The 72089-nt window shown below is 37.6% G+C and overlaps 1 long non-coding RNA gene and 1 other non-coding gene across 2 annotated transcripts; one reads left to right on the top strand and one right to left on the bottom strand.

The window, feature by feature from the left end:
• Positions 1-2450: 2450 nt before the first annotated feature.
• On the bottom strand, positions 2451-2555 carry LOC116274722. Its single transcript, XR_004183504.1, has one exon. It is a non-coding gene; the product is annotated as a U6 spliceosomal RNA (small nuclear RNA).
• A 31458-nt stretch (positions 2556-34013) lies between these two features.
• LOC103882699 lies at positions 34014-54414 on the top strand. Its single transcript, XR_002520875.2, has 4 exons — positions 34014-34436; positions 38670-38748; positions 39083-39247; positions 42144-54414. It is a non-coding gene; the product is annotated as an uncharacterized LOC103882699 (long non-coding RNA).
• The last annotated feature ends 17675 nt before the right edge of the window (positions 54415-72089 follow it).

Below are 72089 nucleotides of genomic sequence, written 5' to 3'. Positions count from 1 at the left end.
ACAACAAAGAGATATTAGATACTGAATTCAAATTGAAAAATCCTTTTTCATGAGCCTGGCAACACGTTCCTCTTTGGGAATGGTTTTGGAATTCCATGGGTTTTTGTGCAATTCTAAATTTTAAATCTTTGGTAATAATATACCACTCATCGGCCGGGCGCGGTGGCTCAAGCCTGTAATCCCAGCACTTTGGGAGGCCGAGACGGGCGGATCACGAGGTCAGGAGATCAAGACCATCCTGGCTAACACGGTGAAACCCCGTCTCTATTAAGAAATACAAAAAACTAGCCGGGCGAGGTGGCGGGCGCCTGTAGTCCCAGCTACTCGGGAGGCTGAGGCCGGAGAATGGCGTGAACCCGGGAGGCGGAGCTTGCAGTGAGCTGAGATCCGGCCACTGCACTCCAGCCTGGGCGACACAGCGAGACTCCGTCTCAAAAAAAAAAAAAAAATAATAATAATAATAATATACCACTCATCTTAGTTTCTCTCCAATTATCCTCACTTTTACACTTAAGAATTAAAGAAGCAAACACAAATACAGCAGGATGGCATGGAATAAATAAGAATACCTGGGAACTAGATGACTTTTTAATTAGTTTTTTCCTTGTAGACCAGGCACAAACCTGCAGATCTGAAATTCTAACTTCTGAACTAAATATAGTTCTATATTTTGTCTTTGAATGGTTAATTTCATACCTATGTTACTATCTTAGTGTATTCACTTATTTTGATGCTACTGTATAATTGTGACTTCTTTGAATAAGAGAGACTGATTTTAAAACCCAAGTTAGGTAAATGGCTTAAGCTAAATGATTGAAGGAAAACATTTCAGAAATACTACTATTTTAAAGGGAAGCTCGAAGTCTCATCTAGGTTTGCCTACCCCCATTGCTTTTATTTGTTCTGCGTGATCCATACTTTGACATAGACAATCAAGCTGAGAGCTCTTCCCTCAAAAGACATCATTTAACAAGAAAGACAAACATGTAAACAAGCATTTATAATGTACTTGAAAGCAGAATACACTTTACTAGTTTCATTGAAATTCTGTAATGGAACCAACTCAATCTGTCTGGATACCACCGAGGAAGATTTCATTGAGGAGCAGGACTGAGGAGGAACAAACTTTCAAGACAGAGTAGGAATGAAGGCATGAGAACAAGAGGAAATAGCACATGTAAATGCTTTGAAACATACAGGAATGGCTCAAATTTAGGGAATCACAAAGAGGAGAGTGTGATAAGAACCTAGAAAAGAGGAGGATTCGTGAAGACTTGAAGTCTCAGACACAATGTTAAGGAATTGAAACTCTGCAGTATAAGAAAGTAGAAGCCATAGGAGGGATTTGATCATAGGAAGAAACTTCATTTACTCAGCAAATATTTGAGTGTCTATTATTACCAGGCACTAATCTCATTCATAACTTGGAAAGATCTGACAGCAATGTAAAAGACAGACCAGATATAGGAAAGACTGGAAGCTATTTCGAAACCTTCAGGCAAAAATGATGACACAGAATTGAGGTAGAGACTAAGTCTGTTTCACCTTTGGGTAAACTATTGTCAGGTGGTAAAATAATAGCAAGTATCATTTTAGTAGCCTTCCCCTCTCATCCCCCTACCTGCAGGTCCCCGGAAGACATCTAAGGATCAAACAAGTTTGTCTTGAACATAGATAGTACCACTTGGCTTGCTCCAGTCACCACTGTATTTCACTACCATGCCTAAGACACTGTCTCCAGTGGAAGTCAAGTTTAAGAAAGAAACTGTTGAGACAGTTTAGCAGTATAAACCCCCCTGGCTTCTGCCTATAGCCCAGGGCTTCAGAGCTCTCCTGCTTCACATAGCGAAATCTTTTCCTAGTTGCTTATGTTACTAAGGAACACCGTAGGCTTGGCTTGGTTCCTGGGCCTTTTATGTACAAACTCATTAAGAAACGAGGAGGACTCTTCCCTATTTTGCCAAGCATCTTACGCTACCAACATTTTAACATATCTTTTCCCCTCTTTCTTTTTGTCCTCTTCACATTCCAGCTGTTGAATGTAAGTTTAGAAACACCAATTTAAGAAGAAAGGTAGAAATAAGCACCTAGGCAGAGTACTTCAAGTAATTGAGCTTTACTATAATGCTAGTGTAATGTATGCAGAATTTGCTTAAAGAAATCTTTATCCATGCCCCCCAGGTCTGGAACCATGTTTCACTGTAGAAGGTAATTTTTAAAATTACTATTTCTACTGGACTTTTTGTTAGAACAGTTTTAGATTCACAGCAAAACTGAGTTGAGGTACCAAGATTTTCCAAATACTTCCTGCCCTGACACATGCACAGCCTTCCCCATTATCAACATCCCCCATGAGAGTGGTACATTTGTTAAAACTGATGGACTTACCTTGATGTATCAGCAGCTCACCAGCCAAAGTTTATAGTTTCCATGAGGGTTTCCTCTTTTTATAAAATGTAGAATGCTATGTGAATTTGCATGCCATCCTTGTGCAAAGGCCCTGCTAGTTTTCTCTGTGTCATTCCCGTTTTAGTGTACGTGCTTCTGAAGGAAGCATATCATCGGTCTTTTTACTATTTCCATAATTTTGCCTTTTCCAGAATTGAAACCATACAGTATGTAGTCTTTTCAGATTGGCTTTTTCACTTAGTGATATGCATTTAAATTTCTTCAATGTCTTTTTTATGGTGTCACAGCTTACGTCTTTTTAGCACTGAACAATATTCCATCATATGCATATACTATAGTTTGTCCATTCACCTGCTGAAGGACATCTTGGTTGCTTCCAAGATTTGGCAATTATGAATAAAACTGCTATAGACATTGTGTAGAGGTTTTTGTGTGGACATAAGTTTTCAATTCTTCATTAGTCAGAGTTCTTTTAAGAGATAGAATCAATAGGAGTAGATAGATATATATGTAGATTCATAACGATAGAGAGATAGTAGACAGATTGATAGATGAGAGGAATTTATTAGGGCAATTGGCTCATGGGATTATGGAGCCTGAGTTCTACAATAGGCCCTCTGGAAGCTGGGGAACCAGGAAAGCCAGTCCAAATTTAAAGGACTAGAGCCAACAATATAACTCTCAGTCTGAAGCTGAAGGCTTTAGAAACTGGTGGGCCACTGGTGCAAGTCTCAGATGGCAAAGGCTGGAGAAGCTGGAGTTCTGATGTCCCAGGGCAGGAGAAGAAGTGTGCCTCCATTTCAGGAAAGAGAGAGAAGTCACCTTTCCTTTGCTTTTTCTTCTATCTAGGCCCTTAGTTGATTGGATGGTGTCTGCCCACAATAGGTGAGGGCAGATCTTCCTTACTCAGGCCACTGATTCGAATGTCAGTTTCTTCCAGAGACACTCTTGCCAACAAACCCAGAAATAATGCCTTACCAGCTATTTGGACATCCTTTAATCCAGTCAACTTGACACCTAAAATTTACCATCATGAACTCTTTTGGATAAATACCAAGGGACACAGCTGCTAGATCACATGGTAAGCGTATATTTAGTTTTGTAAGAACTGCCAAACTGTCTTCCAAAGTGGCTATACAGTTTTGCATGCCCATCAGCAAGGAATGAGAGTTCCTGTTGCTCCTCATCCTTGGCAGCATTTAGTATTGTCAGTTGTCTGGATTTTGGCCATTCTAATTTGTGTGTAGTGGTATCTCATTGTTGCTTTAATTTGCATTTCTCTGATGACATATGACATGAAGTATCTTTTTGTATACTTATTTGCCATCTGTATATCTTCTTTGGTGAGGTGTCAGTTAAGGTTTCTGGACTATTTTAAAATCACGTTGTTCGTTTTCTTATTTGTGAGTTTTTTGTGTATTTTGGATAACAGTACTTTATCAGGTATGTCTTTTGCAAATATCTTCTCCCAGTCTGTGGCTTGCTTTTTCATTCTTTTGACACTGTTTTTTACAGGGTTGAAATTTTCAATTTTAGTGAAGTCCAACTTTTGATGTCATATTGAAAAAGTCACATATTGAAAAAATCTAGAATAATCCAAGGTTTTCTAGATTGGTATGTCTAATCTTTTGGCTTCCCTGGCCACACTGGAAGAAGAATAATTGTCTTGGACCACAAAAAATATATTAACACTAACAATAGCTGATGAGCTAAAAAGAATCCCAAATAGAAATCTCATAATGTTTTAAGAAAGTTTACAAATTTGGATTGGCCCGCATTCAAAGTAATCCTGGGCCACATGCGGTCTGTGGTTGGATAAGCTTATTCTAGATTTTCTGTTGTTATCTTCCAAGAGTTTTATAGTTTTGTGTTTTACATTTAGGTCTGTGATCCATTTTGGTCATTTTTTGTGAAGGGTGTAAGGTTTGTTGTAGATTAATTTTTTTACATGTGGCTGTGCAATTATTTCTGCACTATTTGTTAAAAACATTATCAATTCTCTATTGAACTGCTTTTGCTCTTTTGTCAAAGATTAATTGACTAATATATTTATGTGAGTTTCAGGGTATTCTATTCTGTTCCATTGATCTTTTTGTTTATTATTGCCATACTGTCTTGATTACCATAGCTTTGTAATGCATCTTAAATCAAGTAATGTCTGTCCTCTGACTTTGTTCTTCTCCGTCAATATTGAGTTAACTATTTTGATCTTTTGCCTCTCCATATACATTTTAGAATCAGTTTAGTGCTATCTACAAAATAACTGATGGAATTTGATAGAGATTGCATTGAATCTATACACCAAGTTGGGAACAACTGACATCTTCACAATATTGTCTTCCTATTCATTAACATGCAATTTGTATTTATTTAGTTCTTTGATTTCTTTCATCAGAGTTTTGTAGTTTTCCTAATACAGATCTTGCGTATATTTTGTTAGGTTTATTCTTAAGTATTTTGTTTTTTAGATGCTAATATAAATGGTATTGCATTTTTAATGTCAAATTCATTTGCTTACAGGAAATACAGGAAAGGAAAGCAGGAAATACAGGAAAGCAATTGACTTTTTGTATATTAACCTTTTATCTTGCAACCTAGCTATGATATTAATAGCTTATTAGTTTCAAGAGTTTTTGGTCAAACTCTCTTAGACTTTTTCTACATAGACAATCATGTCATCCATAAATAAAGATATCTTTATTTATTCTTTTACAATCAATATTCCTTTTATTTCCTTTTCTTGTCTTATTGCACTAAGACTTCTAGTACAATGTTGAAAAGGAGTGGTGAGGAGGGACACTCTTGCCTTGTTCCTCATCTCAGTAGGAAGGTTTTTCTCTTCTTACCATTCAGAATAATAATTTTCATAGATACTATTTATCAAGTGAGGAAGTTTCCCTCTATTTCTAGTTTACTGAGAGTTTTTAACATGAATAACTGTTGGATTTTGTTAAATGCTTTATCTGCATCTATTTATATGCTTATGTGATTTGTTATCTTTAGCCTGTTAGTATGATGATAACATTAATTAATTTTTGAATGTTGAGTCTACAGCCTCGCATACCTAGGCTAAATCTCACTGGTCATAGTGTATAATTGTTCTATATATTGTTGGCTTCAATTTGCTAATATTTTGTTGAGGATTTCTGCATTTACATTCATAAGAGATATCAGTCTGTAGTTTTCTTTTCTTGTATTGTCTTTGTCTCGTTTTACTATTAGGGAAATGCTGGCTTCACAGATGAGTTAGGAATTATTCCCTTTGTTTTTATCTTCAGAAAGAGATTGTAGAAAATTGGTATAATTTCTTCCTTTAAATGTTTGATAGAATTTACCAGTGAAACCATAGTCTGGTGCTTTCTGTTTGGTGATTTAATTTTTTTAAATAGATATAGGCTAATTTAGCATTTTTATTTCTTCTTTGTGAGTTCTGACAGATTGTGTCTTTCAAGGAATTTGTTTATTTCCTCTAGAATATCAAATGTATGGGCATAAAGTCATTAATAGTATTTCTTTATTATCATTTTAATGTCCATGAGATTCATAGTAATGCCCTCTCTTTCATTTCTGGTATTTATAACTTCTCATTTTTAGTAACTTGGCCTAGCTAGAGGCTTATCAATTTTATTGATCTTTACAAAGAACCAGCTTTTGGTTTTGTTGATTTTAAAAAATTGAATTTCTATTTTCAGTTTCATTGATTTCTGCTTTAACTTTTATTATTTCTTTTCTCATGCTAACCTTGAAATTAATTTGCTCTTTTCCCAGTTTCCTAGGTTAAAGTTTAGATAATTGGTTTTAAATCTTTCTTCTTTTGTAACATGTGCATTCAATGCTGTAAGTTTACCTCTAACACTGCTTTCACTGTATCACACAAATTTTAAGTTGTGTTTTCATTTTTGTTTAGTTCAAAATATTTAAATTTTTTGTGGATATTTCTTTTTTGACTTACGAGTAATTTAAAAGTATGCTGTTTAATCTCCACATATTTTCAGATTTTTCAGCTACCTTTTTGCTATTGATTTGTAGTTTAATTTCACTGTGGTGTGAGAACGGAAATAATATAATTTCTATTTTTTGTTAATTTGTTGAGGTGTGTTTTATGGCCCAAATTGTGGTCTCTTGTGGTTTCATGTGAGCTTAAGAATATGTAATCTACTGTTGTTAAATAAAGTAGTCTATAAATGTCAATTATATCCAGTTACTTGATGGCATTGTTGAATTTAACTATGTTCTTATTGATTTTCGACTGCTGGGTCTGTCCCTTTTCTGATCAAGGAGTTTTGAAATACATACCAAAATCTCCCACTGTGTCATATTTTGACACCGTGTTATAGGCAAACACATGTTCAGGATTATTATATCTTCCTGGATAAATGACCCCGCTATCATTGTGTAATGCCCTTCTTAATCTCTGATAACTTTCCTTGCTCTGAAGTCTGCTCTGTCTGAAATTAATAGTGACACCACCTTCTTTTCATCAGTGTTAGCATGGTTTATCTGTCTCCATCCATTTACTTTTAATCTGCATGTGTCTTTACAACTAAAGTGTGTTTCTTATAGACAACGTCTAGCTGGGTCCCGCTTTCTGATTTACTCTTGCCATCTTTGTTCTCTAATTGGTGCATTTAGACCGTTGATGTTTAAAGTGATTATTAATGTAATTGGATTAGTATCTATTGTATTTGTTATTGTTTTTAATTTATTGCTTTTATTGCTTGTTCCTATTTTTGTCTTCCAGTGTTTCTTGATCTGTTGGTACTGCTATAGCAGGATATCACAGCCTGGGTAATTAATAATGAATAGGAATCTATTGGCTTGCAATTGCAGAGGCTGATATTGCCTAATATCAAGGCATCAGCAACTTTAGTATCTGCTGAAGACCTGGCTTCTGCTGCCAAAATGATACCTTGAATGCTGAATTCCCCAGAGGGGAAGAACATTGTTCTTCACACAGCAGAAAAGCAGAAGAGTTGAGAGAGAGCCCACTTCTGAAAACCCTTTAAGACATTAAACCCACCCATTAGAGTGGCACCCACATGGCATAACCACCTCTAAAAGCTCTCACGTCCTGATACCATCACATTGGCAATTAAATCTCTAAATAAGTTTTGGAGGGGGACAAACATTCCATCTACAGCACACTGTTTTTCTGTCTTTTTTCATTTTAATTGTGCATTTTATATGATTTTAATTTTTCTCCTTTCCTAGATCATCAGTTACACTTTTTTAAAGGTAGTTTTCCTGAAGTTTGCCATATGCATTTATAACTAATTCAAATCTACTTTAAATAAGACTATATCATTTATTTTGGGTAGTATGTATATACCTTATAATAACAAAATAATCTTAATTCTTTCCTCCCATCATTTGCCTGATTGCTGTATTTCATTTAATTTATACATAAGCATAATAAGTACATATATACACACATACATATTGTTGTTACTATTATCTTAAAGACTGTTATTCTTTAGATCAATTAAGAATGAAAAAATTAAAAATTTTAATTTTACTTTCATTTATTCATTTTCCTATGCTTTTCCTTTATGTAGATCTGAGTTTCTGACCTATGTATTTTTTTCTTCTTGCTAAAAAACTCCTTAACATTTCTTGCAACATATGCCTATTGGAAACACACTCCTTCAATTTTTGTTTATCTGAGAAAGTTTTTATTTCTCCTTCACTTTTGAAGATAATTTCACAAAGTTCTAGTTCGGTTGATTTTTCTTCCCTTGAACATGTTAAATATTTCATTCCAGTCTCTTTTTTCCTGCATGGTTTCTGAGGAGAAGGTGGATGTAATTCTTATCTTTCCTTCTCTGTGGGTAAGGTTTTCTTTTCTTTTGGCTTCTTCTGGGATTTTTTCTTTATCTTTGATTTTTCTATAGTTTTAAAATGATATACCTAAGTGTATTTTTTTTGGGAGGGGGAGGTGTATTTATCTTCCTTAGTGTTCTCAGAGTTTGCTGGATTGGTGGTTTAGTGTCTGATATTAATTTGGGGAAATTTTCAGTCATTATTGTTTCAAATACTTATTCTGTCTCTTTCTCTCTCTCTTCTTCTTCTGGTATTTGCATTACGCACATGTTACACCTTTTGTAGTTTTCGTAGCCCTTGGATATTCTGTTCTGTTCCTGTCAGTTTTTCTTTTCTTTGATTTTCAGTTTTGGAGGTTTCTATTGAGATATCCACAAGCTCAAAGATTTCTCTATGGCCATTTTTAGTCTACTAATAAGCCCATGAAATGCATTCTTCAATCCTGTTATAGTATGATTGATCGTTAATATTTCTTTTTGGCCCTATTTTAGGATTTCCATCTCTCTGATTACATCATCTGTGTGTCCCTGCGTATTATTTACTTTATCCATTAGATCCCTTAGCATATTATTTATTGTTGTTTAAACTTACTGGTCTGATAATTCTAACATCTTGGCCATATCTGAGTCTGGTTCTAATACTGTCTCTGTCTCTTCAAATTCTACTTTTTGCCTTTTAGGACAGCTTGTAATTTTTTCTTGATAGCTAGACATGATGGATAGAGTTAAAGAAACTACTGTGAAGAGGACTTTAGTAATATGGTGGAAAGATGTGAAGGGAGGAGAAGTGTCCTGTAGTCTCATGAATAGGTGTCAGTGTTTATTGAGCTTTTACCTGGACTGTGAACTTCACAAGGGCTTTTCAGTCCCCTTCCCTTTCTCATGAGGCACAATGGCTGGACTGGGCTGGAGTTGGGTTTCTCTTTCCCCATGTGGAACCTAGAGGGACTGGGATTGGGTATTTGTCTTCTACCAGGTCACACAGGCTCTGAGAAAACCACATTAAGTTAGTCTCTGGTTAAACAGCTTCTCCCAAGGGCAACCTTGTTAAGTAGAACAGAATGCTCTAGAATGCTCTGGTGTATTTCAAGGTGGTACCTTTTCCCCTCCCCATGCTGGAAGAATGAGATTTTTCCTCGCTATTCACTGAGAGAACCTGTTAGGACTCCAGGAGGCAAAACTCACAAAATTGTGGGGACCCTACAATGATTCGGTTGCCCTAGAGATTTTATCTATCATATTTGTCCATACTGAGCCTTCAGCAATCCATAAATGTCAGTTCAGGTTTTCCTACTGGTTTCCAGGGAGATTTTTGCTCTGGTAAGCTGTGCTTCTCTATAGTCACTTGTCTAGCTCTCCAATTTTAGGAGCAGCGATTTGCTCTGTGACCTCACTTTGCTTACAGACCTGACAAGAGTTGTTGATATTTTCAGTCTGTTTAACTTTTTACTTGTTAGAACGGAGTGGCAACCTCTAAACTCCTTACCTAGTATTGAATCAAAACCTAGACACCTCAGCTGAGAGGTTTTTTTTTGTTTTTTTGTTTTTGTTTTTTTAAAGTGAATTTTATTAAGCAATATCTTAGGAGTAAGGAATTAGAAATACGTGTACAATTTAGTGTCATTTGATACCCCCAAGCACCTTCAAATTTCTAATTACTTGAGAAGGGCAAGATCATGTCACAAACCATACCCCCTTCGTTCTTTTTTCTAACTCCCCTTTTCATATTCTTCCAAAAGACCACACTACTTCCTCCCCTGGATGACCCACTCCATGGCAATCAGGGACAAAGAAAATGCAGTGTAGGTTTCTCCTCTTACTAATGCTATTGCTATCAAAGAACAGTGCCAAAAATTCTGGGAATTCTGTTTCCTTCACTTTGTTACTCCATGGCATTTTATGTTTAAAGGCAAGTCTTGCCAAGAGTCGTGGCTCACACTTGTAATCCCAGTACTTTGGGAGGCAGAGGCAGGCAGATCACTTGAGGTCAAAAGTTCAACACCAGCCTGACCAACATGGTGAAACCTCATCTCTACCAAAATATACAAAAAAAAAAAATTATCTGGACCTGATGGCATGCACCTGTAGTCCCAGCTACTCTTTTATTTTATTTATGAATAAACAAATTTTATTTATAAATTTAATTTTGTTTATGAATACCTTTTATTTATAAATTTTATTTTATTTATGAATAAATATATTTTATTTATAAAGTTTATTTTATTTATAAATTTTATTCATAAAGTTTATTTTATTTATAAATTTTATTTATAAATTTTATTTTATTTATGAATAAATAAATTGTATTTTATTTATAAATTTTATTTATACATTTTATTTATAAATAAATACATAGAAATAAAGGAGAATCTTTATTGTACTGTGGATTTGACAGAAAAAATTTAGAGATGATACTATATTGTAGGATTCCGGAAGTTTTTTTTATGAAGTTGTTATTTCAGGAAGGAGTTTCTAACCCCATGAGAGGAATTCAGGGTTTGTAAAATATTTTGGAAAAGTTCCTTCCTTTCCATACTCATATACCCAGAATATGTGTAGATAGTGTGTGACACTGGGGAATACTCCAATGTTAGTGTGTTTCAAACCTGTCAGGTGCTGTGGATTTGTGTGAACCAGTCCAACAGGACTTCACTGTCTGTTCTTTTAAACTTGTAAAACCAATTCAGGAGGGATATAGGAAGGGTAACTGGAGTTTAAACTGGGAAATCCTATAGCACCATTTTATTAAAAAGATTATTTCTTTCTCTGTTTAACGCTACAGTTCTGCCTAAGCCACAGGCAGTCCTCTACAATCATCCATTTTATAGGGATATTAAGTTCCAGATGGAAGTTGTTCTGAAAACACATGCAGGTCCTCTCAGGGCCTGGGCAAAAAGACGTGATGCCCCATGTCACATGCCTAGACATTTTCCCTTGGACATAGCAACTCAAAGATTTCCCCCCCAAGATCTAACCTTGGGTTCAGTGCAAAATTATACATGTTTAAGGCTGCCAACCCAGGGATCCCATGTACCAGATTCAGGCTTGGGGTCCAAGTCTTTACTTTGGGTTTGAACAGTTATTTGGGGTAGTAGTGGAATAAGTTTATGCATTAGTATCTTCTCCTAGGGGAGTGGAGGCAAAAATATTTACCTAGTAGTAGTACAAATTAAAATAATTTTTTTGGTTGATTTATATCTGAACATAGAACAAATTAAACCTGTTCTCTGTGATGCAGAACTTGGGGAAAAAGGATAGCTCACCATTCCCACTGCCATGACCATCACCAAAGTTCTTTCTTATTCCCTTTTCTGCCTATACTATTCATTTGGTTTTTATCATTTTTTTTTATTATCACTTAACTTCTCAATCATATGTTTCTTCATCTTTATCAGGGACGTGTGAAGAACAAGATTCACTTGGTATTCTATCTTGTGGTGAGAAAACTTCATTCTCAAAATGTCAAAACCAAGTAAACAAAGGTGCTTTAGTTACTTACACGTTTACTAAACATAACACATAAACTGAAGCCCAGAGTTCAAAATTTTCCCACCCTTCATGAGGGCGTGTATGAAAGAAGCTTAGCAAAATGTCATCACTCAGTTTCTGGAATTAAAACAACTGAGCTGTTTGCCACACCCCACAGCTTGGCATGCAGTCAGGAATTCAGGAATGTCAGGCTCCACTCAAATTAAGATGATGCAAAACAATTGCATTAGATGGTGAGGCGGTCTGCCCTCCTCCTACTCAAAATGCCTGGGAAGCAGGAAATACAAGTTCAGTTAAAATGGCCTTTCTGTAGTAGAAAAGTAATTGTCTCATGCCAGAGACAAATGAATAAATATTATTGATGATTCTACAATCAAAGGAGACTTGGCTTTTGTTATTGTGACAGTCATTTGGCTGCCGCCTTGCAAATCAACACAAGTTAATAGACTGACGATGACTGAACAATTACAATGAAAAAAATAAAGCTTGCTTTTGATCATTTCTAGGGGGAAAAAAGAAGCCAAGACATGTCCAGGGTAGAAGCAGTTCAGAGTTCTCTAAGAGGCAAATACAAGTTATCTACATTAGAGGGTATTTTAGTCAATGGTGAAGATTATGCTGAGTATAAGGATAATAACGTCTAAGGATAAGGAACTTCAGTACCCACTTGTATTTTGAGCTGGTATGGTGTCCTATTTGCAGGTAATTTCCCACCGTGGATAATTCCTTTTGGAAGGCAGTATCTTACTTCCCACTGCAAAGGGCAAAGAGAATAAGAAATAGCCTGACGGCCAAGCAGTTACGATGATTTAGTTCTCTCAACTGGATTTTCCATACATGCTTTGGCATCTTTACTTCGTGATGCATACAAGAATGATAGCAATTCATTCTCAACAGCAGTGCCCACATCTGGGCCAGATGAGATGCTAAGAGATGCCGCTTCAGACAAGCCTTCTATTAATATAGTGAGCTTTGATATCCTTAAAGTATATGTATTGAAGCTATCCACAGTATGTTTCTGTTACTTATTGCAAAACAACGCCTTAATTGATATAGAAAGCAAAGCAGATAGACACAAACAAAATATTCCTGGGAAAATACAGAGAAAATGGGATTGGTTATCTGGTCTGAATGCATCCAGTTGAAGTTCCCTAATATTTTGGTTTTGGAATTCAGCAATCCATGACAAAGAGTCAGTATTGTCACCACCAAAGTATGGTAGAAAAAATGGAAGACCTGTATGGTGGCATGGCTCTTTCTAGTAGAATTAGATGGTGTAAAGAAAGGGAATTATAAACTCAAATATCTAAATTCAAGAACCGGAAATCAGATCTATAGGTAGTTTTCGCCCACCTTCCACGAAGCATCTCCTATCCTCAAAAGCAGATTTCTTTCTCTTGTCTGAGAGTTCTTTCTCCATTGCTTGAAGATTATTTTGTTATCACCTCACCATAGTGATTTCCTTAAAGAAACAGTCCATTACCCACACATCTCTCCTTATCCCTACTTAGTCCACACCTGTCACTAGAGTTACGTGTCAGTATAGCAAAGGGGATAAACTACAAATTAAAAACTTGCAAGTTTGGTTGATGTCATATACATAAAAAGAATCAAAGACTTGCCAATTTATATTGGGAAAAATCTGGAGGGCGTGTGTAAGAACAGATTTTAGGGTGCTCATACAAGGGTGAAACATTTTTAGATCACTAATACCAGTTGCTAAGATAAAATTCTCCTGCCATACTGTGAACACTGGTACTTATATAACTTCGTTAAAATGTTCCCAAGTGTGTTTTGAAGAAACTAATACAGTTAATCATCATCTCCAAGTGACTATATAAAGAAAGACATTTGAAAAATTATAAGTTTAATGTACGATGCAATTTTGGATATTTTATCAACTGTTCTTTTTTTGTTTCTTTTATCTCCTTCCCTTAGCTGCCTACGCTTTTTTTTTCTTTTCCATGACAACTATTTGTGATATAATCAGTCTGATTAGATGATGAGAAAATATTAAGAAATTCTTAAATGTACCTTTTAGAATTCTTCCATTTGATTGTCTGAAACTGAAGTCTTTTCTCCTACTTGCAAGAAGAGAGAGCTGAGAATGAAAATGACTAACTCACTAGTCTTCATATACTCATTGAACACTTGTCTTCTAGACTTCTCCATGACTAACTCACTAGTCTTCATATACTCATTGAACACTTGTCTTCTAGACTTCTCCATTACTAACTCTTCTTCTCTAACAAATTAGTTTTGTTTCCTCCCAACTAGTTGTTGCCCTGAGCAATGGCCCTAACACTCATGCCTTTCGTAAATTGCACTTAATCGTAATTCTCTGGCAACTGTTTTATAAAAATCAGCAGTATTTTTTCCCGTAGATTTAAATCACAGTTGTTTAAATAGTTTCGTGCCAATAGTTGTTTTCATGAAAGGAAAGAAGAAATTGGCCTAAAATCCACAAAGGGCCACAAGATGACATAACTATATTGCTTTTATTTACTCAGGGAGGAAAAGAATAAGATTTTATGCTCTTTAAGGATTACAATGAAAGCAAAAGTAGGGTGAAACTATGGGCCTCGGAGGGTCAAAAGAACATAACCTCCTGGAAAGTATTAAAACAGCCATCCATAATAAATGGGTTATAAGTGGCTACTATCCATTTGGTTTTAAACAAAATGCAAAGGCAATATTAAAATGCCACTCTAAAATGTATGTTAGATGCATTGAGATATTTACATGGAATGTTACAAATAACCATTGGAAACTTATTCCTTCCTTGGAAGGTGTAAGAATTAGTCAGGGTTCTCCAGGGAAACACACACACACACACACACACACACACACACGAGAGAGAGAGAGAGAGAGAGAGAGAGAGAGAGAGAGAAAGAGAGAGAGAGACCTATTTTAAAGAATTGACTCAATTATTGGGACTGGCAAGCCTGAAATTCATGGGGCAGGTAGAAAAACTGGACTCAGATTTCAGATAAGAGTTGATATTGCATTCTTGAGTCTGAAGGGTGGAAATTCAGGCAGAATTTCCATGTGGCAGTCTGGAGACAGAATTCTTCTACTTAGGAAAACCTCGGTCTCTACTCTCAAGACCTTCAACTGGTTGGATGAGGCCCACTCACATTATGGAGTATAATCTGCTTTACTTGAAGTCAGCCAATTGTAGATGTTAATCACATCTAAAAAATACTTTTCAGCAACATGCAGACTAGGGATTTACCAAACAACTGGGCACCATAATCTAGCTAAGATGATACATAAAATTAATTACCATGGAAGGTTGGGAGGAAGAGAACATTTTGCTTATGATGTGGTTATAATTGCTTCCATTTTTTTTTATTTCATGGTTATTCTCTGCTGATTTTACTAAAAATTTAAAATAATTTTGAATATCTTAGACACAGATTCCTGTTTAATATTTTGTACTATAAGACTTGGCCGTGGCAAATTTTACCACTGGATTTACTGGAGTATATTAAGTTCATTTTTTTTTTCCTGCAAGTCTGCATCTGGTGGCTCAGGCTTTGCTTAGTCACTTAACAAAGTGGCCCACATGTAAAAATACTGTAAAGAACAGAGTAGACAAGTGATAATTAAAATTACAGAAATAAAAATTGTGTCCCCCAAAATGAAAGAAGGAGGACATCTTGTTCTGACATATTGGGACTCAGAGAAATGAATTAAACAGGAAGATGTACCAAAACACTTAAAGTTGAGTAGCAGATTATATTCCTCCAAAAATAGCACCAAAGCCTCCTTTTAATTATATCTTGAGACTATGTATCAAAAACTGAAAACATCCATATCCCACAAAAATCAAACTCCATCAGAGCCAGTGGTACAAGGCTAACTGTATTATTTCTTCAGAAACTGGATTTAGTTCTCTCAGCTATGACTTGATAATTCACATGTCACTCAGAATTATTTTTGCTCTAAATCTTGCAACCAATTTCCACACATAGCACATTAGAAAAGCCTTCTAAATGGATTTTCAAGTAAAGGAGGTGTCAAAAGACAGCCAAATATATGAATGGTCCTTATTTGGCCACCAATAAAAAAGTTTAATTTTAACTTTTATTATTTTTTAAAATAAACAAAGCTGCAATGTTTTCCTCTAAATTCCTTAGCATCATAAACAAAATTCCCTTTTGCAACATGCATGGTACATCATTTTGTATTTCCTTAATAGTCTCACGAATATCTTTTCTCATTGAGATTCCACCTGTGTCCAGTAGAAGGAAAACTTAGCTGAAAGGAACATGAAATAGGCTGAAATACAAAATTTCTAAATTGCTAGTAGCCTTAGAACATCTTAACTCAATTTCAGAGATTGAGCTGCTTTGAAGCTGAGCTGCAGTCTATGTGAGGGCAGTGCTGCTTGAGGTTGATTCAGAATGTAGTCTTCAGGGCCCCAAGCTTAAAACGTGGGCCGAGATTCCACCGTCTTTATCCCTGGGAAGCCGTCAAAAGCCCTGGCCAGGTCCTCAGCAGCTAACGTCCCCAAGGGAAAAATTACCCTCTCAGCTGGATTCACTTTTCTGGACTTTAATCTTCTTTTGGATCTTCACCTGATAATTTTTCACCATTTTTCTAAGCTTTTTGGTGTCGTTAGGCTAATGGCTTTGATGAAATGTCCGTTTTTCACCTTGTCTTTAGTAGGAATATTCATTCAAAGTATGCAGCCCTACCTTACCAGAAGTAGAATTCATCCCCATTTCTCAACTCTTTATATGTTTCCTGTCTCTCTTAATTTCGGATGTGCACAATGACCACCCTATTGATGACCCAAACTAAGTATTATATAATGTCATTTACATACCGTAATGTGAATAACGTTGGTTTTAACATTATGTATCTAATTTTACTGACTTCTAACTGTGGTTTTTTATTTATTGTCTTTGAGCCTCTAGCCGGGGCTTCTTTCCAATTTAAAAAGCCTCCCTACCTTAAGGTTATCTATTCTTCTCCTACCCACATTTGACGGTCTAGCTTGAAGCCAATTCAGTCCATGATTCCTTCTTCTATCCCTCCCTTCCATTTGATCACCTCCTTTTCCAAATACCACTTTACTTATTCTTTGTATGATAGAGATAGGGTTTACATTCCTTATGGATTGGCTAGTGTGATAGTGGGCAAGATGATTCTGTTGGCCACTCTGCATTGCAAACTCCCCTAGAACAGGTTTTAAGTTCTTAGTCTTTTCGCCTAAGACGATCAGGAAAATGCAAATCAAAACCACAATGCAATACCAGCTTACTCCAGCAAGAATGGTCATAAACAAAAAAATCAAAAAATAATAAATGTTGGCATGGATGTGGTGAACAGGGAACACTGCTACACAGCTGGTGGGAATGTAAACTAGTACAACCACTATGGAAAACAGTGTGGAGATTTCTTAAAGAACTAAAAGTAGAACTACCATTTGACCCAGCAATCTCACTACTGGGTATCTACCCAGAGGAAAAGAAGTCATTATAGCAGCACAATTTGCAATTGCAAAACGTGGAACCAACCCAAATGCCCATCAATCAATGAGTGGAATAAAGAAACTGTGGCATACACACATACACACTCACACACAATAGAATACTACTCAGTGATAAAAAGGAATGAATTAACAGCATTTGCAGTGGCCTGAATGAGATTGGAGACTATTATTCTAAGTGAAGTAACTCAGGAATGGAAAACCAAACATCACATGTTCTCACTCATAAGTGGGAGCTAAGCTATGAGGATGCAAAGGCATAAGAGTGACACAGGGGACACAGGGGGAAAGAATGAGAAGGGGGTAAGGGATAAAAGATTACAAATTGGGTGCTGCGTATACTGCTGGGGTGATGGGTGCACCAAAATCTCACAAATCACCACTAAAGAACTTAATCATATAATCAAACACCACCTGTTCTCCAATAACCTATGAAAACGAAGAACAAAAGACAGATTTCTGAAAGAAAAAAAAAGAGAGAAAAAAGACCCCTGAGGTCTGTCTGAAACACACTGCTCCACTGCCTCTCGTGGTTGCTTATGCCTAATCATGCCTTAGCCCAGTCTCCTACTCCAGACCGCAATCTCTCGAATTGTGGTTAGGTGTCTTATAACACTCACGTTTAACTCAATTATGGTACTTTATTCATTCATCCGGTAACATTTGGGTGTTTACCATGTGTGAGGTGCTTGCTGACTTCTAGAGACACACATATGAACAAGGAGACATTGTTCTTCACTCATTCCTTGCAATGCCGTGTAGGTGAAAAGAAATATCTTTCCTTCTCATCTTAGGTTCATGGCCAAGACCATGATAACAAAAGACATATTAACCAAAAAAAAAAAGCATACAATTTATTTTTTTTTAATTTTACTTAAAAATTTTTGTGGGTATATAGTAGGTGTACATATTTTTGGGGTACATGAGACGTTTTGATACAGGCATGCAACGTGAAATAAGTACATCATGGAGACTTCCCTCAGTTGTTTGAGTTACAAACAACCCAATTATATTCTTTAAAGTTATTTAAAAGTTATTTAAAAATATAGAATTATTATTGACTATAGTCACCGTATTATACTATCAAATAGTAGGCCTTATTATTCTTTCTATTTTTTTTTGTACTTATTAACCATCACCACCTCCCTCCAAATCCCCCACTACTGTTCCTAGCCTCTGGTAACCACGCTTCAAATCGCTATGTCCATGAGTTCAGCTGTTTTGATTTTTAGATCCCACACATAAGTGAGAACATGCTATGTTTTTCTTTCTGTGCCTGGCTTATTTCACTTAACATAATGGTCTTCTTCAGTTCCATCATGTGGTTGCAAATGACTGGATCTCATTCTTTCTTATGGCTGAATAGTACTCCATTGTGTATATGTTTCACATTTTCTTTATCCATTTATCTGTTGATCGGCATTTAAGTTGCTTCCTAATCTTAGCTATTGTAAACAGTGCCGCAACAAACATAGGTGCACAGATATCTCTTTAATATAGAGATTTCCTCTCTTTTGGGTATATAGCCAGTAGTGGGATTGCTGGATCATATGGTAGCTCAATTTTTAGTTTTTTGAGGAACCGCTAAATGCTTCTCTATAGTGGTTGCACCAATTTACACTTCCACCAACAGTGTACAAGGGTTCCCTTTTCTCCACATCCTTGGAAGCATTTGTTATTGCCTGTATTTTGGGTATAAGCCATTTGGACGAGGGTGAGATGATTTCTCATTGTAAGGTGATTTTTTTTTTTTTTTTTGGCATATGTCTGATGATCAGTGATGTTGAGCACCTTTTCATATGCCTGTTTTCTATTTGTATGTCTTATTTTGGGTAATGTCTATTCAGACCTTTTGCCCATCTTTTGATTGGAATATTAGATTTTTTTTTTCCTATAGAGTCGTTTGAGCTCCTTATGTATTTTGATTATTAATCGCTTGTCAAGTGAGTAGTTGTAGTTTGCAAATATTTTCTGCCCTTCTGTGGGTTGTCTCTTCACTTTGTTGATTGTATCTTTTGCTATGTAGGAGCTTTTTAACTGGATATTATCCTATTCATCCATTTTTGCTTTGGTTGTCTGTGTTTGTGGGGTATTGCTCAAGAAATCTTTGCTTAGATCAATGTCCTGGAGAATTTCCCCAATGTTTTCTTGTAGTAGTTTTATAGTTTGAGGTATTAGACTTAAATCTTTAATCCATTTTGATTTGACTTTTGTATATGGTTGGAGATAGGGACCTAGTTTCATTCTTCTGCATCTGTACATCAAGTTTTCCCAGCACCATGTATTGAAGAGACTGTCTTTTTCCCAGTGTATGTTCTTGGTACCTTTGTCAAAAATACTGTAGGCATGTCTTGCTTCTGGGTTCTCTATTCTCATTGGTCTATGTGTCTGTCTTTATGTCAGTATCATGCCATTTTGGTTACTACAGCTCTGTAGTATAATGTGAAGTCAGGTAATGTGATTCCTCCAGTTTTGTTCTTTTTACTCAGGATTTCTTTGGCTAGTCTGGATCTTTTCTGGTTCCATATAATTGTTAGGATTTTTTTTTTTTCTTTTTCTGTGATGAATGTCAATGGTACTTTGACAGAGATTGCATTGAATCTGTAGATTGCTTTGGGTAGTAGTGACATTTTAACAATACTGATTCTTCCAATCCATGAACATGAATATTTTTCCATTTTTTGGTGTCCTCTTCAATTTCCTTCATTAGTGTTTTATAGTTTTCATTATACAGATCATGAAATATTTAGTTAAGTTAATTCCTGGGTATCTAATTTTATGTATTGCTATCGTAAGTGGGATTACTTTTTTATTTCTTTCTCACTTGTTCACTGTTGGAATATAGAAATGCCACTGATTTTCGTATGTTGATTTTATATCCTGCAACTTTACTGAATTTATCAGTAAATTTAACAGTTCTTATGGTTTTCTTGTGAAATCTTTAAGTATTTCCAAATATAAGATCACATCATCTGCAAACAAGGATAATTTGATTTCTTCCTTTCTAATTTGGAGCCCTTTACATCTTTCTCTTGTCTGAATGCTCTGGCTAGGACTTCCAGTATTATGATGAATAACAATAGTGACAGTGGGCATCCATGCCATGTTCCAGATCTTAGAGGAAAAGCTTTCAGTGTTCCCCCATTCAATATGATACTAGCTGTGGGTCTGTCATATACGGCTTTTATTGTGTTGAGGTAAGTTTCTTCTATACCCAGTTTTTTGAGGACTTTTATCATGAAGAGATGTTGAATTTTATCAAATGCTTTTTCCACATCAATTGAAATGATCATATGGTTTTACCCTTCATTCTGTTGATATGATGTAGCATGCTGATTGATTTTGTGTGTGTTGAACAATCCTTGGATCCCAAGGATAAATCCCACTTGGTCATGATAAATGATCATTCTAATGTATTGTTGAATTCAGTTTGCTGGAATTATTTGAGGATTTTTGCATCAATATACATCAGAGATATTGACCTGTAGTTTTCTTTTTTTGTGTTTGTGTCTTTGTCTGGTTTTGCTATCAGGGTAATACTGGTCTTATAGAATGAGTTTGGAAATACTCCCTCTTCAACTATTTTTAGGAATAGTTTGAGTAGGATTTAAATTTATTTAATACAAATTTTATGTAACATAGGAGCCTTCAGAAATGAAGATCCCCCAAACAGGTAAGCTTGTGTATTTTAATACTTCAGTTTGATTAAGAGTGAACAGTTGTCAAGAATTATGATTGAACAAAGAGGGCATAATCTAGTAGTAATAAACTGGGGTGGGGGGAGGCGGGAATTTAGTAGGTTCGGCTTATTCAGATTCTTTTCTGTGTCCCTGTTTCTCTCCTCCTGGTATAGGGAGGATACCTCTGGGATGAGGGTCTAGAGAAGGTCAAAGAGTAAGCTTGCTGGGATTTGTAGCCTGCTTTAGGAGAAAAGTGTGATGGGAAAGTGAGAGTGACCTTTCTGCTTCTGCTGTTTTCTCAGAAGTCAAGGTGTCACATGTTGGGGTAACATGTCCTCAATCCCACTAACCACATTTTGTCTTGTGTTTGCCTATCTGTGTTTCTGCTTTCTATAGTTACTTGATACGTCTACAATTACTTTGAAGGCAAGAAGAGTGTGTCATGTTTACTCTGTATGCAACACCTAACCAAAACTCAATAAATATTTGCTAAATTTAGAGTAACTGCATGTTCTTCAAACTCATGGTTCTAAACATATCTGAATCCAAAATCTCTAGTTTCTGCACGCCAAAATGGACAGCCATCTCTGGCACAAGTGGTTTAAATAAGCTAACAAACAAAGAAGTGTTTGAACAAATTCGCAAACAAAACAAACGAAAAATGAAGTGTTACATTAATCTACATGCAATAAAAATTCAGAATGCTGTATCCAGTAGCACCATCCATGCTTCTATGGACCAAAACACCAGCTGGTTTTGCTTAATGTATGTATCAGTCACCAAGCACAGCACGGCATTCACACAGCTAATTCCAAAATGTTTTTGAAATATACAGATGCGACTTAAAATTGTGCTTATCCCAAAAGTTTACAGAATTTAAAGCAAAATTCCCACCTGCACATGGCGTGTTCACTTTTTACAGTTCATTGTTTACAGGCCTCTAACACTAGCATTTACTTCATGACACACGCAGGAAGAGCTAGAACTGTGTATTTACTCTTGGGATGGCTCAGATCCAGAGTAAGTAATGAAATCAAATTACACTACTCCAGCATTCCCCTTCAAACTCAACCTTGCAGCTCCATATTTTAATAATTGTACATTGGTCATTTTCGGTCATAAAACATGTGCAATTTGTTAGTCTTAGCGGCCATTAGATGGCAGTGGTAAACCATAATATCCGTGGCATTTTGTTTGGTTCTTGTTTTCTTAGGCATAGTGCAAATCGTTTTTCAAAAAGCAAAAGGCTGAAGAGAATTTTCAAAATAGAGATAAGCAGCTAAATCTCCTTGAAAAATACAAATTTAATTAAATCCCCCCTACTTGAAATAAAAGAAATTTTAATATATATTTTCTTCCTGAGGCTTAGATTTTTAAATAGTGGCTAACAGCACACTCTGTAGTTACATGGACAAGGGATTGAATTTTTTCCTTCAAAACTCACCAACAAGTTCATTGTAGGCAATTACTAAATCTTTTTAACCTTTGTTTTCAAATCCGTAAACGCTATTCTTATAGTGCCAAACCCTACAGTGCAGTTTAGGCCACATAATTCTCAATAAATGCAAACTCTAATAAAATAAAAATTATTTTATTACCAGAAGCTTGGTAGGTGGAAGAAAATTAAACTAAAAAGCCTTCACCTTGAGTTTAAAGATGGAGAGAGTGATCGGACACTGTGGCTCACACCTGTAATCTTAGTACTTTGGGGTGCCAAGGTGGGCAGATCACTTGAGGTCAGGAGTTCAAGACAAGCCTGGCCAACATGGTGAAACCCCATCTCTACTAAAAATATAAAAATCAGCAAGGCACAGTGATCCGTGCCTGTAGTCCCAGTTACTCTGGAGGCTGAGACAGGATTGCTCGAGCCAGAGAGGTGGAGGTCGTAGTGAGCTGAGATCGTGCCACTGCACTCTAGCTTGGGTGATGGAAGCGAAACTGTGTCTCTCTCTCTCTCAATCAATCAATCAATAGAGAGAAAGAAGTATGAAGAACAGAAATAAAGGAAACATCTAATAGGTTTTGCAAGAGAAGCAGTGACAGAGTGAAAACATCAATTTTAGAGCTTCATAGACTAGTGGTGGAATACTGATTTTGCTGTTGACTACCTGTCACAGAAAGAAAGAGTCAAAGGAAGAATCTTTACATTGCTAAGCCCCAGTTTCTTTATATGTGAACCAGGACTCATGACACTTTTAGGGCTAAGATAAGATAAAGCAAGCTAATATACATAAAGTACTTGTCAAATAGTAAGTGCTCAATGTTGCTATTTCTTTTCCTTGCAGATTTTAATAAAAAACTACTAAGAAATTTTGGACACTAAAGTTGAATTTCATTATTTTCCTCGGGCTTGAGCTCTCTCAGATGTCTGTGGAACATACAGATCTAGTAACCCCACTCTGTGTTTCTCTATGCAAAGGTTAATGTTACAGGTCTTTACAATTTAAAAACCTTTGGCCAAGCACGGTGGCTCACGCCTGTAATCCCAGCGCTTTGGGAGTTCGAGGTGGGTGGATCGCCTGAGGTCAGGCCAACACAGTGAAACCTCGTCTCTAAAAAAATACAAAAATTAGCCAGGTGTGGTGGACACACTTGTAATCCCAGCTACTCCAGAGGCTGAGGCACGAGAATTGCTTGAACTCGGAAAACAGAAGTTGCAGTGAGCCGAGATTGCATCACTGCACTCCCACCTGGGTGACAGAGCGAGACTCTTGTCTCCAATAAAGAAATAAATACAATACATTTAAAAAAAACTTCCATCCAAACCTACAGATTATCTTAAATCTTCAACAGCTTTCTTTAAGCTTCCGTTCTCTGAGTGAGATGTTAATGGGTGTTGAGATGACAAGACAAGTCAGCCTAAGGAATTAGAAAACATACAGAGAATTAATCCCCTAAATGGAAACACAGTCACTTCATGATCTATGTTTTAAAAGATTATGAGAAATAAATTCCTTCGAAATGATGTCTATGGTTTTTCTCCAGGGCAGGGGTGGGGTTAAGAGAATTAAATTATGGATTAAAGAAAGCAAAAATACAAGAAAATTGTGTTGACTGGTGGATCAATGTTGACCTAACAGGTGATGCTATCAGTCCCAGTAAAGAATACTAAGAGTAGCAATGTGAACAATGTTCTGTGTCCTTACTCTTCAATATGTAAATGGAATTTCCATGGATTAGAATTTGTGTGTTCAACAGTAGAAAAACAGATGGTATCAATTTGTAAACAGGCCGGGTGTGGTGGCTCAAGCCTGTAATCCCAGCACTCTGGGAGGCGGAGGTGGGTGGATCACATGAGGTCAGGAGTGTGAGACCAACCTGGCCAACATGGTGAAATTCCGTCTATACTAAAAATACAAGAAGTATCCAGGCAGGGTGGCACACACCTGTAATCCCAGGTACTCAAGAAGCTGAGGCACAAGAGTTGCTTGAACCCAGGAGGCGGAGGTTGCAGTGAGCCGAGATGGCATCACTACACTCCAGCCTGAGAGACAGAGTGAGACTCCGTCTCAAGAAAAATAAATAAATGAAATCTGTAAATAGATCCCCATTTATAGAAGAAGATATATGCCCAAGAAAGGATACATTTTCTTGGGCATATATCTTCTTGGGAATATCTGTGCTCTGTTACCTACTCATTCTCCATATCAGTCTTTGTTTTTAAAGAGAGCAGCATAGTTAAAAATGTTGAAAAACGTAGCCATCCTACTGTCTGACTGATTACCAATGAAGAGACTGAGGCTTTGAGAGACCGGATTTTTCCAGGCTGCACAGGTTGTTAGTGGCACTACTCGCCTAATTCCCAATCCGGTACTTTTTTTCGTTTGTTTGAGAGGGAGTCTCATTCTGTCGCCCAGGCTGCAGTGCAGTGGTGCGATCTCGGCTCCCTGCAAGCTCCGCCTCCCGGGTTCACGCCATTCTCCTGCCTCAGCCTCCCGAGTAGCTGCGACTACAGGTGCCGCCACCACGCCCGGCTAATTTTTTTTTTTTTTTTTTTTTTTTTGTATTTTTAGTAGAGGCAGAGTTTCACCGTGTTAGCCAGGATGGTCTCGATCTCTTGATCTCGTGATCCACCCACCTCGGCCTCCCAAAGTGCTGGGATTACAGGCGTGAACCACCGAACCCGGCCAATACTTTGATTTTTAACATCCTGCCTCACAGAATAGAAAAAATGCAGTTAGATTCTAGTCTTTTTCATTTTAAGTTTTAACTAATTGCTATGCCTCGTTTTAGATTGCAGACTGAAGAGTTGCTGATTATAAAAAGCAAGCAGACCATAAAATGAAAACCCTGCTTATAAATCCAAATTAAGAGCATACCTTTATTGGACAGTTTTAGGGACCTGGAGGGATTCCTGGTCTTTTAATTTCTTATTTATTCAGGAAACAAGGGTGTAAACAACATATATACTTCAAAAACACTATTTCAACTGCTGCTAATCTTGAAAGCCAAAATGAGAGAATAGTGGAATAATAGCCCGGTCTAGGGGTAACCTGGGTGAAAAGCCAAACACTTAGCTGAATTGGCTATCCTGTCAATCTTGCCTTTCATTCCCAGGGTGGTAGAAAGGTATTGAGATGTCTCCATTTTGTTGCTTAATCCTGCTGGCAAAAAAGGCTGAGATTTCTCATTAATTTAATGGGAGGCTGCTAAGTCCTTACCATTCTCACCATGGAATGCGCCATGGTCAGCATATCTGTCATTCCCAATTTATGATTGTCTGATAGCTCAAATGTTGCTGCGCTCGATCATCTCAGGGAATCCATTCTCTTTTGGTGCACCTTGGATAGAGATATTTCAATAAAAGAACGGCACATTTTAAATGTCAAATAATAAAGTAACATGTTCATGATTGTAAAAATAATTGTTTTCCTTGACAAAAAAAGAATTTCTTGGAACACAATCCAAATGACATTAGAATGTAGTTGAGACATTAAACTTTCTTTTTTAAAGTTGTGAGCAGCTGGGAACGGTGACTCATGCCTGTTATCCCAGCACCTTGGGAGGCTGAGGCAGGCAGATAGCCTGAGCCCAGGAGTTCGAGACCAGCCTAGGCCACATTGTGAAACCAAATCTCTACTAAAAATACAGAAATTAGCCAGGCATGGTGGCGTGCACCTGTAGTCCCAGCTATTGAGGAGCCTGAAAGGTGGGAGGATCGCTTGAGCCCAAGAGGTCACAGCGGCAGCGAGCCACGATTGTGCCATGGCAACTCAGCCTGGGTGACAGTGTGAGACCCTATCTCAAAAAAAAAAAAAAAAAAAAAAGATTAAATTAAAAAGTGTGGGCAATGTCCGTAATTTGCAGTTTATGGATTAAATGTTAATTTAAAGAATACTTACAAAATATACCTATTCTCTTAGAGATTCCATTATAACTCAAACTGAAAAGTTCTATGTTACTAGATGGTTAACCTCAGTTAAAGACAAGGAACATAAGGCTAAGAGCAGTTAAATCATCGGGCACAGGTAACACAGCCGGTCAAGTCAGTGGAGCCCAGAATATCTAATTCCTCAACTGGCACGTTGTTTTTCACTAGAACGTGTTGTTCTTGTTAGGAATTATTTTGATTCTGGTTCACCTGGGAGATTGAAGGGATAAGCTAGATTACTCTCATATCTTGGAGTTCTGGGTGGAGATGGGGAAGGAGGGGGAAGAATACTTAATCTGAGCAAGTTTTATAAAGGGGATAGCATTTGAAGCCACTGTGTGTTGAATAAACATGGAGACAGACTTGGTCCAGTGGAAAGATTATGAATCTCTCCTTGATGGTTACTTGATCACTTGACTCTTAGTTTTCCTAAGAATAAATAGGAAAAAAACCATAAGCCTTGGGAAGTTGTTTAAGGGAAAATTGGGTAGACTATGTAACGCATCTAGCAGAGTGATTTACTCACATTTGGTGCTTAGTTAACATAAAAACTAATTTCCCAGGCTTCTAGTGCAATTAACCACTGAAACTAAATTTGAAATTAAAGCTGGGCATAGGGTAAGAAAGCAAGAAGTAGGAGAGACTTGGAGTCTGTTGTACTCTAAGTGAAATGTGCAAAGGAGAAAAAGTGTTAATCTTTTCCTCACCTGTTTCAATGCTCCCAGCTAAGGCACCTGTAACAAAAGATAGATTAACAAGAGAAAAACAAATCTATTTAATATAAGTTTTGCCTGACATGGGAGCCTTCAGAAATGAAGACCCGCTGGGCTCAGGGGCTCACGTCTGTAATCCCAGCACTTTGGGAGGCCGAGGTGCGTTGGTCACTTGAAGTCAGAATTTCGAGACGGTCCTGGCCAACATGGTGCAACCCCTTCTCTAATAAAAATACAAAAATTAGCTGGGAGTGGTGTGCATGCCTGTAATCCTAGCTACTTGGGAGGTTGAGACAGGCAAATCTCTTGAATCCAGGAGGCAGAGGTTGCAGTGAGGCAAGATCGTGTCATTGCATTCCAGCCTGGGTGACAGAGCAAGAATCTGACTCCAAGAAAAAGGAAAAGAAAAAAAAAAAAAAAAGAAATGACCCAAAGAAACAGGGAAACCTATATGTTTTTATGCTTAGGTAAGAGGAAGATTGGAGAGTTGTGCAGAAGTGTGATTGGACAAACGAGGTATGATCTAATGGTAACAAACCCCATCTTAGCAAGGCCTGTTTGTTCAGATTCTTCTCTGTGTCTCTCTGACTTCAGAGATAAGAACATTCTTTCCCTCCAGGTGCAAGGAGGGCACCTCAGGGAACAGGATTTTATGACCTGCTTCACGGGAAACTCAGCTGATTTTATTCTCTGCTACAGGAGAGAAGGTCAGAGAATTATTTCTACGTTTATGGCCTGCTTCAGAGGAGAAGGGGCAAGGGGAAGGTGAGGGTGACCTTCATGTTTCTACAATTTTTCAGATGTCAAGATGCCACATTCTGGGTTAGTGTGTCCTGAACCCCATCAACTGCAAAACTTTAAAAAGTTCAGGAACATACCAGTGTACTGTTCTGTTTGTTCAGGAAATACAGTGCTGTTTAATAAAGTTAATGAATCATAGGCCATCTAGTCTGTGTTTCCTAAACATTCTGTCTCACTTTGGAGTATTTCAATCTTAGCAGTTGCTAGAATCTAATAGGATCATCTGCAGAGTCACCAAAACAGACTTCTGAGACCAATGCTTTTAACTGAGACTGCTTTCTTGAAAATTAGATTGTTACGTCTTTTTCCCCTTTGTGCTGTAGTTGGAGTCAAGACAATTTTCAATTTTCATTTGTCCTGTGGTGGGTGGTATTTTCTGCATACTATTGATTTGAGGCAAATAGTGTCTGAGAAGAGAGAGTTTTCTTAGGCTATTGCGCCTTTCATCAAACAAGATAAATCATCAAATGAGCAAATTTGAGGTCTGTCTGATTGTTATTCTTCACACAGTTTTGCCATGTGGATGGACGTTGAGAGAACACGTACTCCATTGGTCTTTAGAGAATTAACAACAATATATTCTCGAGTAAATGTAGGCAAACTTGCCTTCCTGGTATTAGTGAGGCTCCTGGGAAACATTACTGAATAAGACACAGTCATTATCCTTAGGGAGCTCAGAATTTACAACTTGTTTATTGAACTACTGAAACAATTTACAGAACTGAGTTTTTAGTCAAGAAAATGAAAAAGGAGCTACAAACCAGTGTTCACAGCGAAGCAGGTTTTCTGCTTTTAAAAAGCAATTCCATATACAAATGTTTGCTGCAATGTAATACACAAGATTATTGGAAGAGAAAGAAGTAATTTAACCTTTTTTTTTTTTTTTTTTCTAGTGGTCTAATCAAGCTTCCACCAAAAAGAAAAAAAAAAGTGTGAACTTTCACCTTTTGCAGGAATTGAATTTTAGCTTAAGCTATCCAAGTTCTTTCTTTTTATTCTTGGGTCATACATTACCTCAACTCAAAGTTTAGATAGACAGGCTATTAGAAATCTGAAGAGAATTCCCTTCCTTCCTTCCTTCCTTCCTTCCTTCCTTCCTTCCTTCCTTCCTTCCTTCCTTCCTTCCTTCCTTCCTTCCTTCTTCTTCCTTCCTTCCCTCCTTCCTTCCTTACTTCCTTCCTATCTTCTTTTATTGTCCTTTAATGACTATTAGGGCCTGAAAAAGTCATAAATGAATGAACACATACCACCTGATTTTATGTATGGTGCGAGACAAAGAGCGTGTTGAATGTTTCAAGAGAGCATTTACAAAGGGCAATGGGCATGCAAAAGAGAGAGTAGATTGAAATTTGAGTAATTTGTAAATTGGGAACAAAAGCAGATTATTTAACCCCAAAACTTTTAACTTCTAGACTTTTGATATAGATATATCTTCCTTTTTGAGGCTGTTGGTGGTAGTATGAGGAGATTAAGTATAATAAATTCAACTTTCTACTCACATGTGAGGTGATGATGTGTTAGGAATATCAAGAGGGAAACCTTTGAAGAGGGAGTATTGTCTGGGGTGAGCCTTGAATGTCTGTAGGATTTAACTCAGTGGAGACAAATATCAAGGAATTTTCAAGTAGAGATAACATCATGAACAAAAAAAAAAAAAAGAGAAAAGTATGAAATGATACAGGTCATTTGGAGGAATAATCCTTTACTTAAAGGATGGGGCATTTTAAACAAAAAAAAATAAGAGTGAAACCACTAAGTAAGTTTCTCCTGAAAGGAAAAAGGGTGGAGGATGGAGTGAGGGCCACACAAGTTAAAGAGATGATAATGTGTTTGCATGAGGGAGATTTGATATTACCTAATGCTTATAAAACAAATTACTGTAAAAAAATTTCTATTACTAAAACGATCAGAAATATATGGATGAAAAACAAATGATTGGAAAATATATTGTCATTACAAAATTTACAGTGGTACCACATATACAACCTGACAAAATGTGCACAATGTTTAGACTATTCCATCAGAAACACTTCTTCAAAATTCCTATACTTTCTGAGATGGGTGGAGTTTGGTATGGTAGGCAGGGAGTGATAAACTGAGGTGAGGTTGGAAAATCAGGTTGGGCTCAAAAGCTTTGAAATCCATTCTTAGGAGTTCTAATTTTCTCCAAAAAGCAGACAAATGGCATGATTAATCAGTATTCCAGAAAAATCTTTCAGGCTGAGGTATGGATTGGACAGGGGAGGAGATTGTTAGCAATGAGATCTATTGGTCGGTTATAGATGCACCTATGAAAAGTATTCAATGACTGAGTGGTGCTGTTTATAGAGCACCCTTGACATCTGTAACTCCATCTTAGAAAAAGACTCATCTTACATTTCAGAATGCATCATACCAACAGGGATCAGATGTTCGCCTAATCAACAGAGACTGCAATCAATCAGATAAAGACATAACCAGGCACACTCTTTACTATCAAGTCAGTCCTCACCAGAATATTCTGGGGCCATAAGAATAGCAAGACTTCACCAGCTCAAGATGGCCATCTTGATAGACCAAGTTATGCCGTCACTTGTAATTAGCACCTGGCACTTGAGGTTGAAGGCTCTGCCCAAATAAAAGACTCTTCCGTGCAAGTCATTGACGTCCATCAGATCAGGCCAGGACTCTCCTTGTCCATGTCACTCTCCTTGCACTGGTTCATTTGACCCCATTTTCCTAACCCTTTTTAGCTTGATGTTAATTGTTTGTCTGATATGGAATGTTTAATCTATAACATTTATATATTAATTATGCTACCATGTGTGATTTGCAATATTGACTGACTTGTGGCTTGAGCCCTTGTGCCCATGGCGCTAACTACTGAGTGAACAGGTTGTGCTAAGAAGAATTGCTTCCTTGGGAACTCCATGTAGCTCGTGACTTTTACGATTGAAATAACACCAATAAACATCTGACCTTGTGGAAAGATACAAACATACACAGACTTGGTTATGTCTCATCTTTCGCTGCTCACAATACAGTTACAGTGGTATTAAAGAAGAGCAGTGGGTTCTGAACACATTTCAGAATTATGACGTCAGGTTTGGACATGGCTTTTGAGGCAGAGGAGCAAGTTAAAGAAGCTTTCAGTTAAAGTATAATAATAATAATAATTAAAAAAAAAAAGAAGCATTCAGTCTCTTGGTATCCTCATTGATAAAGATGGAGGTGGAGGCAAGGTGATGTAGTAGTAATTTCTTTTAATAAGCAATAACTTCTAAAATGCTTTTCATAATTGCTCCCAATTAGATAAAAGGAAATGGAAAAAATAAATTTAAAAAGGCTAATAAAAACCTTGCTGAAAGAGAACAAGGGTACAAAAGAAAAGAAGGGAAAGAAGAGATAGGGAAACAAAAACATCAAAATTTGACTGAAATTTGGGTAAAAATAATTAAGGTTAAACCTAGTTTAGGTTAGGTAAAACTCAAGAATTTGATTTTTTGTATCTTAGGGATTTGATAATGCAGCAAAAAGTTACTAAGAGGAGTACAGAGAGATCTTTTTGGTGTGAACACCAAAGAGAACACAAAAATTGAGCTTCACATTACTTATTACTTGGTAAACTGTTTCATTGTCAATTAATGCTGCATAATAAACCTCTTTATATAGATTATTCTTCCACAACATAATTTTAAATGGGTGGATAATATTGCATTATATAAATATACCATCCCCCTGTAGGGGCCTGCCCAGACTTTAGTCTAGTTATAGATCTAGAAGCAAACAGGGGTTTGGGGGATGGTTCCTGAGGAGAATCAACATTATCCTGCCTGGCAACTGGCTCAGGCAGTCCATCACTGTTGCCTCAGGCAGTGCAAGCTTTATCCCCTCAGACAAAGGTGGAAAGGCTGATGTCAGCATGGGTTAGGGAGGGGATGTTGCCACTACTGGGGATGGGGAAGCTATTCCTTCTGGCAAAAAAGGTTCATCAGAGTTTACAAACTCAGTGTCCCCAGCTTCATCAGGCTCCTCTCACACGTCCCCATTCCAAGTTGCAGGGTCCCATTCTTTTTTTTTTTTTTTTTTTTCTGAGACGGAGTATCGCTCTGTTGCCCAGGCTGGAGTGCAGTGGCACGATCTCGGCTCCCTGCAAGTTCCGCCTCCCGGGTTCACGCCATTCTCCTGCCTCAGCCTCCTGAGTAGCTGGGACCACAGATGCCACCACCGCACCTGGCTAATTTTTTGTATTTTTGGTAGAGACGAGGATTCACCGTGTTAGCCAGGATGGTCTCGATCTCCCGACCTTGTGATCCGCCTGCCTCAGCCTCCCAAAGTGCTGGGATTACAGGCGTGAGCCATCACACCCAACTGCAGGGTCCCATTCTTTTCCAATCAATGCCCTCACTTTAACAGTAGACAGCTGGGGAGGCTGTGCATGCATCTTTCATTGTAGGTCAGCCCCTCCCATGATGAGTTTATGTCTGTTTTTCCACAATTTCAGCTCTTTCTCTACCGCTCCTTCTCACTCAGGGCAATCTTAGTAGATTTGAGGCTAAATATCTGCTTCTGTAGCCTAGAGTTAGAATCCTTGAGTTCATCATCTTCTTTCATCACTTTGTCCAGTGAACTTAGGAGCAACCAACCAACTTCATTATGTTCCTTCATTCTCTACATATGGTCAAAGGTAGTAGGTATAGAGTCACTAAACTCCTTGCGTCTCACGAGCCGGTGAATCAAGAGTGTCAGATGCACTTATCTTGCATAACTCTCTAAACAGTTCATGCCAAGAACTATCAGTTTTCTCCATACTATTAGAAGTAGAGACTGTAGCATTTTGGGCTCTAATCATATTAATCAGACAATTTCAGAAACCCCAAAACCAATGAAAGAACTCCATCCTTAATATTCTGTTCCTCTAGAACCACTCCTGGTTCCAGAATCTGTATTAGTCAGGGTTCTCTAGAAGAACAGAACTAATAGAATAGATATACATACATACAAAAAGGAGTTTATTAAGGCGTATTAACCCACAAAATCACAAGGTCCCACAATAGGCCGTCTGCAAGTTGAGGAGCAAGGAGAGCCGGTCAGAGTCCCAAAGCTGAAGAACTTGGAGTCCGACATTTGAGGGCAGGAAGCATCCAGCATGAGAGAAAGATGTAGGCTGGGAGGTTAGGCCAGTCTAGCCTTTTCACGCTTTTCTGCCTGCTTTATATTATGGCTGTGCTGGCAGCTGATTAGATGGTGCCCACCCAGATTAAGGGTGAGTCTGCCTTTCCCAGCCCACTGACTCAAATGTTAATCTCCTTTGGTAGCACCCTCACAGACACACTCAGGATCAATGTTGTGCATCCTTCAATCCAATCAAGTTGACACTCAGTATTAACCACCACAAAAATTTTAGTTGATTTCCTATTTTTCACCAATGAATAGTATTCCAACAAACATTCACTGTAGCCAAACTTTCAAACATGTATTGAAGAATCTATCTTTATTGGAATTGAAAAGTAACTGTCTCTGTATATTACATTTCTATAAATATCTGAGTTCTTTCTGGACTTTACATTGTGTCATTGAACTGCACTTTTTCCTCTCTATTTTAATTACTTTTTTCTTATTTATTTTAATACCTAGTAAGTCACAAAGCACACTTTATTTCCAAAAGTCTTTTGGCCATTTAAAAAATTTATTTCTTACAGGTAATGTTTTTGATAACTTTGACACTAATTGGACTTGTAAGATATTTATAAATTAATTTGGAGAGAGCTGATTTAAGCAGTGAATCTTTAAGAATTAGGGTATTCCTATTCTTAGATAATTCTCAATTTTATTAAAAATAAGACTTTACTTTTACCTTTGATATCAGCTTTTGAACTCTAATATATGGTCTACAACATATAAGAAGCTAAAAGGTTTTTTTTTTTTTTCCTTTTAAAATCGGGAATATAGACAGCAGGGCATGGTGGGATGACCTGGCATGGTGGCTCATGCGTGTAATCACACTTTGGGAGGCTGAGTCGGGTGGACTACTTGAAGTCAGGAGTTAGAGACCAGCCTGGCCTACACGATCTCTACTAAAAATATAAAAATTAGCCAGGTATGGTGGCATGCACCAGTAGTCCCAGTTACTCGGGAGACTGAGGCATGACAATCACTTAATCCAGGAGGTGGAGGTTGTTGTGAGCTGAGATCACACCACTGCACTCCAGCCTGGGTGACAGAGCAAGACTCTGTCTCAGAAAAAAAAAAAAAAAGATAAAATCAGGAATATAAATGAAATTTAATTAGCTAAATACATTTCTGGTGTTAAACTACTCATACATTTTCTCCCTTATATAGTAAAGGATAAATAATATTAATAGGTTCAATATAAATTATACCTTGCATTCTTAGAGTAACCATACTTGATCATGAATGACATATTATCATTTTAAGGCAATGATAATTGTTTTGCTAACATTTTGTTTGAAGATTTTGTTTCTGAGTTCTGAAATGCCAATTATCTTTGATTTTTTAAAAATTCTTTTTAAAGATCACGTTTCTACTGTCTTCAGGAAATGAGAAAATGAATCCAGGAAATTTCCATCTTTAAATATACTCTATAAGTGTGCTGTCCAATACTCACATAGCTATTGAGACCTGGAATATAACTAGTCTGAATGGAGATGTTCTGTAAGTATATCATACATACCAAATTTCAAATACTTAGCATGAAAAAGGTGTTCAAATATTGTACTTTTGTATTGAGTGTACATTGGAATAATATTTTGGATACATCAACTTTTATACAATTTTATTATTATAATTAATATATAATTATAATTATCAAATCAAATTTTTAAAATTTCTATTACTTATATGGAGTATTCATTTATATTTCTGTTGTATAGCTTCTCTCAATAACATTCTAAGTAGGAGATGAATGAGCTAGTTCTTAGAAGTTGGAAAGGTATTCTCTGTCACAGTGATTAAATGGGTGTGGTAGCAGGGCATGAATATATACACAAATCAATGTAACAACATAGGAAATTCAGAATTTGCCTTTTTGGGGTAATGAATCTTTAATAAAAATTTTAATTTTTTAGTTATTGTTTTATTGAGCTTCTCTACCACATTTCCACCATTTTTTATAATGTATATTTCCTCAAACATTGCTTTTTTATTCAGATGTAAGAAGTTAATAGTACAGAGTCATACTTCCTTTAACACTGCACTACTTCTCAACTGGAGGTGATTTTGCCTTCCCCGACATTTGTAAATGTATGGAGATACGTTCAGATTTTACAGATGGAAGTGGGAATGTGCTATTGCCATCTAGTTGGTAGAATCTAGGGCTACTGTTACAATGCACAGGACAGCCCCTTATAACAAAGAATTATCTGGCCCCAAATGTCAGTGTTGCTAAAGTTGAGAATTTTTGATCTCTGATAATATCCCATCCCCTTCATCATTTTTCAAGCTTAGGTTTTACCTCTTTTTTTTGTTTGTTTTTTTGCATTTAACATTTTCTGAGGTTTGCCTATGGTCTTTTCAAAGAACTGGTGCTTGAATTTATTTATCAGTTTTGCATTTTAATATTTTTAATATTAAATATTAATGATAAAATTTAATATTTTATCATTAATTTTAAAGTAGTTCTTAATCTCTACATTTAGAAGCAGAAAAGGGAAGTTTCATTTTGTATTACTTTTTACACCTTCTTGAGTGACATTCTTTTGTTAAGCACAAAGTGCTCCGTATTTTCCTATTAGTATACTTTTAAATCTGTTCCCATAGATTTTTTAAACATTTTATTGAAAGATAATTAATATAAAAAGAGAAAAGTGCAAACACCTTAGTCATAAAGCTCAATGAATTTTTACAAACTGAACACACTCATACAACCATCACCAACTGAATAAACCTGTGTAATCTGTACCTAGATCAAGAAATAGAATGTACTAGCTTCCCAGAGCCCTTCTTTCTAGTCACAATCCTCCCAAAGGTAACTAATACCTTAACTTTTAGTAGCATAGATTAATTTTGCCTTTTCTGTTCTTTGCGTAAGTGAAATCATAGTTTGCAGTTTTTGCATCTGGCTTCTTTGGCTCAGTATTATTTGTGAGCTTCCGCCATATTGTTATGTATAATTATAATGTATTCATTCTTATTGCTATATATTATTTTGTTCTGTGAATACATCACCATTTGTTTATCCATTCTACTCTTGATGGGTCATTTCTAATTATAGAGTATTATAAATATTGCTGCTATGAACTTTCTAGTAGATGTCTTTTGGTGAACATATGGATGCATGTCTGGTGGGGATATACTTGGAATATGTATTTTCAACATTAATAGTTTTGACCAGTTTTTCAAGTTGGTTGTACTAATTTCATTTCTACTAGCAAGATATGGGATACTTGGTTACTCCATATCCTTGACAAAATTTAGTATTGATTGTTCTTTTTAATTTTGGCCATTTTGGTGGGTATGCAATGGTCTCACTTTGTGGTTTTAATTTGCATTTTTCTGATGATATGCGAAGTTATTTTTTCATATTTTATTGGCCATTTAGATACTTCTTTTGTGAAGTAACTGTTCAAGTTTTTTTGTCTATTTTTATTTTGTATTTTCCTATTGATTTTTAAGTGTTCTTTTTTTCTGGATCTGAAGTCTTTGTTACACATGTACATTATGAGTATCTTCTTTCTCTATGGGAGCTGTTTTTTCACTCTCTCAATGGGGTCCTTAATTAACATAGTTTTATAATTTAAAAATTGTCCGGTGGATCACTGTTTTTCTTTGAAGAGGTGTGTTTTATTTCTTGTTTAAAAATTCTTGTTCTAAAGTTGCAAAGATGTTATCTCCTTTGTTGTATGGTAAACCTTCGATTGTATTAATATAATAATCACCTAGGTTTGACAGATAGACACTTAATTGGTTACATTCCAGAATCTAGAATACAATATAGAATTAGCTATATAATTTAAAGTACAGTTTTGATTTCTCTTGTTACCCAAAAGTTTCTTAGGAGGGTGTTTTAAAATTTCTTTGTTGTATGATTTTTTGTTTACTATTATTATTAGAGTTTTAGTGTATTTAGATATGTGGTCCATATAATTTCCACATAAAATAATTTATTGTGCTTTCTTGTGGCATATTACATTACTGATTTTGGTAAAATATCCCTAAGATATTTGGAAAGAAAGAACATTCTCTAGTGGTAAAACTCAGAATTCCATATATGTATATATATAAGCGCATCATTAGTTATTATAGCAGCTCATATTAACTATGTATTATGGGCTGGACACTAATTTTAGTACTATATGTATAAACTTATTTAATCATCATTTCAATGATGTCATCCATTTTATAAGGGAGGATAGAAGGAAACTGAGGCAGCAAGATGGTAGGTGTATTATCTAAGGACTGAACTAGTTAAGAGGAGGAAATAAGTTTGAAATTCAAGTTATACAGCTCTGTAGCCAACGTTCTTGATCACAACTCTGTTTTACATGTATCTCTGCATTGTTATATTATTATTTTCATATCCATAAAATTAACATACTAAATATGCAGTTAGACCTCTGTGTTCATGGATTTTGCATCCTTGGATTCAATCAACTGCAGATGAAAATTAAAAAAAAAATTCATATAGAAAATATAGCACAATAATAATTTACATAGCATTTACATTGTATTAGGTATTGTAAGTAATATAGAGATGATTTAAAGAATGTGGGAGCAATGAAATACCATCTCACACCAGTTAGAATGGCAATCATTAAAAAGTCAGGAAACAACAGGTGCTGGAGAGGATGTGGAGAAATAGGAACACTTTTATACTTTTGGTGGGACTGTAAACTAGTTCAACCATTGTGGAAAACAGTGTGGCGATTCCTCAAGGATCTAGAACTAGAAATATTGTTTGATGCAGCCATTCCATTACTGGGTATAAACCCAAAGGATTATAAATCATGATGCTATAAAGACACATGCACACGTACGTTTGTTGCGGCACTATTCACAATAGCAAAGACTTGGAACCAACCCAAATGTCCATCAATGACAGATTGGATTAAGAAAATGTGACACATATACACCATGGAATACTATGCAGTCATAAAAAAGGATGAGTTCATGTCCTTGTAGGGACATGGATGCAGTTGGAAACCATCATTCTCAGCAAACTATCGCAAGAACAGAAAACCAAACACCACATGTTCTCACTCATAGGTGGGAAGTGAACGATGAGAACACTTGGACACAGGAAGGGGAATATCACACAGCGGGGCCTGTTGTAGGGTGCAGGGAGAGGGGAGGGGGCAGGGATAGCATTAGGAGATATACCTAATGTAAATGACGAGTTAATGGGTGCAGCAACCAACATGGCACATGTATACATATGTAACAAACCTGCACATTGTGCACATGTACCCTAGAACTTAAAGTATAATTAAAAAAAAAAAGTAGGAGGATATGCATAAGTTACATTCAAATACTACACCATTTTATATAAGGAAGTTGAGCATACATGAATTTTAGCATCCAAGATGGTCCTGAAACTCATCCCATTTGGATACCACGGTACGATTTGTAATAGTCAATTATTTTATATACTGAACTTTTGTGTTGATTGGCCAAAGACTGAGAAAACATTAAATGCTTTTTGCCATGACTACAATGTAAGTTTTTATTGTTTCATTGGATTTTGCTGTTTTTTTGAAGTGCCATGGTACATAGCACATACAAAGTTTTTATGTTTTACAAATTCGTTCTGGATTTTCCTTTTTATGAACAGAAAATAGTTCTCTCTGTCCTGTTTATGTTTAATTTGAAGTTTACCTTTTCTGAGATTGACACGTGTGTTTTGAAATTTGCATTTCCCTGGCGTATATTTACTTGTCTCTTTATTTCCAGCCTTTCTGTGATTTAAGTTCTTTACACTGCTGAAGAGTCATATAATTCTTTTTTCAAAGAATTTTCCAGCTTTATTGAGGTATGATTTACAAATAAAAATTGCATATACTTAAGGTGTATAATGTGAAGATTTGATATACACATGCATTGTGAAAGGATTCTCAAAATCAAGTTAATTAACATATCAATTCACATAAGTACCTTTCTTGGGGGTGGGAACACTTAAAATCTACTCTCTTGGCAAATTTTAAGTTTATAATACATGATTATGAACTATAGTCACCACAATCTACATTAGATCTTCAGAAGTTATTAATGTTATAATTGAAAGATTATACTCTTTAACAAGTATCTTTCCTTTCTCCCCATCTCCCAGGCCCTGGTAACCACCCTTCCACTCTCTCTTTCTCTAGGTTTGACTTTCTTGGAGTCCACATATGTGAGATCATGCAGCATTTGTTTTTCTGTGCCTGGCTTATTTCACTTAGCGTGATGTCCTCCAGGCTCATCCAGGTTGTTGCAAATGGCAGGATTTTCTTCTTTTTTAAGGCTTGGAGAGTCATTTGTTTTCATAAAAGGTATGTATTTCAATACTTTTGCTATTGATTCATTTTTAATAATTATTTTGGAGCTTCCTCCTTCACATTTTCTGTTTTTGATCTCCTTTCATTTTCCTTTCGAGGAGCTGGGTAGCCTAGTGGTTAAGCACTCAGATGTGGTACTCAGACTCTCTGGGCTTAACTCCTGGCTACACCATTTTGCTAGCCCTATAACTGTGAACAAGTTCCTTGATTTCTCTAAAATCGTATTTTCCTCTGCAATGGGTATAGCAACAGAGTCTATTTCATAGGGTTATTGTGAGGTTTGAGCGGGTTACTAAATTAAAGTATTTGGAACAGTGCTTTGCCCGTAGTAACCACTGGGTAAACACTGCCTGTTATTATACTACTGTCTTCTCTCTTCTTAGATTTCTGATACTGCTTTTGTCTCTGTCAGCTGTTCCCTTCTTTTTGTAATTTTTTGGAAGGGGACATAGTTATTATAGTTTGTCTTTCCTTTCCTTTTGTATATATGTCAGCCCAATTAGATATGGAATTCTGGTTTTTAAATTGATTTTCTTAGACTCTGAAGGCAACTCTCCATGATTCTTTGGCATTCAGTATTGTGAAAAACTTGATGCCAACTTGAGGATTGCTTTTGTAAGTCACTTGCCCTCGCCCTTCCCTGCCGGCACCCCCGTGCTAAAGCTTGTAGGATTCTGTTTTTAGTGCTGAAATGAAATATTTCATCAAGATATATCAGGCTTAAGTCTGCTTTAATTAAGTTTACCTGACATTAAACATGTCCTCTACACTTGTAGTCAAATGACTTTCTTCAGCTCTGCTAAATTTTCTATTGCTTCTTCCTTTTTTTTTTTTCCCCCTGCTCTATCTGCCAAGTTCTTTGCTTCTAGACCTGTATCTTTTTCAACTTTTATTTTAAGTCCAGGGGTATATGTGCAGGATGTGCAGGTTTGTTACATAGGAAAACGTGTGCCCTGGTGGTTTACTGCACAGATCATCCCATCACCCAGGTATTAAGCCCAGCATCCATTAGCTATTCTTCCTGATGCTCTCTGCCCCACAACCCCACAGGTGCCCAGTGTGTGTTGTTCCCTGCCATGTGTCCATGTGTTCCCCTCAATCAGCTTCCACTTATATGTGAAAAGATGTGGTATTCGGTTTTCTGTTCCCGTGTCCTTCTAGACTTCCTGTAAAACTTATTTGAGATCTCCTGGATCTTTCTTCTAAATTTTCACTTCTCTGGCAGCATTTTTTACAGTTTTTTGGAGTTCTGGAAGAAGTTTTTAAGCTTATTTTTCTAATCCGTTGATTCAAATTCTACAGAATCTCCTCTTGTATTCACAAGTTCCATTACATTAGAAATTTCATGGTCATATTTTTCATCTCAAAGCAACTTTTTCTGCTCTCAGGTTCTACCTTTTTAATGACTTATTGGGTTTAGTTCGTACACACAATGTTCTCTTGAATCTTCTTGAAAGTACACATTGGATATTTTCTATGGTTTTTCCTAGCTTTTATTAATAAAACCATTCTTAGGAAATATTTTGTCTGCCTTCTCAGCTTGACTGCTTTCTAACTATCGACTCCCTTTAGAATTTTCTCTTTGCTTCTTGCAAATAACACATGGATGGGATAGGGAATGAAGGAGTGATTGGGTAAGTAGAATGATAGAGGACATTCTAGGTTTGCCCATATTTGGAGATTTACGTGACTTCTTTTAAACAGATGTAGTTTGGGACAAAATAAAAAATAAAGCAGGAATAAAGAGGAGGGAAGAGAAGGAATAAAGAAACAGGTAGAAAGTAAATACAAAAGGAAGGAAGGAAGGAAGGAAGAAAAAAGAATGAAGGAAATTAAAAAGGAAAAGGAAGGAAGAGTTAACGTTATTGTAGTTTTATATTGAAAAATTATAAGGTGGTGACCTCTGAAGAATAGGATATAAATTAAGGCTGGGTGAGGGTCTGGACAGCAACATCAAGAAGTCTTGTTCCTATGCCGAAGAGATTCAATTCACTCTCTTACTGCTGGAATAAGGTGCCTGTTCTCTGACTGTCTTTTGAGACCAGATGTAGCATTGCCGCTATTCTGTTTGGCTTGCTGTGTGATTCAATAGTAAACTGGGGAAAAATTATGCAGAGTAATCCCATCCCTGTCAGCTCCAGATTTGCAACTTCCCTCCAGTACCTGCTACTTCGTCCGAATGCCCTGCTGCTATCAACTTCGAGTCAGTGTGGGAATTGTGACTTGGTCAGCAATTTTCTCAGTTTTCTTGCTTACAACATATTCTGCAGGAATTGCTTTAGTTTTTCATAACAGTTTTTTGTTTCCTTCTATGATTTTCAGAGCTGATGCAATTTTCCCACAGTTTTTGAATTCCTTTGGTCATTTCATTAGGGATTTTGGAGAGTCAGAAGTTAAATGCAAGTATTCAGAACAAAGTCTGTGTTTTAAATGTGTGAGTAGATTATTATTATCAGGTATTACATGACAATTAACACATTAACAAACCATTGGAAATATTTAAACATCCCTCAGTTTTATGGTTCCCAAACTCTGGTGACAGATGAGTTGCATCTGAAATACCTGGAAACTGTTTTGCGAATGGTGAGGTGACTCTCAAGAGTTCCAATTTAGAAGGTATGTTGAGGGTCCTTAACATATGAGTTTTAAACCTCTTTCCAAGCAATTTTTACGATCAGCTAGGTTTGGGAGTGCTATGATGTAAATGTGTCCTTCAAAAGTTCATGTGTTCAAAACGTAACTGCCGTTGTAACAGTATTAAGAGGTGGGGTCTTTAAGAGGTGATTAGGTCAGAGGGTACTCTGCCCTCATGAATAGATTAATGTTGCTGCCTCGGGAGTGAGCTCATGATAATAGAATCAATTTTGCTCTATTTCCCTCTGTCTTGCAGATTCACACCGCAGGTGATGCCTTCTGCCATGGGACGCCCCTCACCAGATTCTGGTGCCGTGCTCTTGGACTTCCTAGCCTCCAGAACCACAAGCCAAATACACTTTGGTTCTTTATAAATTATCCAATCTGTGATATTCTGTTATAGCAGCAGGAAATGAACTAGAACATCGAGTCACTTCCCTAATCTAGAATAGCCAACTCTTTGCAATTATGATCTTATTATTCAATTTTTGATTTTAGGAACTCTTTCTCCTTCCTACTCCTGAGGATAATAGAATACATTTTAGTCTTTTGCTTATGAGAACAAGTATACATTAATTTTTTTTCTTTTAATGTTTTATGACGTTTGTTAACATAACTGGAGACCCCTTGAAGTGTGGCAAGAAAAACATTATCGCTCTAACTGTAGGGTGGTTGTAGCTACATCCGAATGAGGCACATTTTGAAAATGAGATAGTAATCCCCTACAAATTCTTTGCTGGAGTTCTTAGATCTGGAGAAGTAATTTCATCATGCATTGTGATTATTTGAGAAAGTCCTATTGTGCCTTTTTAAGATGATAGTGTGGAGCTGATGGGGGGAAAATAAGCAGGAACAGCTGGAGGCTTTGCAAGTGCTTTCATGAGCAGGATGTTCCATGCCAGGAGGGAATGCATTTTAAATTAAAATACTTCTTGAATACGTTTTTTAAAATCAGTATTATTTAGAAATTTCAGTGCTGGCTTTATTTTCTGTAATAACAAGGACAGACATACTTATTGCTAAAGATGTAGTTAACACAGTTTGGTTTTATTTGGGGAGTGGTTGGCTATTTAGATTAATCCATAATCAAATCCACTAATATCAGTGAGAAATATTCATACTTAGAATGACATATGCAAATACATAAAAATAAAAGGCATTTTTAAACTTTGTTTTTAACCTAGGAACTCTGCCTCCGGTATCTAAACATCTGGTTTCCATTCTCTTCGTCAAAGCTAATAGCCAGAGCCCTTAAGAAGAGAGATTAGATATAAAATCCTGATAAATCCCATTCAGTTTGAGCTCTGTACCAGTAACAGAACACCATTTGTTGTCCATCTGTCTTTGGGTAAAATGGGGGAGCTTTGCAGCTAATACCACAATGAAAAAAAGTGATTGGAGTTTATCTTGCACTGTATTTTATTCAGACTGCAATCTGATGACACAGATATATACCACACTATACTCTGAAATCACCAGAATAAAATTGTTTTAGGCCCTTATATAATACTGTGCTAACTAAACAATAACACCCACATTTAAATGGTCTGCAGGTTACACAGACAAACTGCAGGTTTTCTTTTAGGTTTACCACTCCCCTAGGAACTTTAAATCTCTTTGTATCTAATCTCTGTCTTCTTCTATCTCTCATTCTGTTTATAAGTGCAACTTGGGACTCAAAACAGAAAAGCACTTGCAAGGTTTAAGGGTTTAGAACTCTACCTCTCAGGACAAAACAAATTAACAAGCAAATCTCTTGTGTAGGTTATTGCATTATCATCAAGATGAGAATCTTAACAATTTATTTAATTATAGAAGATGTGTATGAAAGATGGGTAGTAAAAGAACTATTTAGATATAAAACATAAGTCAATGATAGGTATACAAAAGGCATATAGAACAACAGCAAGAATACGTGTTAGGTCCTGCCCGTGTTTCAAAGCCACTAAGTTCTGTTAGGGCACAAATTATGCATGCACACACGTGCACACACACACACACAATGGCATTTGCCACTGTATTAGTTGTGTTAGTTTTCTATGTTGGATAGAAAATAACCACTAACTTAGTGGCTTGCAACAATATTAATTTATTATCAGAAATCTGGCATGCTTTAGTTGGGTTCTCTGATCAGTGTCTCATGGTTGCAATCAAGGTGTCTGCTGGCTGCATCTTCATCTGGAGGCTCAGTTAGGGAAATCTGTTTCCCGGCTCTCTCAGGTTATTGGCAGGATTCATTTTCTTGAACTTGTATGACTAAGGTCCTCATTTTCTTGCTAGCTGTCGGCTGAGGATAAACAAAATGTGATATATCCATATAATGGAATGTTATTTGGCCATAGAAGGGAATGAAATTCTGATACATACTACAACAGAGAAGCTCCTTGAAGACTTTATGCTTTTCATATTTTCATAAGTGAAAGAAGCCAGACACCAAAGACCACATATTATGATTCCATTTATAAGAAATATCCAGAATAGGCAAATCTACAGGCACAGAAAGTGGATCTGTGGGTACTTTGGATTGGGGGGATAAAGTGGTAGGAAAATGATGGCTAAACAGGGTTTCTTTGACGGTGATGAAAATGTTCTAAAATTAGCTACAGTAATGGTGTACACCATTGTGAATATACTGTGAATCCTTGCATTGCACACTTTAAATGATTGAATTGTATGGTGTAAGCACTATATCTCAGTAAAACTCTTAATAAGGAAGTTATAACTGCTGAAAGGAAATCATGTTAAGTAAACAGAGGTAAAGCACAAACTTCAGGCCCCTTTCTCAAAGCCTAAGTAAGAAAGGGAACCTCTTTTACAACAGAGTAACTTTCCCCTGGCAAAATCTTTCCAATTCACTGAGAATATACATTTTTGTCTACCTTTTCATCCAAGAAGTTCCAGTGAGGACATGTTTCTTATTCATACTGAGAAAGCTCTCGGGAAGGTGTAAGAGTGGGCTCTGATACTGAATTTCAGGAAGAACAACATCTTGTCTTTGCTTTTGAGATTGCTTGCTAGTTTACTTATGCAAAGTACCTTCATCTGGAGGGTTGGGAAGTGGGTGAAACTTGGGAATCGCTAAACAGCTTCAAGGAAGCAGGACTGCTTCTGCGTTGTAGTTACAAAGTCAAAGATCCAGGTTTCCTAAGAGAGAGATAAGAGGAGAAATGTTGCTCTGGAGTTTGGTGGAGCTAAACTGGACTAAGAGCTTTGAGGGAGAAGAGAAGAGAGGCCCATAGTAATGGACACTTACAAAGGCAGGTACTTTGAATATGCTCTCACTTTAAGAAGTGTTTTCAGTATTAAATAATTGCCACACCCATTTCGTGAATTAGATTATGTCATGTCCATTTCTCAGATGAGACTACTGGGGTCTGGAGACATGGTCACAGTTAGCCATGGAATTGTAACTGAATGATGGGTCTGTATGATTCCTTGAGGCTTCATTCTCCGCCCTCTTCTCTTTTTACTCCATACCACTGGTTCTCAACTGGGGTCACTTTTGCCCCCACTGTCCCCCAGAGGACATTGGGTAATATCTGTAGACATTTTTGGTTGTGACAACTGCATGTGGGAATGCTACTGACATCTAGTTGTGTAGAAGCTATGGATATACCTAAACATTTTACAATACACAGCGCAGAATTGGCTGGCCCCAAACCTCAGTAGTGCAGAGGTTGATAACCCCAGCTTTAAACACAGCTTTGTAGCTCATCAGCTCGTGTGTGTTCAGCAAGAATTCATAGTTGATTCTGACTTCCACATATATTTCCCCAGTCCAGATGTCTGTTAAGAACTTTGGATTGATGTATGCAACTGCCTCCTCTCCTCATTTATTCCTAACTCGAACTATTCAGTCATCATATATTGAGTCAGTATTTAGGTGTGCAATTGTGACGTAAATATCACAATTTTGGTGTACAGTTGATTTCTTTAAATCAAGGTATAAATAAGGTCCACACATGGTGATTGATAGGCATGTCTCTGATTACTCTTCTAATCTGTAGTCTTTATTTCTTTTTTTCATTTTATTTTTGTAATTTGTTTGTTAAGAAAAGTAGGTGATTTGTCCTGTTGATTTTCTGATTGTAACCTGTATCATTCTAAATTTCCTGTAATTGATCTGAAGGTTTGATTAGATGTTTAATTAGATTCAGGTTTAACTTTTTCTTTTAGCAAAATTAATTCATAGGTAACATTATGTTCTCCTGTTCAGAGGCACATAATGTCTATTGGGTTTTCTTTCGTGGCTTTAGCAGCTGTTGCTGATCAATACCTACTCCATTACCTCATTTATAATTGCAAAATGGTTATGTACTAATTAAATTATTCCTTCCTCATTTATTAGCTGAAGTATTTCTATAAAGAGAAGCATCCCATCTAGTACTGTTTACCCTTTGGTGCAGTTCATATAGAAAAAGCAAGATAAATGCTTCAATCTTTCCCTTTATTTAACAGTTTTAAAACAATTTATTGGTATTCTTTGGTGGCAGCTAATCTGTGTTATCAGAGTATCATTATAGACTGAAGCTTATGTGATGCACTTCAATCTATTGTAGTTATCATTATTGACACTCAAATTGCCCATCTTTAATGACTGCCCTTGGAATTTGACTCTTTAGTCCCCTCAGATCTGGGAGTGAGGAGGTTAGGAGTAGAGGCCGACCTGCTCAGCTGCTCTAAAGAGAGTTCCTCAGTGTTCTGCACTGACGTTTGCCCTGTATCTCTTCTGCATGAGGTTGGGACACCCTTGGTTCTCTCTTATGTCTTTTTCTCTCTTGTTCATACATTGGCCTGTGGCTTCTTTGTCTATCTGATTCTGTTTAATTTCTATTTTTATGCAAATCTTCCATTTCTGAATTCCTTATTGGTTCCCAAGGCTGTTATTTATTTGGTCTTTCAGATGATGCTCTTCGTCCCTGGGGGAAAAGAGGTATTTGGTAAGAGTCAGGAATTGATGGAGTCTGCTGTCTTGATGGAATCTGAGAGATCTTTCAAAAATGTGAATCAAACAATGCTGCTTCCATGACTGAAAATCTGATGGTCCACACCTGCTACAGACCACGTCCAAATTCTTTAAGGAATTCTGTTACCCTCTAAATCCTGCTTAACTTTGCTTCTTGCCTGACACCTTCTGCTCCCAAAATTTCAGCCATGTGAAATCTCTTTCAGTTCTCCAAACATGGCACACTGTTTCTCCAGCTTATTGTTTTCTGCTGACTATGTTCTTTCTGCCTTGTCACCTGGAGTACATTCCCTTCTTTCTCACCTTTTTCTCAACTTCCCTTCCTCCTTTATGTCTCGGTTTAGATGGCATTTCTTCCATTAGGTCTTCTTTGAACAGGGTGCATATGTCTCCGACTTTTCCTGGGAAAGTTCTAGATCATGCCTGCTGAAAAATAATTAGTGCCTTTAAATTATTTTTAATATACCTTTTCATTCTTACAAGGGTCCCTATTTGAATAATACATTATATAATCACTCTATCTCTGAATTTACATTTCCAGAACTGTGTTATCTTTCTTTTGTATGGATTTCCATGACATTTCATAATTGCATCTAGCATGTTTCAGGTGCAATTATACTTTACTTGCCTTTGTCATGGAAATAATCGTGTCCAGCTCAAATTCATATGTTGATGCCTTAACCCTCAAATGTGACTATAATGGAGATAGGTTCCTTAAATAGGTAATAAAGATTAAATGAGGTCATAAAAGTGTCGTCCTGAACCCCTGTTTACTCCAATAGGGATAGTGCTGTGTCTGAGAGACTGAAGAAGAGACCTGGAGGCAATGAATAAAGACATAGGGCTCTTTGGGGGAACTTGCTTACAGGGACAGTCCAGTGGCAGTGAGCTGGACAGGAGAAGTGCTACCATTTGTAAAAGGCAGGCAGTTTACACAGTATTTTCACACAGAACCATCCATCTAGCAATCACTATTTAACCCAAAACAAAGGACCTCGATCCACTGGACAGCCTGTGTTCAAAGGGAAGGGCCAGGGATTCAGAAGTCTGAACACACTTCTTCTCAGACCACAGGGTCATTCTCAGGGTATGCTTAAGTTATTGCCAACAGGTGTATCTGCTGTAGAAAATGTGAGTCCCTAATCCAATAGGACTAGTGTCCTTATAAAAAGAGGAAAAGACACCAGGAATGCACATACACAGAGGAAAGGCCATGTGAGGACACAGCAAGAATATAAGCATCTGCAAGCCAAGGAAAGAGGTCTCAGGAGAAGTTAAATATGTTGATACCTCGAGCTTGGACTTCCAGCCTCCAGAGCTGTGAGGAAATAAATTTCTGTTGTTTAAGTCACCCAGTTTGTGGTATTTTATTATGGCAGTCCTAATAAACTACCACAGCCTTCTTCACTAGATTGGCTTAATTTTTGTATCTGTACCATCAGAATACAAAATTAATTTTTATTTTATATCCATATGATCAGTGCTAGGTACATGGTGGACATTGTATAAGTCAAGGTTCAGTCTGACAAAACAGAGCCCTTAAGAGTGAAATGTATTTGATCTGTGTACCCAGTTACTGTCACCTAGCTTCTAAAACCACTGGAATTTCCTAGGTAATTAGAGTGTCTTTTGTTATTCATGGACTTCCTTTGATCATACCTGTATTTATCCTAATACTGGGATTTAGGATAGGGCCCTTGGATAGCCTCAAGATGCTGCCAGTTATCAGAAAGACCAAGTGACTAGAGAATTAAAGGGTTGGAACTTTCAGCCCCATCCATTGACCTGATGGAAGGTGCTGGAGATGATAGTCTATAAAAACTCTTGAACAATGAGATTTAATGAGCTTCCTGGTTATTGAACATGTGGAGGTGCTGAGAAGGTGGCAAACCCAGAGAAAGATGAAAATTGTGACACCCCCCACCCCAGACTTGTACCCATCTCTTAAATCTAGCTGTTCATTTATATCCTGTATAATATCCTTTAAAGTAGACCAGTAAATGTAAGTAAAGTCTTTCACTCAGTTCTGTGAGTTGTCTTAGCAAATTATAGAACACAGGGAGGCAGACCGTGGGAATTCCAGTTGATACAACCATTGGTCAGGATTACAGGTCACAACCTGGGATTTGTAATTGGCATCTTAAGGTAGGGGGGCAGTTTTGTGGGATTGAGCTTTTAGCCTATGAGATCTGACTCTTAACCTGTGGGATTGATTTGAGTTATAGGACATCCAACTGGTGTCTGCTAAAGAATTGCTTGGTGTGTTGAGGGGGAAAAAACCCACGAATTCGATCACAGAGGCATTCTGTGTTCAGTGTGAGAGTAGAGAGAAAAATGTGGTTTTGGTTTTGGTTTGCCTTTTATAAGAAAAAATGTGTAATAGGGAGTTGGCCTTATGTAATTTTGGAAGTTGCTTAAATGGTCTAACAGAGTCTATTGTGTTCGCGCCTGATTCTGAAGTCTGAATCAGGAGACACCCACCTGGGAAGAAAAGATGAAGGCAAAGTGGTGAAGAGCAAGAAGAAATTAGAACGCACGAGAATGAGCTGGAACTCCAACGGGTGAATTAGAACTGTGTCAGTCTTTCCAAACCTCCAGTTTCAATGCTGAAGGGGCGACCTTCAATCGAAGTTTGAGCCCTTTGTCATAGAACTAAATATTCACCTGATCAGGGAGTTGAAGAAGCTTGTCAGAGAGTTGAGGGGGTGTCTGATTGGAGCAGAAAAACTGGGACTGAGATATGCCCTATGCTATTCTTGGGGCTTGGAAAATAAAACTGCAAAGATTGGCACTTTGACATGCTGACAGGCCTTAAAAGCTGCCTCAGAATCAAGGTCCCTCTAATATTGTCTTCTTCCCCCAACGCTGCTTCCTCCCAAGCACAAGAAGAGATTCTCTGGAATTTTCTTATTTCACCATGAAATCTTATTTCCAAAATGAAAAAGACTACCTTCTTCCTCTCCCTGAAGTCCCCCTGTCTCTCTCAGAAAAGAAGACTGAGGAATGCACTTAGGATGGATTTTTCACAAGAGAATGCCTGCCTTTCTGGCTCATTCAAATTCCAAGTAGAATCATTTACAAGTTAATTTCTGTCAATTTCTTCTCCTTAAGAATCATTTGCTGCCTCTGAAAAGCATTGTCCACATTCCCTATCTCCCCTCTCCCCTAAGAAAAATGATATAAGCTTCTGTACCTCATTGGGTTATTGGGTAATCATTCTCCTGAGAATCACCTGTGCTATGCATGTTAAAATAAAATTGTGCAAGTCTTTTCTGCTATTGATTTGCCTTTTGTCAGTTGATTTTCAGTGAAACTTCAAAGTGCAAAGAGGTCATTTTCCTTTGGCTCCTACATCTTCAAGGCAAGCCAGCAGACAGGTACAATGTACATGAGTTGCAATGGTGCCCAGTGGACCTGTGCAGATCTTCCAAGTATTTGTATTTGTATTTGTATTTTATTTTATTTTATTTTTTTTAAGGCTGCTGTTTCACTTCCACTTCTCGGTTTTTGCAAATGTCATTTGTGGCCCATACTTAACTTGGAGTTATGCAGTGAAGGGAAGTCTGAAAACCGTGGTTACACCTTAGCTAAGTTGATATGATATAAATCCACCACAGCTTCTCAATATTATTTGTTAAGTAAATAAATGATGCTGAAATTATTGACTTTATCATAGTATCATGATCCTTCTCCTAGAATGGGAAGAGCCCTTCCGACCCATTTAAACTCTAGTATCTTCTCAAGGAGCTTTATGTGTCAGTTTGGTCCTGCACATTTTGAGACTATTACAATTTTATTATGAGTGTGAAAGGAAAATATGGGACCCCCAAATCACTAAGCCAAAGGGAAAGGTCAAGCTGGGAACTGCATCAGGCAAACTTACCTCCCATTTTATTCCTAAATAAGATAGCTACAAAAATATAAAGTATATACCTCCCTCACAATTTGCCCACTAGGAAATTCCCTGTGGGCTTCAAGATCTTTACCCTACAACGGTTCTGTTGAGTTTTACTCTGACAGTGAAATAGACAGCTTATCTTTACAGGTGCAGGACAAAGGACAGAACTCTAAGTCATCCCTCTGATCACTTGAGACAAACACATATCCGATTGCTTCCTCTGATGTAAAAATGCTGATTCAGTGAGCTAGACGACAACATAAGGATCTATTCCTCCACACCACCCACATGTAAACTGTGTATTCAGTGAAAGGCTGATCAAAGATTCAAAAGAATGCAACCGTTTGTCTACTGACACCTTTTGAAAATTTCTTCCTCTTTCCCAAATACTCATCCTTTCACCTTTAAATATTGAAGCCCTCAAAACTATCTTTGGAGAAAGGCACAGACCTGCCTCTCAGGCGTGCATCCTTAACCTTGGCAAAATGAACTTTCTAAATTGATTGAGACCTGTCCGAGATACTTTTTGGTTTCCATGAGGTTGGCATGTTATTACTAAAACAATAGACATGAATCAGAAGTATTAGACATAATGCTATAAAAAGAAGCCTGAATCATGAGAACCGGCTATAACTTTGTTTTAAAATTAACCAAATGACAGAGGTAAAGGAGATTACCAAGTAGTGGTCTTTACTGCTTCATATTTACCCTCAAACTAATGTAATTACAGATGTAGGTGAGGAAAAAATAGTTTTTTCTACCCATCTTAGATTCTTCAGCTGGGGCTCTATAAATTAGACTGTCCAAAAACAGATTAACAAAAGAAAAACAGTAGTTTATTAGTGAAGTGGCATCCTTGTCTGGGGTAAATACCCAGGGTTCATCATCTTGCACCAAGAAGAGTAAGAACATGGACACACGTGGATAGGTTAAGGAGCAGAAAGTTTAACTGGCAGAAGAAAGAAAAGAGGACAGCAGTGCTCTCTCTCTTGCGACAGAGAGGTTTCTGAAAGGGAAAAGCCAGCCTGCAGCAGCCGCAGCAGATTTTACAGGCAGGCGTGAGGAGGCAGTGTCTGATTTACATAGGGCCCACGATTGGTTCCACCAGGTGTGACGTTTACTTAGCAAGGGGTGGGGGCAGGGAAGGCTGGTCGCACCACCTGAATCTTATTATGCAAATGGCTTTCCACTTGGCCAGTGCCATCTTGCCTGCTTCTTACTGTACATGTACGAGAGCCGCCTTTTTGATTATGCCTAGCCATTGGTAGCCTTTTCCTATTGGCACAACTGCTAGCATTCACCCATGTAAGCTTCCAGCTTGTTTGTGTATGTCTGCAGCTTGATTTTACAGGCTGCTCTTTCTTAGAAAAGAAAATGATTTGAGGGCTGCATTTTTTTTTTTAAAGGAAAACCTTCTTTAGCCTCACTATCTGTCTAAATAATTTTTTAACTGCTATATCATTAACACATGTGTTGTGCTTACACACGCGAGTACCCAGAGATGTACCTATGGGGGTGGTTAGAATTTAGGATTATATACCATCTTAGACTAAAGAAAAAGGGTTTCATGTTGGGAGTGGAAGGAGGCAAGTTATGGGAAGGTGACAAGATGAAAGAATGGCAAACAAGGGTTATTTATTAAGATTTGTTTGCAGATTTAAATTGGTGCTTTCTCCATTGGTAAGAGTTAAGAGTTGTTAAGAGTCCTCCTCTTCCTGGTATGAGAGAGGGAAACACCTCTATAAATGGAGATTTCCCTAATAAAAGGAAAATCCGTGCTTTATTTTTAGAGCTTTTCCTGTTGCTGGTTTTTAATGGCTTTTAGCTCAAAATAATCCATAATCCAAAGAGGCATATTTTGAGGTGGCATACTCTGGTATCCCTCACAGATTCCCTGGCTTGTGAATTAGCCAATTTCATTTCTTCATTGTCTATTTAACTCCTCCATTTACTGATTGCCGTTTTATTCATTCATGTAGAATGAATGTACATGAATGAATTCATGTAGAATTTCTGAAACACATAATGTACTGTGATATTAAGAGATTTTGTTCTATGGATTTTCCAGAGACCAACAATTTGAAGTAGAACAAGAAACACCATTGCTGTTGATTGCTTATATTGAAGGACAATATATGTTTCAACACATCAGCTCACAAAAATGATTTGTTGCCGTAGTATCTAAACAACACTCTGTAACCAATAACTGTAGTTTTTAGATAAACGATAATTAGCATGAACAATGTTCAGTCACGTTTTCTCTGGGATACTTGAAGCAGCTCAGGTGTTATACAGAAGCACCTTGAACATGGGAGATTTTTCTTTTCTATTTTCCAGGGTTGTTTGAGAAACTCGCCCCATCCTTAAGATCTTCCACTTGGTCATTGTTGGAGGGGACAGAAAATGCATCCTTGGGCTTAACCAACCAACCCTGCAAAGGTGGAATATCAAGCATGTTAGCTACTTTGGCTAAATGTCTGCAGTAGGATTCTTAGTTAAAATGTTACGGACATATAGGCAGACTTTATTTAGCCAATTAAATATCAGGCATCTTTTTAAAAAACGTAAATAATTGCCGGTTGCTAGTGTTCTTCTTTTAATTGATTTTGACTATGCAGAATGATTTTTTAAATCTTTCCAGCTGCTTCATTAGAATTGAAGAGAGAGAGAGAGTGGCCCACCCCGTCACCCTCCTCTCTCATTGTAATGATTTTGACTATGCAGAATTAATTTTTAAATCTTTCCAGCTGCTTCATTAGAATTGAAGAGAGAGAAACTGGCCCACCCCGTAACCCTCTTCTCTCACTGTAACGAAGTAAAATTCACAAAACCAGAAATGCAAATGGATTTTCTTGAGTCTTTCCTTCTAATACAGTGATTAGCATGATAACCAACTCTTTTTCGTCAACTACTTCCATATAGAATCATGTGTGGAAGCTGTACGTGGACTTGGCAGTTATGTGAGGGAAATTTGCTTCCTCAAAAAGCAATGCAGATAGCAGAAAAATGAACTGAAATAACAGAAATGAAAAAATGGGAATAAATCATAAATGATAATCAGAAAGATCCTGATGAACCAGTGGCAAGGATCTAACAAGTCTCTAAAGGTTCAAAAAATTCCTTGATTGCTGCCAACATAGCAAAGAAAGGTACTGTATGAGTGTCGTCAAGTCATGCTTCTTTGTGTCTCCTATTATTGCAGCTCATCTCTTTCTCCTCCCAGCTTGTCAACTCTCATAGCTCTTTGGAAATTAAAAGAACTCTCTCTCCATATTCTCATTTGGTTACTGAAAAACAGACTCACTCAAACCACTAGAGGGATCTCTCTTCTTTGAAAAGAGAGAGAGAGAAAAAAGTAAGTTGCATAATAAGCTATAAAGTTGGAATGACCCAGGAAATCACCAAGCAGGACAGAAAATGAATTGTTGCAATTTTCAAAGACATTTCAGGGTCTGTGGAGGGGACTCTTCCCCTGTGCAGCCTAGCCTTGCCAAGGTCTTGAGAGAGATCTATCTGGCAAATACGGATTGTGTTTCACCAACACACTTTGGACGACTCTAGTGGCCTTCAGTGGTAGCTGGGATTACAGATGCCCACCACCACACCTGGCTAATTTTTTTATTTTTAGTAGAGATGGGGTTTCACCATATAGGCCAGGCTGGTCTTGAACTCCAGATCTCAAGTGATCTGCCGGCCTTGGCCTCCCAAAGTGCTGGGATTACAGGCATGAGCCACTGCACCTGGCCTTCGACTTCTATATGATAAAAATTTAAAGCTACAGAAGAAATTGCCACCTCAGAAAACTTTCCTCACTGGTCTTCCAGAATGCCTTACCATTCTGTGGCTAAAGACATAGCAAACATTTCCCTGATTTATTTGCCATCTGGCCTCCTGTTGGGTTCTGCCAAGAAGCACTAGAGTGACTGGAACACAGGAAGAAAGGAGGAAGGGACCTCCTTGTTCCTATTTGTTATTCTTGCTCTCACCTGTGTGGTGACAGTTTTCTCCACCAATAACATTTCATCCCTGTAGAAACAGTTGTCTTGACAGTGCCAGTTGGTTTCGATGTCCAACTGCCTTCAAATTCCCAAACCAGTTGGTTGCTCTCCTTCATAAGAACTAACCACCATCAAGCATTGCCTATTTTTTAGAAGTCTGAGTCCTGCCAGTTGTGGTGGCTCATGCCTGAAATCCCAGTGAGGCAGAAGCAGGAAGATAGCATGAGGCTGGGAGTTGAAGACCAACCTGGCAATGTAGTGAGACACTGTCTATAAAATATGATAATAATAATTAGCCAGGTGTGGTGGTGCCCGCCTGTAGTCCTAGCTACTCAGGAGGCTGAAACAGGAGGGTCATCTGAGCCCAGGAGTTCAAGGCTGCAATGAGCTATGCTCATGCCAGTGCCACCCAGACTGGGTGACAGAGCAAGACCCTGTTTAAAAGAAAAAAAAAAAAAAAATACAAGTCACAGTTATGTAATCCCCCTTTTGTGAGATCCTAAGCTTTAATAGTCTAACCTCTTATTTTTTATTCTTCCAGCTCTGTGAGAAATAGCTGCTTGTTATCTCTTGCTAACCTTTAGTGTTTTCTGTTGCTCTTTCATCCCTCAAACATCTGTATAACCAGCCCCTATATTAAATCCTCCTTGTTGGAGTACCTAGTGTGGTTTCTGTTTTTTTCTGACTGCACCTGACTGATAAACTGTGAGAAGACTATAGCAATTAAAGATCCATGTAAATAGAGTGGAGGTTCGCCAATAATTCAGTTGGAAAGATCAGGGAAGAATTTATGAAAAAAAATAGGATTTGCAAAAGATCTTGAATATAGGTAGGATTTAGAGGTGTAAAGATGGGGTGGAAAAAGACTTTCAAAGCAGGAAAACATTATAAAAATATTTAATAACAGGAAACAGAAAATATTGTCATTTAGCTGGAAATCATAATATGTAAAAGTATTTAATAATAAATTACCAAAGGTAAAATTGAATCAGATCTTAGTGTAAGAGTAGAGGGAGGGATCTTTAACACCAGACTCAGAATTGCTGAACTATTTAAGGCTTTTGAGCAGGAAGGTTGCAATATTAGGAAGTCAGAGAAGGAAAGGAATAAAACATATTATATATTTTGAAGATACATAGTGGGTATAAATATGTTCTGTGTTATGGTGGCAATAATAAGAATGCCATATTCTTCTACTTTTCCAAATCAAATGTACTTTGTGTCTGAGTTCCCAATTATCTGACCGGCAGGACATCCAATATCAGTCATTACTTGAACTCATTTCTTACCTTCATGTAAGAAACTATGTGAAACTTTATTCCATATTAACCTAATGTGAATTAATCAGTTTAATTCACATTATTCCATGAATATAGGGGAGGTCCCTGGTTCTTAGTTCAAGATGGCCAACATTGCTTTCTTGTTCCTTTTATTTCTGGGTGGCTCGGTTGACAACTGCAAAACTGTTCTGGTTCGGTTCCAGAGATGCCTTGTCATATGGTCCTCTTTGATACAAAAAATTTACACATGTTTACCTATGTAATAAACCTGCACATTCTGCACACGTACCCTGGAACTTACTTAAAAAAAAAAAGTTGAAGAAAAAAAGAAATTTGTAGCTGCTCTCAAGGTCAGGGTGTTTACGTTTTAGCCTCTTTGGGTCTCTACATTTGTCCCTCATCAGAGGTTCTGCCACCTTCTAAGTTCTGGTTGGGAGTAACATACAGATTTTTGCATGTTCCTTATGGTAGGTAGAATAATGGTTTCTCAAAGATGTTACATCCTGATTCCCAGAACTTGTGAATGCTATATGACAATAAAAAGGGGAATTAAGATTGCAGATCAATTAAGATTGCTAATCAATTGATTTAAAACAAGGAGATTATCTGGAATTATTTGGGTGGGCTCAATATAATCATAAGAGTTCTTGAAAGTGGAAGAGGGAGGCAGAGAAAAAAGTTGCAGTGATGTCATCTCAGAAGCACTGGACCTGCTGCTGGCTTTGGAGATGGAGATAGAAGACCATAAACCAGGAAATGTGAAGCTGGTGAATTCAAGGAAAGAGACTTTCTCCTCAAGCCTCCAGAAGAAACATAGTCTTGCTGTCATCTTGATTTCAGCCCAGGGAGAACATTGTTGCACTTCTAACCTATAGAACTGGAAGGTAATAACTTTGTCTTGTTTTGAGTCACAAAATTTGTGTCAATTTGTTACAGAACGTATAAGAAAGGATTGGAACAGTTATGACAGAGATCACATGGTTGACAAGTTCTTAAAAGTTTATTATCTGGCCCTCTTCAGAAAAAGTGTACTGTCTTCTGTCTTGGAAACAAAATTATCACTAATCTTTTTTTCTTCCTTTTTTTTTTTTTTTTTGAGAGGGAGTCTCCCTCTGTCGCCCAGGCTGGAGTGCAGTGGCGCCATCTCGGCTCACTGCAAGCTCCGCCTCCCGGGTTCCCGCCATTCTCCTGCCTCAGCCTCCCGAGTTGCTGGGACTACAGGCGCCGCCACCTCGTCCGGCTAGTTTTTTGTATTTTTAGTAGAGACGGGGTTTCATCGTGTTAGTCAGGATGGTCTCGATCTCCTGACCTCGTGATCCGCCCTTCTCGGCCTCCCAAAGTGCTGGGATTACAGGCTTGAGCCACCGCGCCCGGCTTTTATCGCTAATCTTAGGATGAGTATGTGAATAGGTAGGGGGGCACAGACTTTTTTTTTTTTAAATTGTGGCAATAAGCATGACAGACAATATCACAATAGAGTAATGCATGGTTGTTGAGGTAAGCTACATTGTGGCCCCAAAGATATCAAGTGGTAATGTCTAGAACATGCAAATGTTGTAATGTTACCTTACTTGGATAAAGGGTCTTTACAGGTGTGATTAAGTTAAGGATCTTGAGATGAGAAGATATACCTGGATTAGCTGGTGGGCCCTAAGTGTCATCATGAATGTCCTCATAAGAAGACCTAAGTGGTAGAGGGAGATCTGCTATACACGTAGGGAAGGCAATGTGAAGATAGAGGCAGAGATTGGAATGATAGGGCTGGCAAGTCAAGGAATGCAAGGAATGCTAGCAGCTGCCAGAAGCCAGAAGAGGCAAAGGATGGATTATCTCCAAGAGCCTCAGGAGGAAGCACAGTCACTGTCGCTTTGATTTTGGACTTCTGGCTTCTAGAACTGTGAGTAAATAAATTTCTGTTGTTTTAAACCACCAAGGTGGCTATAATTATTTCCCATAATTTGTGGCAATTTGTGTTTATTTGTTACGGCAGCAATAGGAAACTAACATAGGTTGGAAGACCATTTGGGAAGATAACAACCTTTTCATTGGCCCATGTGATTGAAGTCAATAGAAATTTTGTCTGCTTATGAATTCCAGACTCATTACTTCACATAATATCTGACTTTGGTGGAAGAAATGCAGGGAAATGCAAAAGAACATGCTCTGGGGACTTACGGACTTCGTGGGTATTCAAATCATTTAGCAGTGTGTAAATGATTTCACAGTAATGCAGTCAAAGTTCTCAGAGTAAATCACTTTGACTCTCACTTCTGTCTGGCACAAAGAAGTAATCAGCACTTCAAAATGAGCCCTTGGCTGTTGTATCATTGCCTCAATAACTGCTTACAGAGCACATGTGATGCCAGCTTACTTCTCCTCTGTTTTTATTATCAGCATTTCAAAGTCAGTAGTAATGTACATATATAGATTATACTACACTATTTTACAATGCATTATGTCATATGTGTGTGTATATAGATTTGAGACGGTTCTCCCACTTCATTACCGTATTTAATGTATTAAATATGCTAAATATTTAAATATTCTGGCACACATCAGTGAAAACTATTTACGACTGGCTTTCTTATAGGTTGGCATATATTATTTGAACTCTTAGCATCTATAGTGTAATTTTCTAGGTTTAATATATACCATTCTCCCCTGAGGAAGCTGTGTATCTCGGTAAAGACAGTAATCATAAAATTACCTATTAGAAGTTGGGCTGTTTAATATCAATATTCCCGAAATGAATCCGATGATTCATTTTATTGTGCCAAATCAAAGGCAAGTTCTACAACTCACATCAAGTGTTAATAATCCCTTTTCAGGGGTAGCATACAGCTCTCTTGCCACATATCAAATTCTCCCTGCCTCCCCTCTTTGTGCAGCCACAGATATGAAAGGTAATTCTGCATAGGCTTGACTTCTAATCCCATGGGTACCCTAGCAGAACAAGGACACAGGTATACCAGATGTGCCACTCACTTCCTGCCCTGGGGTCTCTCTGAGGCTGTGTCTGTTGCTGAGGTTCATTTCATCATGATGTGAGCAGCCTCACGTGGTGGCCAACTCAACAATGCATCTTTGTGAAGACCCTCTCTTATTTCCTGTTTACCACCCTCCCTCCATCACACTTCTGAGTAGTCCAGTCAGGCAGCATCTTTTCTCTTAGCCTTCAGTTTTTGGGAAACCCAGGCTAAGGTGATAGGATACTATGGTCAAGAGAAAACACCAGCAAAGATTAATTTTTAAAACCTTTCATTGTAGATATTTATAAATAAGCACAAAAGTATAGAGAGGAGTAAAAGCAACCCTCATGAACCTTTCACCCCATCTACCCTTTCCCCAGTGTTATCTTTGAAAGACATTCCTAGACATGGTTATTATAGAGGGGAGATAGAAAAATAAATACATATATAATTTTGTTGGTTATAACTAAATTCTGCATGATAAAGATTATATCATTGTAGATTCTTCTTACCAATGAAGTCTAAGAGAGCCTTTTTCCCTTTAGTCACCTTAATAGAGTAGGTTGTCAAACTTTTGGATTTCTGCCAATCTCATCAGTGTACTTTTAATTGCATTCTTTTATTATATTAGAGATTGAGCATATTGTTGTGTTTATTTGTGGGTTCTTTCCTGGTATCTTTTGTCCATTTTTCTATAGTGCTATTAGCCTTTCTCTTCTTGTTTTCCAGAAGGTCTTCAACATAAGAGATATTAACACTTTATTTGTGATATAATTTGAAAATACATTTACCCAGTTTTTGTCATTTAACTTTTACCTTTTTTTTGATGTTTTCTTGAATGTTTTTGAGCATGTCTTTACAATGAGGGCCTTACAAAGTAATCACTGGAGAAGAGATTTGCATGAGAGATTATGCTAAATAAATATTGAGTGAATTAGTTCGTATTAGACCATTTTGACTTCATGAAAGGATTTATAGAAAAGGTGGTGGATATGATCAGAACTGTTTTTTGGAAAGGTCAATCTGACTTTTGTATGGAAAACAGATTGTAAGAGTGCCTGAGTGGGAAGAAATCCAGACACGAGGTAGGGTCTATGATTTGAGAGAAGACAGTGAATGTGATTAGGGTGGGTGATAGCATGAGTATACCTGGTGCATTTCACAGTGGAGTACCTCATTTTTTTTTTTTTTTTTTTTGAGGATGAATCTCACTCTGTCGCTTCAGGGCTGAATATGCAGTGGCTGATTCAGCTCACTGCAAGCCTGCCTCCTGGGTTCACGCCATTCTCCTGCCTCAGCCTCCCAAGCAGCTGGGACTACAGGCTCGCCACCTCGGCCTGGCTAGTTTTTTTTTGTATTTTTTAGTAGAGATGGGTTTCACTTGTTAGCTAAGATGGTCTCGACTTCCTGACCTCGATCCACCCGCCTCGGCCTCCCAAAGTGCTGGGATTACAGGCGGAGTACCTCATTTTTTAATACCTCCCCATGTGACAAATTATTTTCAGCAATCATCATATGAAACAAACAGCTTATAACAATAATGGCTAAAAAAGAAATACAAGAAAGGATTTCTTCTTTGAACTTTGTGTATATAATCATGCCAATTTTTAAAAAATTAAAAAATAAATAAGAAAGCACAAAATAGGAAAAAACAGTATTCATTCAATTATTTTTGTTTCTATTTAACATTTTGAACTCTAATGTCAGGTTATAGAGCTATTATAATATCTTATGTAAATAGTGTTTTGATAATAAGTGCGTTTTAATAAAACCAAAATGTCTGCAAAAAAATACAATTTGGGAACAACGAGTTGATAACACTGATGAAATGTTTTGTTTTCTTGATTGTTTGGCTTTAAGATGTTTACTAATTTATTTTTTTTAATTTTAAAGGTACTCTTCATTGGGGTAAACTAAAATTTGTAGTTAAGAAACAAAAATATTACATCTCATAATTCACACTTTCACTTTTTTGTCCTGCCATGACTTGGATATGGCCTGTTTGTCCCCCAGCAAGTCTCATATTGAAATTTAATCCTTAATGTTGGAGGTAGGGCCTGGTGCACGGTGTTTGGGTCATGGGGGCAGATCCTGCATGAATGGCTTGGAGACATTTTCTTGTATGTGAGTTCTTACTCTCAGTTCCTGCAAGAACTGATTGTTGAAAAGAGCCTGGCAGCTCCTCTTCTCTCTCTCACTTCTCTGGCTGTGTGATCCCTGCAGGCCAGCTCTCCTTTGCCTTCGGCCAAGAGTGGAAGCATCCTGAAGCGCCCACCAGAAGCAGATGCTGGTGCCTGCGGCATCTTGTACAGCCTGCAGAACCATAAGCCAAATTAACCTCTTTTCTTTATAAATCACTTAGCCTCATGAATTTCTTTATACAACACAAATGGACTAAGACAGGCTTTAAGTGGTCAACATAGAATGACAGAATTGAAGTAATTCAAATTCTGCTTCCTTGTCTTCACAATCACTGTGCTATCATCATATATTCTGAATCTACTGTTTAAAAGAAATAATGAAAATTATATACAATATCCAAAATAAGCTCAAATGATTTCTGAACCATTAATATTTATATTAAAATGAAAGCATGTGCTGAACCAATAGGTATTAAATGCTGACTGTACAACTGGGAATTCTCTGAATTAATTTTCCTGTAAAAATATAATAGTTGTTAAAGGATACAACAGTTGTTAAAGGATAACGGATAAAAGTGTGCTAATTTAAAACTTATGTATACATTATTAAAACTTAACAGTAACCAGGAATATTATCTAGAAATTAGATCCACAAAAGAGTTGGAAGAGGAGAAGTATTTTTATCACTGATAAAATGATAAAATTGTTTAGAATCACCAGCATATGGTAATCATAAAAACAGATGCTTTAAAATGCTCTATAAATAATGTACCTCTTTTAACTGCTTGCACCAGAGGAAGAGCTCACCCACCATTTGATCTACTACTGGATGGCAGTGAATGTAGAGAAAAATTGATAAATTTACAGGGGAAGTAGTTCAGAAGTATAATAAACCTAGTTTCTGCTCTAAGAGAGCTTGTGCTATAGGTGGAGAAGACATTTAACTCTGATTTTAATGGCCTTCTTATACTTTCTGATAGAGAGGATAGCTAGTGAGAGTGAGCTGAGAGCGGACTTTGGCTGGAGACTGACAAAGATTCTCTCTTTGACCAAGTTCTAACCAGGCTTCTTTGATCCTTACTGTGGACTAGGCCTCAACCTTGGCCTACAAAGTCTTATAACATTAACATAGTTTCTAACAGCTTATGCTCTCATCCCTAGGACGATCCTAACCCCCCTTAAAGTACTTGACTGAGAAAACTCAAGGCTGGCAAGTTAATTTACTCTTTGTTTCAGCCAACACTTAAAGATAGGGTCCCTTTTGCCCAGCCTTCATGAGAAACTAAATTCAGTAAGTGCCAATTAACAAACCCAGGTGGGTTTCACATGGACCTATACTGCTTCCCCGTTTTTGTAACTTTTCACCTTCTTGACTATACTGAGGCCCTGATCACCTACTCCCTGTTTCTTTTTTATTTTTATTTACTGAAATAAAAAAAATTTTTTTTGTGAGTACATAGTAGGTATATCTATTTATGGGATATATGGGATACCTTGATACAGACATATAATGTATAATCCTCACATCAGGGTAAATGGGGGTATCCATCACCTCAAGTGTTTATGCTTTGTATTACGAACAATACAATTATACTCTTCTAGTTATTTTAAAATGTACAATTAAATTATTATTGACTATAGTCACCTTATGGTGCTGTCAATTATTAGATCTTATTCATTCTTTCTATTTCCTTGTACCCATTGATCATCACCCCTTCCCCCACCATCATTCTACTCTCTATCTCCATGAATTCAACTCTTTTAATTTTTAGCTCCACAAATAAGTGAAAACATGGGAAGTTTGTCTTTCTGTGGCTTATTTCACTTAATGTAATGACCTCCAGTTCTATGTTGTCGTAAACGACAGGATCTCCTTTTTATGGCTGAATAGTAATCCATTGTGTATATACACCGTCTTTTCTTTATCCATTCATCTGTTGATGGACATTTAGGATGCCTCCAAATCTTGGCCGTTATGAATAGTGCTGCAATAAACATGGGAGTGCAAATATCTCTGCAATATACTGATTTTCTTTATTTTGGGTGTATACCTAGTAGTGGGATTGCTGGGTTGTATACAAGCTCTGTTTTTACATTTTGAGGAAGCTTCATACTGTTCTTCATAGTGGTTGTACTAATTTACATTCTCACCAACATGTGCAAGGGTTCCCTTTTCTCCACATCCTCGCCAGTATTTGTTACTGCCTCTCTTTTGGATATAAGCCATTTTACCTGAATTGAGATGATATCTCATTGTAGTTGATTTGCATTTCTCTGATGATCAATGATGATAAGCAATTTTTAATTTGCCATTTGTATGTCTTCTTTTGAAAAATATCTATTCAGATATTTTGCCTATTTTTAAATGGATTATTAGATTTTTTTCTTATAGAGTTATGAATCCTTTGTCAGATGGGTAGTTTGCAAATATTTTCTCCCTTTCTGTAGGTTGTCTTTTCACTTTGTTGATTGTGTTCTTTGCCGTGCATAAGCTTTTTAACTTGATGCGATCGTATTTGTCCATTTTTGCTTTGGCTGCCTGTGCTTGTGGAGTTTTACTAAAAAATAATTGCCCAAACCAATGTCCTGGAGATTTTCTCCAATATTTTCTTGTGGTAGTTTCATGGTTTTATGCCTTAGATTTAAGTCTTTCATCCATTTTGATTTGAATTTTGTGTATGGAAAGAAGAGTCTAGTTTCATGCTTCTGCATATGGATATCCAGTTTTCCAAGAACCATTTATTAAAGACACCATCCTTTTCCCAGTGTGTATTTTCAGCACCTTTGTCAAAAATGATGTCACTGCAGATGTATGAATTTGTTTCTGGGTTCTCTATTCTGTTCCATTGGTCTATGTGTCTGTTTTTATGCTAGTAGCATCCCGTTTTGGTTACTATAGCTCTGCAGTATGAGTTGAAATCAGTTAATATGATTCCTCCAGCTTTGTTCTTTTTGCTCAGGATAGTTTTTGCTATTTTGGGTCTTTTGTGGTTCCATATAAATTTTAGGATTTTTTTTATGTTTATGTGAAGCATGTTATTGGTATTTTGACGGAGATTCCATTGAATCTGCAGATTGCTTTGGGTAGCACGGACATTTTAAATATTGATTCTTCCAATCCATGAATGTGAAATATCTTTCCATTTTTTCTGTGTCGTCTTTAATTTCTTTCACAATGTTTTGTAGTTTTTATTGTAGAGCCCTTCCACTTCTTTGGTTAATTCCTAGGCATTTAATTTCATTTGCAGCTATTGTAAATGGAATTACTTTCTTGATTTCTTTTTCAGATTGTTCACTGTTGGCATGTAGAAATATGGCTGATTTTCATATGTTGATTTTGTATCCTGTAACTTTACTAAATTTGTTTTTCAATTCAAATAGTTTCTTGGTGGAGTCTTTAGGTTTTTCCAAATACAAGATCATATCATCAATGAACAAGGATAATTCGACTTTTTTCTTTCCTATTTAGATGACCTTTATTTCTTTCTCTTGTCTGATTGCTCTAGCTAGAGATTTCAGTACTATGTTGAATAATAGTGGTGGAAGTGGGCATCCTTGTTGTGTTTCAGACCTTCAAAGCTTTCAGTTTTTCCTAATTTAGCATGATATTAACTGTGGGTCTATCATGTACAGCTTTTATTATGTTGAGGTATGTTCATTCTATACCAAGTTTTTTGAGAGTTTTTATCAGAAAAGGATGTTGAATTTTATCAAATGCTTTTTCAGCATCAATTTAAATGATCTTATGGTTTTTGCTGTTCGTTCATTCTGTTGGTTTGATATATCTCATTGATTGATTTGTATATGTTGAACCATCCTTGCATCTCACGGATACATTCCAGTTAGTCGTGATGAATGATCTTTCTAATGTTGTGTTGAATTTTGTTTGCTAGTATTTTGTTGAAGATTTTTGTGTCAATGTTCATCAGAGATATCAGCCTGTTGTTTTCTTTTTTGATGTGTCTTTGTCTGGTTTTGGTATCAGGGTAATACTGGCAACAGAGAATGAGTTTGGACGAATTCCCTTCACCTCTATTTTTTTTTTAAACAATAGTTTGAGTAGGATTGGTATTAGTTCTTCTTTAAATGTTTGGTAAAATTTTGCCGTGAAGGCTTTGGGCCCCAGGCTTTTCTTTGTTGGGAGATTTTCTTTAGGCTTTGACCTCATTATTTGTTATTGGTCTGTTCAGGTTTTTTATGTCTTCTTGGTTCAGTCTTGGTAGGTTGTTTGTCTAGGCATTTGTCCATTTCTTCTAGATTTTCCCATTTATTGGCATATAGTTGCTCATAGTAGGCTGTAATGTTCCTTTGGATTTCTGTTTTATCAGTTATAATGTCTCCTTTCTCATCTTTTATTTTATTTATTTTGATCTTCTCTCCTTTTTTCACCACCACTGGGATTGTGCTGCAGCCAGCACAGCAATGGGTCTTGCCTGAGGCCTGCTGTAACCACTGCCTGTACCACCTATGTTCACTCAAGGCCCTAGGGTCATACAATCAGCAGGTGGCAAAGTCAGCCAGTTTTGTGTCCTTCTCTTCAGGGCAGTTAGCTACTCTGGGCCCCTGGCAGGTCCAGAGATGCTGTTTGGGAGCCAGGGCCTGGAGTTGGAAGACTTAGAAATCTACCTGGTGTTCTTTTATACTGCGGCTGAGCTGGCACTCAAACCATGAGATGCAGTTCTTCCCACTCTTTTCTCCCCTTTCCACAAGCAGAGGAGCCTCGCCCCAAGGCCTATGATGTGTACTATCTAGTTACTGCTGCTGATTATTCAGAGCCCAAGGTCTCTTTAGTGAGCAGGTGATGAATTCTACCAGGTCTGGGTCCTTCCCTGCAGGGCAGTAGAGTCCCTTCTGGCCCACGGTATGTCTGGAAATGCTATCCAGGAGCTAGGGCCTGGAAGAGGAGACTCAGGACTCTGCCTGATGCCTTATTCTAAAGTGGCTGGGCTGGAATACAAGCTGCAAGACAAAGTCCTCATTACTCTTCCCTCTCTTCTCCTCAAGTAAAAGAAAGGGGTCTCTTTTGGAGCTGCACACTGTGCTGCCTGAGGCTGGGGGAGGGGTGATGCGAGCACTGCCTTAGCCATCCTAACTGGTGCCTCAGTAGGTCATGTGCCCCTCCAAGTCCACTGGCTCTGAGGCCAGCACGGCAGTAGGACCTGCCTAGGAGTTGCAGTCCTTGTGACCTAGACAGGCTTTAGAGTTAATTTAGGGCTGTGCGTGGTGGCTCATGCCTGTAATCCCAGCACTTTGAGATACTGAGGTGGGTGGATCATCTGAGGTCAGGAGTTTGAAACCAGCCTGGACAATATGGTGAAACCCTGTCTCTACTAAAAACATAAAAAATTAGCTGGCCGTGATAGTGGGTGCTTGTAATCCCGGCTATTCAGGAGGCTGAGGCAGGAGAATCTCTTGAACCCAGGAGGTAGAGGTTGCAGTGAGCCAAGATCGCAACATTGCACTCCAGCCTGGGCAACAAGAGCAAAAAACTCCATCTCAAAAAAACAAAAAAAGTTATTTTAGAACCCCAGAGCCCCTTAGCCCATGGTGATGCGGCTTGCTGAAACTCAAGCTCCAACTGCTGAAATGGACAATTCTTCTCTGGATAGAGCTGGTCTAAATGCTCCCTTTGTGGGCATCCACTGAGTTCTGCCTGGTGTTGGCCGCACTGAGTTTCAATGCAAAGTTGCACAATCACTGTGCTCTCCCTCCCACAAGTGCACAGATTCTCTCTCCACACCACACATCCATTGCTGGGGGATGGGAGAGAGGTGGCTCAGCCATTCACAACTGTCTTTTCCACCTTCATCAGTTCCTCTTTCAGCAATATGAAGTAAAACCAGATACTGTGATCTCTCTCCTGATTGTCGGTTCTTATGTAGGTGCTTTTTCTGTGTGTAGAGAGTTGTCAAATTTGTTGTTCTTACAGGAAGAATAATTGGTGGAGGCTTCTTTTTTTTTTTTTTTTTGAGACGGAGTCTCGCTCTGTCGCCCAGGCTGGAGTGCAGTGGCCGGATCTCAGCTCACTGCAAGCTCCGCCTCCCGGGTTCACGCCATTCTCCTGCCTCAGCCTCCCGAGTAGCTGGGACTACAGGCACCGCCACCTCGCCCAGCTAGTTTTTTGTAGTTTTTTTTAGTAGAGACGGGGTTTCACCATGTTAGCCAGGATGGTCTCGATCTCCTGACCTCGTGATCCGCCCATCTTGGCCTCCCAAAGTCCTGGGATTACAGGCTTGAGCCACCGCGCCCGGCCGGTGGAGGCTTCTATTCGTTATCTTGCTCTGCCTTTCCACCTCCCTGTTTCTTAATTCCTCCTTTAAAACACTCTGTTGCCTCTATACAAATCAAATCTGAGTTCAAGTCAGGCTGGACTTTTTATTGCAATAATATACTAGTGATTAAATCTATCCATACTACTTTAACAGATTTCCAACTTTGCTCATATTTGGCAAGATTTATAAATCAATCTAAATATATATTTGAACAAAGGCAGGCACATGAATCAAAGGCACCATTGGGATTAGATCCACAGGAAAATTCTACTACAAATGTGGTCCTTCAAATGGAACACATTTGATTCTGTTGACTGTAACTAGAAACAGAAGTCGGACCAGACATAGGACTGGTGGAAATTGAAACAGTTTGTCCGTCAGCAGGAACTAGCAATAGAGATGAAGATTCTAACTAAGGGCTTTGGAGTTGCCAGATGGAGAGGTAATGGATGGATGTCCCAGATGGATAGAGAACTTGTAGAATATACCGGGTTAGTGATAATTCTTAAGACTTCAATTTGTAAATAATTTGGAAATGTTTAAATTACAAGAGCCCTCAGATCAAACAAAAGCTTTCAGTTTTCCAACAAACTGTATGGGATGGGATGAAAGGGATAAGGCACAAATGAGAATTATTAGAGAAGGTCAAACACCATAATACTTTTGTGTGCTATTTTGACAAGTTATAGCTCCACTATACCAAGAAATGTGGCAATTTCATAGGAAGTCATATATACACAAAGAAGCACAGATTTTCTGATTATTAAATGCTGACATTATATTTGCTAATAAATCATTCATTCATTCTGTAAAATATTTATTGATGCTTGATGAATGTTAGCCTCTGGGCTATGCAGTGGTCCCCGTCTTCACAGAACATATAGATGAGTTATAAAGGAGGTAGAAGTTCTCCAAGAGCCCTTAGGTGTGGGTGTCAGTCTTTTAACCATTGGTTCTTGAATCCATTCCTTGCCCTACTGCAGCTCTGCTCTGTATCTCAGAGACATAAACTTTCAGGCTACATTTCCCAGGCTTGGCACGATTTTGGCTGAGTTTGACAGAAGGAAGGAATCAAAAGGAGAATGAAAGATGGGAGGATTGTAGAAGCCAATGTACTTGTCCTCTTCCTCTACTCAGGCAGCATTTTGGAAACAGCAGCCTCTTTTGCGCGGCTCCAAATTCTGCTTGACAGGCTCAGCTTCTGGTTTCTGGTGTGTGAACTCATAAGAGCTGAATCTCTTCATCTCTTCCCAGCTCTGCGTTTAGTGAAATGTTGGTATCTTGAAATCAGCCATGGTATGATATTAACACCACAGAAATTGGCAGTAAAGTTTTGTTTATCCCCAGACAGATGGATGTTAAGCATGAACCACTATACCATTGTTTCTAGTAATGATACTTCTACTGGTTCCTCAAACTCTAGAGGTGGTAGTTTGCTCTCTTGTATTATTCACTCAGTTGCCTCGACTTCTCAATTCTTTCTTCCTCTGTACAGTTGTTTCCTTGTATTAAATCCCTTAGGCTGGAGTACCTAGAGTAGTTTTGTTTTTCTGATGAGATTCCAATGGATATTATAGGGCACCTAACCTGGACTTGAATATTTAAATCTTGGATGTACAGGAAAAAGTCTTCAGAAGAAATAAAATATCTACTTTAAAAAATTTTATTTTCTTTCCTTTTAAGTTCTAGGATACATGTATGGGACGTGCAGGTTTGTTACATATGTAAACATGTGCCATGGTGGTTTGCAGCACCTATCAACCCATCACCTAGGTATTAAGCCTCTCATGCATTAGCTACGTATCCTAATGCTCTCCCTCCCTCTGCCCCCGCAACAGGCCCTAGTGTGTATTGTTCCCTTCCCTGTGTTTATATGTTGTCATTGTTCAGTTCCCACTTATAAGTGAGAGCATGTGGTGTTTGGTTTTCTGTTCTTGTGTTAGTTTGCTGAGGATAATGGCTTCCAGCTCCATCCATGTCCCTGCAAAGAACATGGTCTCATTTCTTTTCAGGGCTGCATAGTATTCCATGGTGTATATATACCATATTTTCTTTATTCAGTCTATCATTGATGGGCATGTGGGTTGATTCCATGTCTTTGCTATTAAGACTAGTGCTGCAGTGAACATACGTGTGCATGTATCTTTATAATAATATGATTTCTGTTTCCTTGGTTATATACCCAGTAATGGGATTGCTGGGTCAAATGGTATTTCTAGTTCTAGATCCTGGAGGAATTGCCACACTGTCTCCCACAATGGTTGAACTAATTTACATTCCCACCAACAATGTAAAAGCATTCCTATTTCTCCACAGCCTTACCAGCATCTGTTATTAAAATACCTATTTTTTTTTTTTTTTTTGAGATGGAGTCTCGCTCTGTTGCCCAGGCTGGAGTGCAGTGGCGGGATCTCAGCTCACTGCAAACTCCGCCTCGTGGGTTCCCGCCATTCTCCTGCCTCAGCCTCCCCAGTAGCTGGGACTACAGGCGCCCGCCACCTCGCCCGGCTATTTTTTTGTATTTTTTTTTTAGTAGAGACGGGGTTTCACCGTGTTAGCCAGGATGGTCTCGATCTCCTGACCTCGTGATCCGCCCGTCTCAGCCTCCCAAAGTGCTGGGATTACAGGCTTGAGCCATGGCGCCTGGCCCCAAAATACCTATTTTTAAAAGATAAAATGAACATAAGTTGGTAATAAGATGCAGGGATAGAAAAAGGGATGATCCAGCATCAGGTCTAGATTTTTGGTTTAGGAATGTAGGTGGATAATGGTGCAATTTTTCAAGAAAGAAAGCAAAATCCGAGGGTTTGGGGGTGGAGGTGGAGTTGATGAGTTGAGGTGCTTATGAGATCCCCAAGGATAAATATGTCCAGTAGGGTTCAGTGAAATCTGAAATACAGAGGGGATATCATTTCCTGAAACCCTCCTCCTCTTCCTAATCCCTTAGTTGCCTTGCCCAGTAGATTATCTTATTTCCTTTCTGTACTTTCAGAGTGCTATTCCAGGTTTCATTCGTATGTGCTCAATTCTCTCCTATCTTAAAACAACAACAACAACAACCACAAAATACTTTTCTTATTAAATTCCATATTTCCCGTCAGCTTCTGCGGAAATTTTGTGTCCATAATAGCTGTTTCTACTTTCTCCTTTCCCATTCCTTCTTAATCCATTGAAACCTGGCTTCTAGCCCCACTCTCCTGAAAGTGATCTTGGCAAACAGCAATGACTTGCTTGTTGCCGAAGCCAATGGATTCTCAGCTCTGAGTGGGCCAGATGAGTGGCCAGTGCATAGTAAATATTCAGTAAATGAGAGTTGTTATTATTATGATTGGGCTGAATTAATTTTTTAGTGTCACTGCTAAATTTACTGTATCTCAAGAGAAATTATCTTTATAATTCATCACTTTGTGAAACCATTTTATTTCTTAGTGAATTTTTCTTTCTAATTACCTATCATTAAAACAACTGGAGAATTCAGTGAGGAAAAATAACATCAATTACTTAGCGCTCCATGAAAAAAACAAAAATGCAAACTGTAAAAAACTGTTTGAGTAAAATTTTCACCTTCCTACTAGTTGTTTGTTTCATTACACAGAGAGAGCTTCAAAGGATGCAAATTGCTTTAGGGGAATGACAGATTAAAACATTTTTCTCCAAACTTTCTATGTTTTCTTGTGGTTTCCACAAATAGCTAGTACTCTTCAATAAGGAACAGATAAAGAATAAGGGTCATTTACTAAGTGGCATGTTTGATTTACAGTCTGGTAGTTGCAAAGAATTAGTGGTGTATTCATATTTCAATAGCTCACAGCATAAAAGGCATGGCTATAGTGATGAGCACGCTCTTAAATCATATCTTTGCCTAAATGTAAAAGAGAATATACTTTAAAACAACTCTGCTACCTAAGCTTTCAGTATCTTTCAGAGGAAGGAACAAGATCTATAAATGAGATATGATACTTTATTTTTTACTTTTTACTTTGGCTTTCAAAAAATAGCAGTTTCTACTTTGTAGACAATTTGAATTTTGAAAGCCAAGCTTTGCCATGTGGACGTTTGTAATCATATATCCTCAGGTTTAATCCTGTGTCACTACCAATAAATCTCATGCTCTGAAGCATAAAAACCACAAGGCAATCTTGAAATCGTCAGTAAACTAACTTGCTTTGTAATGTAACACCTGTCGTTGAAATCCAGGAACATTTTTAGGGTTCATTTAAGGGTACACTTAACATAGTATTTCTAATTAAAAGATTATGATGACCCAATGATCCATCTCTGTTAGATCTCAAATGAAACGTTAAAGTTGATAAACGAATTACAGATACAATCCTATATTAGTCTTAAAGAAATAAATGGTCCATTCTTTTAATAAATAAAGAGAGAGGAGGAGACCTAGTACCATGTTTATCTCAAATGTTCACCCATAATCTCTCTTTCATCACATGGAGAAGCTCTGAAGGAAATAAAATGCAGTGCTAAATGGAATCTGTCTTACCCAAATTACAGAATTTGAGTAAGAAAGTTCAGAAGAAAGGAGCATTTTAATTCAACATCAGGCACATTTTTTCTCATGTCTTCTCCTGCATTGTTCTTGTTTTTTTTTATGCCCTTATATTCACCCAATAAGGTTATACTTAACTGCAGGATTTTAAAAGGCGAATGACCAATCAGGTAA

Source organism: Papio anubis, chromosome 4 (genome assembly GCF_008728515.1).
Source record: "Papio anubis isolate 15944 chromosome 4, Panubis1.0, whole genome shotgun sequence".
NCBI lineage: Eukaryota > Metazoa > Chordata > Mammalia > Primates > Cercopithecidae > Papio > Papio anubis.
The sequence above is the reverse complement of the archived record's forward strand: the minus strand, read 5'-3'. Positions and strand labels throughout refer to the sequence as shown.